The sequence below is a fragment of the Pelecanus crispus genome, chromosome 4 (assembly GCF_030463565.1).
Source record: "Pelecanus crispus isolate bPelCri1 chromosome 4, bPelCri1.pri, whole genome shotgun sequence".
Classification (NCBI taxonomy): domain Eukaryota; kingdom Metazoa; phylum Chordata; class Aves; order Pelecaniformes; family Pelecanidae; genus Pelecanus; species Pelecanus crispus.
Genome location: NC_134646.1, coordinates 43608722 through 43668136, shown reverse-complemented (window position 1 = coordinate 43668136; position 59415 = coordinate 43608722). Strand labels below are relative to the sequence as shown.

Here is a 59415-nt window from a genome sequence, read left to right as displayed (position 1 = left end):
TTGCAGTGCCCCCATTTTCTTACCATGGTTGTTCTTTCTCTAATCAAAACCTGTTTGCTTAGTATGTCCCCACATGCACATGTCTAACACCAAAACTAATTTAAATTTTTAAATTTTTTGTGCTATATATTGTGTTACATAAATTTTACAGCTGGCCTGTGCTGGCTGAGGAAAGAGGCTAGGAAGCAAAGTAAAGAAGTACAAAGGCAAATGTTTATTCATGTGCATGAGGTGTACAAACTGTGGGGCAGACTGAATGTGGTTTTATAGAGGCTTCTTACACCCTTCAAGTGTTCAGGTAGAACACAATTTGATTAATCACTAATTAACACATACACTACCTACTACTAATCATAGTAAAACTTTGCAAAGCAACTATATTTCTGCAATGTCATCATCCATCAGTGTTCTTCTTGCTTATCTATTGATGCAGGTGTTCCTGGCGTCTTGCTGTAGGACTTATCTGTCGCAAAAGACGCTGGGAGGGTTTCAAAGATATGTTGGAGGGGCCAGGATGCTAGCATTACCTCGGTTGTCCAAGGGTATCTTTTATTCTTCATGAACAGCTCTAAAAAGCAAAGTCCTTATTTCCAGGGCTGGGCTGCCCTTCTGGTGCGTGCAATAAGGTGGTGTCTTTCAGTTTGCTTTACGCGAACAATACCAAAGTCTCCAGTAAAATTCCACTACCTTATTACATTGCAGTTAGGGAAGGAAATTTTCATAACAGTTGTAGGTACCGCCTTTTAAAATAGAGGATTCTAAGGAAACAGAAAAATAATACTAGCAAAAAATGGTCCTGTTTTCCCCTAAAATTATTCTCAGTAATCGCTAAAAGGTTTGAATCTTTAAGAAACACCTGAGGCAAAGAGCATGCTTGTGAAATCTCAGATGAGCTTCATTTTAGCCAAAACTACAAGTGGGTGAGAATAGAGACTCTGTATATACAAAGTGAGGAAAGATTTACCAGGGTGTAGAAAGATCTCAATCATTAAAAAATTTGATGAAGAACATGATTGAATTTTTCTTTAATAAAAAGTAAGTCTTCAACATTTTAGATGTTCTTCTGTAACTTCAAATTTATAGAGGTAGTGCTTACATAATACTACTATGAAGAAGCTTTTTGTATGGGTTGGAGAAGAATCATGTGTGTAAATATGGCTACACTTACATTTTATGTAATTTCTGTTTAGTATTCTCAGGTAATGAATGCACTGACTCAGAACTGGCATCTTAATGGGTTGTAATAATGGAAGAAGAGCTATTTCACCTTTTGCATGCTTGTCTGGAAATGATGGTAATTGCTTATGCAGCAATTATAAGCTCATGCAGGAAGTGTCAATGCTGTAAGTATGTAATTAAAAGGCTTATAAGGACACATTTTGTACCCAGGATGGATATATCTCAGAAAATGCACATGAAATTCTATAGATTGTGTTTTACTACTGGTTTTGAGGATATTAATGTGCTTGACAGACATGTAGGGAATCTTATTTCAAAACAGCCACATGAGAAAAGCATTCTCATTTTATGAAGAACGCTCTTCTATTTAATGTAAAATTCTTTGTCTCTCCTCTTACAGCCACATGCAATTTAGTGATGATCAACAGATTTTATACCTGAAAAGGTTTGTTTCATGCCCTTAAATTTGATAGTATATTGAGATTTACTTTTCTAGGAAAATATTTGGGCTAACCGGTAGCAGGGCTGAATGTGTGTCCCCATCAGGTATACAAACAAACACTTGTATACAACCCATACACATAAACACAGTTGGCCATGCAGATCAACAGAGTTGGAGAAGCAGTCAGTGCTCACTGGCTGATCAGGAAGAAGGCCCTTTAGCGGGAAATACATACAATGCAGATCCCACTAGCAGCTGGGCCTGTGCACTTGGGTTATCCAGTGGATGGCCATGGATCCTGGCTCTCCCTAATTGCCTCCCGCACAGGCACTCATATGCACATGGGAACAGGTCTCTCAGTTGAGCCTGAGACCTTATGGTCTTGCCAGTATTTGGCCTGGACCACCTGGTAGACAGCTCTTCCAGGGGTCTCACCCTTAGAGACATGCATAGCTGGCTCCCAGGCTACTTCACCTGCTTGCTGGCAGGTCTGGTTTGATAGTCACTAGGGATTGCACACTGACTTACATACCCTCACTTACTCCTGTTTCTGGTTCCACAGACACATGGACCCCTGAGACCCACAGTCTGACACTGGTTGCTGGCACTCAGACCTCCATATATACACATGCACACAGAACAGGTAGTCCCTGACCCAGGAAGGTAGCTAGAAATGGAGTTTAATGAGCAGACAGGACAGCCTGGTGCAGGTGCACAGTTAGACAAGCATTCTGCCCAGCAACCTGTTTACGTTCAGTCAGCCTCTTGCCTCCTTATCTTTCTCTTTTCCCATGCTTGTTCACCCCCCCAAACCACCTTGATATCTCCCTCCTCCAGAGAAAAACCACTGTTGGGATCCTATTCTAGTGCCCTGCTTACCATTGTGCTAGAAAGCAGAGTAATTTGTCCATGTGGAATGTGCTGCAAACCTACTTCAGAAATCTCACATGAATGTGTAAGTCATTATGAGCAGATGCAGATCCCTAGAGTCTGGGAGAGACTTGTTCCTTATTCTTATAAACTGTATAGAAATGTATCAAAATCCAGCTGATCTTAAGAAATGGAGCTGAAATATTTGGATATTGGAGAGCCCTCTATGATGATTAGTTTCAGGAGAAACTGATAAGATGAACATGACTGGAGTTTAACCATTTATAAAGTTCAATGAGAAAATACACAGTAAAAATACTAATAAAAATGATTGGGTAACTGAATAGTTCCTCATTTAAAACTTTAGCTTGTTCATAATAACTCTATCTTAACACTAAGCAAAGAATTTTTTTCTACATAAAAGCATGTGAACATTTAATCTTTTCCTTTCATTTTCCAGTGTTTCTTTAAGTGACCTCTGAGAAAAGTGGTGAAAGTTCTACAGGTGGTGTTAGAGCAGACAAGCAGAGGGTTCCTTGTGGTATGGCCTTTACACTTACTACTGTTTGAAAAGTCATCAAAGTACTGCTAGATTTCTTATCACTACTCTCTGTACTTCGTGTTGGTACAGTAAGGTTAATGAAAGAAATTAAAATATTTATGTATTTAGTTTAATCTTTGGGTCAAAAGTTTCTCCCATTCAGACATGTCCTAGTCTTTCCACCATCTGTATTGAATTTAGGGCTAGATTCCAAAACCAGTTGAGGCACAGCTTATGCAAAATTTGAATTCATACATTTATTTTAAAGGACAGAGTTTACCTTAGCTTAAGATAGGTGGCTCCTGACAGCTTCAGGTAAGTGTTGGGGAATTTTTATTGTACACCTTGTGGTGAATTAAATACCATTTGTGCTTAAGTATAAAGTGATTTAATGGACAATGCATTGCGCAGTTCTACTGCCGTAAGTGGTTCTACAGGGAGTCTGCAAACATGGGGCATCAGCCAATTCCTTATACACGCGCCAGCACCAGTCATATTACAAGTCAATACTGTAGCATTTCTTATTTTATCAACATGGAAAGTTGTTCTCCCTTACATAAAGTCATTCCACCTCTGGCACTCCTGTTTCTCGTGTTTAACCTGGTTCTGGAGTGAGGTTTTTCCATTGCCAGGACCAGGTTATTCCTCAGTCTCCAGTTACCATTGCTGAGCAGTTACAATTTGAATTTCCCCTTTGTAAGATGTCTCAAGTTAAAATTTCTGCAGCTGTTTTTCTATACTAGATGGTTACTCTGCCAACTGCTTGATGATTTTAGGTACTCTGATTCATGCTTGAAAGAATGGCTCTCTTGGATCCTCATCTCAAGCATCTATCTCTACCCCTTCCCTCTTTACCTCATGCATTATGTAGAGAGATCTGAAAGAATGTGGTGGGTTGACCTTGGCCAGCTGCCACATGTTCATCCAGCTCTTCTCTCACTGTCCTCCCTCAATGGTGGGGGGCAGAAAATAGGATGGAAAAGCTTGTGGGTCAACACAAAGACAGGGAGACTGCTTACCAGTTACCATCACAGGCAAAACAGACTCCACTTGGGGAGAAGTTATGACCTGATTGCCATAACTGAAACTTGGTGGGACAAATCCCATGACTGGAATGTAGCTATTGATGGCTACAGGTTGTTCAGAAGGGACAGGCAAGGAAGGAGGGGTGGAGGCATTGCCCTCTGCATAAAGAAATCGATACAGTGTGAAGAGCTGTCCCTGAAGAATAGCCACGAGCAGGTTGAAAGCTTATGGTAAGAATCAGAGACAGAGGAAACAAAGGGAACTTTGTGCTTGGTGTCTACTACAGGCCACCTGATCAAGGGGAGCCTGCTGATGAAGCCTTCTTCCTCCCGCTCTAGGAGGCTTTGCGCTTGCAAACTCTTGTCCTACTGGGGGACTTCAACCACCCCGACATTTGCTGGAAAAGTAACATGGTGAGCTGTAGGCAATCCAGGAGATTCCTAGAATGCATTTAGGATAACTTCCTAAGCCAGGTAATAGACACCCTAACCTGAGGGGATGCAATACTGGACCTGATGGTCACCAATGCAAGTGAGCTCATCAATGACGTCAAGACTGGAGGCAGCCTGGGCTGCAGTGATCACACATTGGTGGAGTTCACACTCCTGAGGGATATGGGAAAAGTGAGGAGTATAGCCAGGACCCTAAATTTTAGGAGAGCAAAATTCCAGCTCTTCAAGGAGTTAGTCAGAAGGACCCTCTGGGAAATGGTCCCCAGGGACAGGAGAATGGAACAGAGCTGGCAGATCTTTAAGGACACCTTCCACAGAGTGTAAGAGCTCTCAGTCCCCAAGTGTAAGAAATCAGGCAAGGAAGGGAAGAGACCAGCATGGCTGAGTCAAAACATGCTGGTCAAACTAAAGAGCAGGAGGGAACTGCACAGGCAGTGGAAGCAGGGACAGGTATCCTGGGAAGAGTACAGGGAAGCTGTCCAGTTGTGTAGGGATGGGGTCAGGAAGGCCAACGCACGGCTGGAGCTGAATTTGGCAGGGGAAGTAAAGAATAACAAGAAGAGCTTCTACAGGTATATCAACCAGAAAAGGAAGGTTAAAGAAAGTGTATCCCCCCTGATGAACAAGAATGGTGACCTAGTATCAACAGATGAGGAGAAGGCTGAGGTACTCAACAACTTCTTTGCCTTGGTCTTCACCGGCAACTTCTCTCCTCACCCCTCCTGAGTCAAGGGACCACAAGATGGGGACCAGGGGGTTAAAGCCCCTCCCACTGTAAGGGAAGATCAGGTTCAAGACCACCTGAAGAGCATCAATGTACACAAGTCTATGGGACCTGATGAGATGCATCCCAGAGTCCTGAGGGAACTGGCTGACGTAGTTGCCAAGCCACTCTCCATAATATGTGAAAAGTCATGGCAGTCAGGTGAAGTCCCTGGAGACTGGAAAAAGGGGAATGTTGTGCCCATTTTTAAAAAGGGAAGAAAGGAGGACTCTGGGAACTATCGACCTGTCAGCCTAACCTCTGTGCCTGGGAAGATCATGGAACAGATCCTTCTAGAAGCTATGCTCAAGCACATGGAAGACAGGGAGGTGATTCGAGACAGCCAGCATGGCTTCACCAAGGGCAAGTCCTGCCTGGCCAACCTAGTGGCTTTCTGTGGAGGAGTGACTGCATCAGTGGACAAGGGAAAAGCAATGGATGTTATCTATTTGGACTTCTGTAAAGCCTTTGACACAGTACCCCACAACATCCTTCTCACTAAATTGGGGAGATATGGATTTGATGGGTGGACTGTTCGATGGATAAGGAATTGGCTGGATGGTTGCATCCAGAGGGTCGTGGTCAATGGCTCGATGTCCACATGGAGACCGGTGACAAGTGGTGTCCCTCAGGGGTCCATACTGGGACCAGTGCTGTTTAACATCTTCATCAATGACACAGACAGTGGGATGGAGTGCACCCTCAGCAAGTTTGCAGATGACACCAAGCTGAGTGGTGTGGTTGACACACCAGGAGGACGAGGTGTCATCTAAAGGCACTTGGACAAGCTGGAGAGGTGGGCCTGTGTAAACCTTATGAGGTTCAGCAAGGCCAAGTGCAAGGTCCTGCACCTGGGACAGGGCAACCCCCAGTATCAATACAGGCTGGGGGATGAAGGGATTGAGAGCAGCCCTGCGGAGGAAGGACTTGGGGGTGCTGGTGGATGGAAAGCTGGACATGAGCCAACAATGTGCGCTTGCAGCCCAGAAAAACAACCGTATCCTGGGCTGCATCACAAGAAGCGTGGCCAGCAGGTCGAGGGAGGTGATTCTGCCCTTCTACTCTGCTCTGGTGAGACCCCACCTGGAGCGCTGTGTCCAGCTCTGGAGCCCTCAGCACAAGAAGGACATGGAGCTGTTGGAGCAGGTCCAGAGGAGGGCCACAAAAATGATGTGAGGGCTGGAGCACCTCTCCTGCAAGGACAGGCTGAGGGAGTTGGGGTTGTTCAGCCTGGAGAAGAGAAGGCTCCAGGGAGACCTTATTGCAGCCTTTCAGTACTTAAAGGGGGCCTATAGGAAAGGTGGGGAGAATCTTTTTAGCAAGGCCTGTTGTGACAGGACAAGGAGTCATTACTCCTTAGTTTTAAACTAAAGGAGGGTAGATTTAGACTGGCTATAAGGAAGAAATTTTTTACAGTGAGGGTGGTGAAGCACTGGAACAGGTTGCCCAGAGAGGTAGTGGAGGCCCCATCCCTAGAAACATTCAAGGTCACGTTGGCAGGGGCTCTGAGCAACCTGATCTAGATAAAGCTGTCCCTGCTCACTGCAGGGGGGTTGGGCTAGGTGACCTCTAAAGGTCCCTTCCAACTCAAATCATTCTATGATTCTATGAAAAGTAATTTAATTTATTGTCAGTTAAAATAGATTTGGTAGTGAGAAACAAAAAATAAAATTTTTAACACCACCTTCCCCCCACTCCCACCTTTCTCAGGTCAACTTCACCCCTTCATTCTTGACTGCTCTATTGTTCCCCATCTCCTGAGCAGTACAGGGGGGATGAGGGTTTGGGGGGTTAGTCAGGACATAACAGTTTTTCTTGACACTTTACCCTTTCTCCAGTGTGAGTCCTCTCCATGGGCTGCAGTCCTTTGGATAAACCTGCTCCAACATGGGATTTCCACAGGCTGTGGTCCTTTCAGGGCATATCCACCTGCTCCAGCATCGGGTCCTCCATGGACCTTGGTTTTTGCAGTAGTGTTTCTCACTCTTATTCCTGCCCCCCTCTGCCCGAGTGGTGGGTTTGCTCTTTCTTAAATATGTTTTCATGGAGGGGGCACCAGCTTCCTCAGGAAAGTAAAGTGTCTGATCTGCCTTTTGGTCAGATGAATAGAAGACCTAGAATACACTTTTCTGAGCCAAAATGCATCACCCAGATAGATGAAAAATTGAATCTACAGGTCTGTCTTCAGGACTTAATTAAAAGTTTTATTAAAATCTGTTGAAGCAGTGGGCTAAAGATCATCTCCCATTTAATTTGAGAAAAGGAAATAGAGTTCCAATTATTTCCCAGATTGTTACCTACCAAAGAAAAAGAAAGTGTGCTGAGAACAGGGAGCGGGGGCTTATCTTGGCTAGCTAAACAAAACGATTCTGATATGCTGGAGCACTGTGGGTGTGTTACTTACACTGCAAAAGATACCGTTCTCCTGAGTTGCTGGAATCTTTGTACAGGTCTCAAAGGCAGTGCAGGATGTGGAAAAGACCTCTCGTCTGCTTACATGGCAAGCGTTATGTGTCAGCTGCCCACCGGGGGGCTGTCGAAACCCCACCTGGATCCGTGAGGGGACTACTCACCTGTGTAACCCCAGCGGTTCTCTCTGCTGTATTCTGCACAAGTGTCTGATCTAACGAGGAGCTGGGCTTTTCCCCTCTCACCGGGACAATTTGATACATAAACCCTGCTTTCCTAACTGGTGTTTCAACAGTACTTGGGTACCCAGGTTCCCTTGCGAATCGAGGCTTCGCTATTTTAAACTCAGTGACAGGGGCCCGGCACTGTTCCTGCTAAAGGATTTGCTGGAAATGCTAAAAAGTTGTGTGAGGTATATCTCTTAGTTTATTTTTATATATGCGATTTCCTACTTTAAGAAAGCAGGCTGGTAGAAGAATAGGTTGTGGTGAATAAAGGGACAGAAAGAGGAATTAGTCTTTTCTGGGCTGTATAGGCAGCCTGCACGGACAATGTCCGTAAGCAACGCGGGCTTCGTGCTTCTTGGACCATCAGCTGCAGCCGCTAGGACTGAAGAGCATCACCTCAGGGCAGCGAGGACATACCGGTGACACTTTGCCGTGCCCTGTTCGGGGACGCACTTCAACCGGCACCTCTGAAACGAAACCGGAACCCGGCGGCCGGGCCGCCCCGGGAACTGAAACCGAAAGCTGCGGGGACGGGCGGCGGAGGCGCCTTAAAGGCGGCCGCAGGCGGCGGAGCGCGGCGGAGCGGGCGGCGGCAGCGGCAGGGGCAGGGGCAGGTACTGTCCGTGCTGGGGCTTGTTGGAAGTTGTCGTTAGGGTTGCCTTTAGGGTGCGGATTGGGGTTAGGACTGCGCTGCGGTTGGGTTTAGGCATGGTGCGGGAGCTGGGGTTGGGGCTTGCGTTAGAGTTGCGGTTGGTTTAGGGCGGGACGAGGTGGCTGGACAGCACGCAGGGGAACATCTGGGACTTTGCGGGCAGCAAGGGAGCACCCTCCAGGGTGGAGGGGCAGGGAGGCCGCTGGCAGGGTGTCCAAGCCACCTGGTTGCCTCTGCCCACACCGTAGCCCCAGGTGCCTCAGATGTCAGTGTGTGGACTGCAGAAAAGCACCGATGTAGCAAACTATTTAAGCCTTTGTTTTAAAAGGAAATACAGCAATCCATACATGGGTATGTACGGGTACGGTTTTGCTTTCTTTGAGAACAGCTGTCTTTACAGTTCCAGATCTCCAGCTTGCTTAGGAGGTTGCTGAAGTTGTGATGGACGTTTTCTAGGTGAGCGGCAATTTCAGCATGCAAAAATACATGATTCATCCCAGAATGGTATTCTCAAGCCTTTGATACAGCTTTTCAATTTAGATAAGAAAATGGAGAAAAGTCTTAGGTTTATTGCTGCCTTGGCAAAAAGTACGTATGCACGTACACAAAAGGTGACTTTGTGTAGCTCTATGTATATAAATAGCTTACATTTCCTGAAAATAGGTATTAAAGTTCAACTGTAAAGTTATAATAAGCACACCACTGTAATATAGCACACTATGTGTACGGTATTTTACAAGTAGATAATAAAAATGTATTTTTATTTCTTTTTTCTGCAACTTCATTTGCTAGGGGTTTAAACTAATGCAAGGTGAAAATAAAAAATCAAATTTCAGCTTAGTTTTGAGTTGAGTTTGTGAAATCTGAAAATCAGAGGTTGCACTTTAGTTTCTTTTGTTATTTTTTTAAGAAAGGTTATAAGACTAAAAATGACATCTAAAGATGAAATAGTCCTTTTATGGTCTCAGGAAAATGAAGGATAACCATATCTAAGGCATATAAATATTGCAATGGAAGGTACTGCAATGGTAAGTACTACAGGAGGCTGTTACCTGGATAGAAATTAGGGAAAACTAAGTTCAGAAGAGCTGAGCTGATGTGGCAGGGAGCGTGCAGGGTTATCCCAAGCTGCTTATTTGTTCTGTCGCTCAAAGGAACTGAACATCGTGATCTCCTAAGGCAGGGAGTTACCCCAACCATTACAGTTGTATGCTCACTCAAGATTTGAGAATTCTACCCTTGAAAAAAAAGAAGAAAAAAGCTAAAACTGAATTAAAAGTGGGATTGATACCGAACCATGATTGCCCTCATCATGCAAGGAAGATGTTGTGGTGTGCCTACTTGTGACTGGACTAGCATGAACTGTGTGGGTACAAGTCGCTTGAACGAGGAAACATGGATCATTCCTTGGAGTGTGCCATGTAGATATAGCTAATATAGCAAATTACAACTAACCCCGCCAAGGGTCCCTTCATGTAAAGCGCAAAACAGATATATAATGCTCCTCTTTAGTTAACTTTAAGAAAGACAAAAGCTGATGTTTTCCTTATAGTTCATAAAAATATTTATTGATTTTAAAATGAAAATGTGTCTTACAGGGATGTTCACAAAATGCTTTCTGATTTTTCTTAAAGTTTTATTCCAGTGTGATTATGAAGTACATAATTTAATGGTTGAAGCCTCAGAGCATACCATATTTCCTGAAAATTATCTCTTGATTACTTAAAGTTTTCTTTTTTTGGATGCCAGAATCAAGATCTGTGATGGATTCTGCAGAAGATCGTTTCAAGAAAGTCATTCATAATGATGCAAATGAGAATGCTAGCGATGATGATATGGAAAGTCATTGTAGTGACAGTGAGAAAATAGGCTTCATTCCAACAAAGAAACATAAAGAGAGTGGGAGTGCAAATGACAGTGATGACGAGGATGAGACCAGTGACAAAGCTGAAGCAGCTGTTATGCAGATGCTTAAAAAAGAGGAAGACAGAGAAAAAGAAGCCAAAGACCCAGATTACAGTAACGCTTATAGTGTCTCAGCCATTGAAGAAGTGACACAGCAGGCATCACAAACTGAAGTCAAGGATTTCAGAGTTCTCCAGCATGAACGTGATTCCCAAAGCCCTGGTGAGGAGCTGTTCTTAGCTTATGTTTGTGTCTGTGGCTTTTATTGCAGTGTCTTACATTTTGACTCTTTTGTAATTAATTGATGAGTTATGGTTGTATGGTTCTATTGATAACCATGTATGTGGTTATTTTAGAAATAAGAAAACATCTTGAATTTCTGAAGAAGTTGAGGCTACACATTTGGGAATCCTTATCAAGAGCTCAGTAAGTACAGTGGGGTTCATGGAAAGAAATGTAATAAATGGTAATAAAAGTAGTTTCTTTGAACTGAGTAGACATCACAGTGTAGTACCCCTTAGAGAAAGAAGCTACGTGCTCATCACCTAGGTTTGTGGAAAACCAGGAGACCTAAGGCATGCTTAGGATTTCATACTTCCTCCAGACACATGAAGGAAGATTCCTAATATAATAGAAAGTCTGCCCAAAGAATAAGGATTGTCTGCACATTTTAGGAACTGATCTACAGTTTTAACTATTGCTATTTATTATTTTTCAAATTCTCTGTCATGCTTTTTTTGAGCATGTTTCCTCACATGTTTTAAGGCTACTGATTTTACAGCATTTAAAACATGCATGATCTTCTGCATCTCCAGATTCTGATTCCTCCCCCTGTTTGATATGAAAAAGCATTAGCAATAGTGCCGTTCACATTGACAGTGAAGTGTCTTCTTTGCATTCTGGAGCTGACATGCTAAAGAGATTAGTATTAATTAAAGGCAGACAATTCAAATGTGTAAGACAGAAGTTTACATAGTTTTTGTTCACGGAAGGCTACTCATTGCATCAGATAACAAACTGGGCCTGTAAACCAGAGGCTGTTGATCCCAGGCAGAAAGGAAAGCTGGGTCTTCCCAGGTGTGGATCTAAGGTGATGTGTATCAGGCATTTTTGACAGCCTTGAGGAAAGTTCTTACCATTAGCGTATGGATGTTCTCATAAAATGCGTTAGTATTGTAATATGTAATAGACAGTGTAGTATGTAATAAACAAATATGAAAGCAGAGAACTTTACTAGAAGGGCTTGCCTCTTCTTCATCTGGACCTGCAAAGGTTCTTCTGGCTCCTTGGTCTGTCCCTGGACTTTCATGGATTCTTGAAGAGCTGGAGAATGCAGTCCATTCCTAGGATGTATTAAAAACTACTGAGGTGCTGCCTGTTTATATTTGCCATCTTCAGTGAAGAGGATTTGTTTCAAGTTTGACCTAAGACTGATGGATGCAAATTTTATCAACTTTCATAGTTTTCTGAAATGGGAAGGGATGAAGTTGTCTTTTAATTCTTTGGTTTCTTGAAGGAATGGATTGTGATTGGATTCCTTTTGCTGTTAATGTATTTTTCTTGCCATAAACATTCCTTGGATGAGGGAGGTAGTTGTTATTGTCATGATAGTCATTTATTTTTAGGTGGAAACTCAGGCAGGAAGGCTCTCAAAATATGTTTTGTCGTTATCTCCTGTGGGGTATTTCTTATAGAACAGATAACACTTTCTGCATAAGCAGACATGGACAAGAGGTGTCACATAAGTCACAGAAGCCTCAGATCTGGAAGTGTAAACGACACAATTGCTAATATATTCAGTAACTGAAAGGATTGCAAGCTATTTAGGACTAACCTTAGATCCAAGAAAGATGGTTTGCTATTGATTTAATTTATATGTTTAATGTTTAGTTGATTTAATTAACAAAAACATTTATTTTAAAATCTATTAGTAGGCAAATTTCTTCTGTCCCATGTCTCCCACTTTTCTTGGAGTAATGTTATGTACATGCTATTTCTTTTTCTTTCAGGTATGTCAGTCTGCTAAAAGACTTTGTTGAGTCTGAATTCTTTGTGATAGATGGGGATTCCTTACTACTTATGTTTTTAGATGAGAAAACACAATATCTAAACTTCTTCTACCAAGTTGAATGCTTCCTACAGGATTTCACTGAAAAAGGTGCAAAATACGTCATTGTTTTTTTCAAGGTATTGAACAAGTAACATTTGTTTGCTGCACTCCTTCATAACCCACTGCTTGATTCTAATCAGGATTAGGAAACTGTTCATTGTGTCAACAAATGTAACTGAATAATTTCATTGTTTTTATTTCCCACAGGATGCAGAACAGATGTACTTTCCGTATCCTCATTTTCTTTTCTTACGTACTGCTTTAATAGAACACCTGAGGCATAACACAGGCACCACCGTTCATACAGAATTTTCCAATTGTTTATCATTCAAATGGGATATTTTCCTGAAGAAAAGCTATCCTTACTTCATCATTGTATCTGACATAGGACTGACCTCTCTCCAAACAGACTATTTATCTATTTTAATTACTCATTCACTGTCAAAGAAAATCAACGTTGTGCTTGCTTCAGGACAGGAGTATGATATTCTTAGAGTTTACGGATATCATGTTCAGAGTGTGTATAAACATAGATCATTTTTTAAAAAGGTAAGTTATACAACTTCATTGTTGGTTTGCAATAATGATGTTAGTTCTATTTAGCAGATTCAATTAAAAGATCTCAATATGAGTATTTTACATATTAAAATTATGAAGCACTGATACATGGCTCATTTTATGTATATTTAATCTACTGGTCTTGAAATCTTTAACAGGCAAACGTTGTGATTGGTGGCAAATTCCTGCCCTGTTCTCTATAGTCTCATTTCACATAGAATCACCTTGTTCACTTAAGATATGGTAGTCTCAAATACAGTCTTTCCAATAACTTCAGTATCATGTGTCTTAGTTGACTTGTAATACACCAGACAAGACTAGCATTTAGGCCAGGGATGTGATTTTTAAACGGGTTTTATTTAGCATAGATGTTTCTTGGAGGCTGAGGATTGTTATGTATCTGAATGGTTTCTGTCTGTGGCTAGTAGTCCCTGATGTATTCTATCTGTTGACTTCTGCATATAACTTTGACTGCTGCACTTTGTAGTATAAACCAGATCTGCGATATGCCTGTGAAAACCTAGCTAAGTACAAAGAACCATTCATGTGTCTATATGAACATCTCAAGCTGAGCCTGAAAAGCATACAGAAAGAGGTAATTGGACCTTTTTGATCCTTTTTTCTCCTTAGGTTGACTGTCTTCCTCCATTCCTTTACCTGAAATTTTTTCCTAGCCAGAACTGGGGGCTCTCTTCCTTACCCTGAAGTGACACCCTGAGTCTGAGAAGCTCTCCTCTGTGCCCACTCTTCTTCACAGCAGCTTAAAGCTGTTTCTTTCTTTAAAGTTCATTAAAGTAGGATGGTTCAGCTGGAAGATGATCAGTGGGATGCCACTTAAGGGATGTTTCCGTCTTGGTGACTGCCTTTATCTTGTAGAAGGTGGGAACCCGCCCATTCAGCAGAAAACACCATCTGTGGCATAAATCCACCCTTAGCCGCCTGGGGGGCTGCTGCTATCGCTCTTCGGGCGTGCTGTGCCCCTTGCCTTGACCCCATGGCAACAGCTGGCTCCTGAGGCTAGGATGTGGGAGGGCATGTTCAGCAGCGGTGGGCAGGAGTCGGGGCTGCTGCCAGCAGCAACCTCATCTGTAGAGACATCTCCTAATCTAAACCTCTCTGTTGCAGCTGCCAAGGCTTGCTCGCTCTGTTAACTACAAATGTATTCACAATCTGGGATTTTTTTTTTTTTTTAAGAGCTTGCAAGGTCTGTGCTTGCATGATTAAAGTGATGGATTCATTAATCTCATTTTACAATATATTAACCTTAAAAATGTGGTGGGTTTATGTATACATTATACCTTTAGTGCCTAATATATCCCTGCCATTTTCCTGAGTGTTAAGTTACACTGCAGGGTTGTGACTGTACTTCTGCTCCTGCAGAGAACAGCAGCAAGGCTTTCTTGGACTTCAGTGGGAAAGATACTGGTCCAGCAAGCTGATTTTTTTCAGTCCAGAAAAAAATGGTGTTACTTAGAAAGCATTTTAAAGTCAGTAGAAACACAGCTACCTGGCTACTGCTAATATTTTGTTTTATTATGATTATCTTTCCCGAGGCAAGTTCAATAATTAGATACCCCAGGAGCAGAAAAACATCAGGGTGCAGTGAGGGCAGGCGGCTGCTCCCTCGGGGCCTGGGCCATGGGAGCTCCCCTGGAGGCGGCAGGGCAGGGGGCCTGGCAGCCAGGGCCTGTCCCACTGCCCCAGCCAGGAGCAGGGCAGCTGGGGGGGCAGCTGCAACCCCGGGCATTGGGCACGTCCCTGGGGCTGGGCTGAGGCCAGAGTGGGTTGTCAGCCTGCTGGGCTGTGGGGAGCTGGAGACTGGCACTGCTGCAGCATTGCTGGGGCAGGGACTGATGGCCCCAAGGGGCTGAAATGGGGCCCTGGGCAGGTGGGGGCAAGCCCCAGGCATTGGGCAGGGACAGTCAGAGCTGTCGGTGCCCTCAGGGATGTGCCAAAAAAGAGCTCTTTTTACTAATGATAGTGCCCACGTCTGTAGTTTTCATATCCTTTTTTTCCCCTTCTCTGATGGAACTCTGTAAAGGATAAATCTTGTCCTATTTTTGTAATTTTTATTATAGTGGTCATTAGTGCTATTCAGCGTGTTATGACTACAGGTTCGCCAGACTGTCTGTCTCCTGAAACAACTGTGGCCTGAAGGATCTGACATTCGGCGTGTGGTCTGTGTTCTTGCTTGGGCCGTGGGATTAAAAATATACAGCAACCTGTTGGAAAATGCAGATACTTCCGTGAGAGCAAAGACAGCAACCGTAAGAATTGTTTGAATATCTTTTCAGCATAGTGACCATAAACGTTTTGCTAACAGGAGAGATGGCTGTTCTTCTAGATCCCAAGCTGAAGAGAGGCCCAGCTGCTTCCTTTGTGCCTGCATTTTGTAAGTGGTCTGGCTCAGATAATTATTGTGGCCACAGTTTTCCAAAGGAGCATGGTCTCTCTGTGGGTCGCACTGTGCCCCTTGCCACAGTGGCTATTCCTGGGGAAAGTTTTGCCTTAGGACCAGTTACTTCCATAGGAAGTTTTACATTAGAAGGTAGTTGCGCTCATTATTTTTCTTTTCCTAACGTTCAGTGGCATCCTAGCTTTCACAGAAGAATACACTTTTCCTTAAGTTAGCAAGACATTTCAGAAAAAAGGTTTCTTTCCAGATGTGGTCATGACATCATTTTTGTGACCATACTACAAGTCTTATATTTGCATCAAGTTAACACAGTCACAATATATCAGTAATATTTTATGAGACACATATTCAGTGGACTACAGGATAGCTACAAGTGGTTAGCACAGCTGGATTTCTGTATGGATTTTTTGCTATGCAGTTAATAAAAGAGCATAGGCCTGTATCTAGATAATAACTTTTCCTCTTAAAATAATAACATTTCTAGCCAGACACACTGGCAATAGTTTTCAGGTTTAGTTTGATTTTCATAGTAATATTCTTTTCGGAACAGATGGGGTTTTTTACATTATAACTGATCCGCATCTACCAGCACTACAAGAACGTTCATTTTGAATTGTATCCACAAGTAGTTACAATGCACAAATTGTTTAAATAGATCAAAATTATTAGCTGCTTTAACACAGTGCAAACCACTGAATTAAGTAGAGGTGAATACAATTATTTTACTGAAGGATGTGGTCAACTTTTTATCTGTCATCTCTCAACAGCAAAGAAGTAAACCCCTATCTCTGGAAGAAGCAGCTGACCTCTGTAGAATGCAATGTCTTACAGTGGCTTTCCTTCTTCATATGCCTCTTTCACAGAGAGCTCAGATTAGGATCATGAAATCCTGCTGGACTAAGCAAGTTTTACCCTTAATAAAAATGGTATGTGTTGCACTGTCTTACTTCCCCTGTCATCAGGTGCAATTATCATTTCAGTTTTCACTTTCCTTTATGTGCTACTTTAGTCATCTGATAAGATCAAAGAATGTAATGTACCTGCTGGAAACAAACCTTACCTCGTTCAGAAATCTTGTGAGCCACAAATCAGTGGAGCTAGCAGAATGTCTGGGGCAATAGCTCTATACTTGACCTCTTCTTAGACATCTCCAGTTAGCCAGCGTTAGTGTTAGGGTACTGGGCTAGATGGACCTTTTGGTCTCATACAGTATGGGAAGTTTGAGGGCAGGCCTTTTTATTGTTAAAGTTGGTTATTACAGTGAAGGAGAACAGTGAAAGCAGTTTCCTGATCACAGAGAAGTCAAGTAACAGTGTGTTGTTTTTCATGTCAATAAAATCTGTGGTAGTTAACCTCGATTTGGAGATGCTTTGATCCCTCCATATGAAAAGGTGCTCCATAAGAATTAATTGTTTGCTTTATTTTAACAGCAACAGTTGTGTACGCATTTTGCTCTGACACAGCTAAATGATACAAATGATTGGAAATTGGATTTAACTTACCTGCCTGACTTAAATGATGATTCACTGCTCAGAAATCTTGCATATTACTATGAGGCTGAGTACACTGAAGGTATTTATCTTTGTTGAACAGTTTGTTTTCTTACATTTCTAACTTTATTAAGCTGCAGAATGAGAATGAAACTGCTTGTACAAGCAGAAATGAGCACAATTTTCTAATTACCCATAAAATAATGGATACATTTTAAGGAATAATAGGGAAACCTTTTTCTATAGCCAAGTCTAGAAAATCACATGTGAAAGTGTCTTTCACCAGTACTCATTCAGAATACTTTACCATGTCATATCTTCGATGTGCCACCTGTACTGATGCAAAGGAAGAGTGATATAGCATAGGTAGTAAGAGCTCTGTGTCGCTGTTACTGGGTATTCTCAGCCGTTTGGTTTTTAGCCAGTTTTCTATCCATTTCGTTTTGTCTTAGTGCAACACAGTCAGAATGGAAACTAGATTTGATCCCTAATGTCACTGTGACATTGGGTAATATTTTTAATTTCAGATGAGATTGATTCAGACAAAATCATATGTTGTCTTATAAATACATGAATTTGGGAGCTGGAGCTTTAAGAACACCATCAGATGTGTTATGATTCACAAAAAAGTTACAAAATCTGACAGAGCAAGAAAGTATGGAAAAAGGTTTGTAGGAAATGTCCTTTCAGAGTAATTCTGTTTACCTGAAATCCTCTGTCATGAGTGTCTGTCTGATAGTAAACCAGAACACTTTCTTTATAAATCTAGTCACAAGACGTCCTGTATGTACCTCAGTAAAGCAAGTGTAGAGGAATTTTTAAAGGAAATACAAATTAGGAATATGAAAAATTTATTTTTATAATGATACCTATTTTGGGCACTAAAAAGAAAATTCTCAATTCAAGATCCTACCCTGCAGGAGGTGAAGGTGAGAGAAACTTCTTTAGCTGTGGAGCTTGCAGAATTCCACAGACAGTCTAAATCTGGTTTTCTTTCAAAAAGTACATCTTCACAGTACATTTAGTTATTTATACCCTGGGCTATTAAAAACTGTGAATGTACAACTTTCGTGGTTTAGCCCCCAGCCAGCAACTAAGCACCACGCAGCTGCTTGCTCACTCCCTCTACCCCAATGGGATAGGGGAGAGAATTGGAGGAGTAAGAGTGAGAAACACTCCTGGGTTGAGATAAGAACAGTTTAATAATTGAAATAAAGTAAAATAGTAATGCTAATAGTAACAATAGAATAATGATAATGATAATTATAATAATATACAAAGCAAGTGATGCACAATGCAATTGCTCACCACTCGCCGACTGATACCCAGACAGTTCCCGAGCAGCAATCGCTGCTCCCTGGCCAACCCCCCCCAGTTTCTATACTGAGCATGACGTCATATGGTATGGAATAGCCCTTTGGTCAGTTTGGATCAACTATCCTGGCTGTGCCCCCTCCCAGTTTCTTGTGCACCTGGCAGAGCATGGGAAGCTGAAAAGTCCTTGACTAGCATAAGCACTACTTAGTAACAACTAAAAACATCAGTGTGTTATCAACATTCTTCTCCTACTAAATCCAAACCACAGCACTATGCCAGCTACTAGGAAGAAAATTAACTCTATCCCAGCTGAAACCAGGACAACAACATTCTATCCTAATTTGTTCTAATGACCAAAGACCTTGGATATGACTGAAGTCTTCGTGCCTGATGCTGCATAGGTGAATAGGTAGGTTCTGTTTGAGGAAACTTTTGATTTTAAAGCTTTTTTTTTCCCCCCCTTCCTTTCTTCCCTCCTGCGCAGGATTAGAGTCCAAAAAGGAATTGGGAAAAGAAGTGGAGAATGAATACCAACATTTATGGGACACACTAACAAAATTGGCTGTGAAATACAGTTTTGGAGATGCTTTCCCAATACGAAAGACCTCCCAGCTCTTTCTTGAACAACAACAGACATTATTTAGAGGTACTGAGAACTCCACAAATTAGAGAGTTAGAAGCATGATCTTCATTACTATCACTAAAGTTTTAGGAGTAGTGATCTAATTTTATCCTGATCACAAATCTAATCCATGGTTTATGGATCCTCTCCTCCTTCCTTTCAACCCACTAGCAAAACTTAGACCTGTTGTTAAAATAAGTCTGACCAGGCCTTATGGGTGAAATTCTGGCGCCACTGTAGACAGCACAAGTATTGTGTATTGACTTCAGCAGGAATTGGATTTAGTTGCATGATTGCTAGCCCAAATCTATTGTATGTATTGTAAAAAACATTATGATTAGTGTAATACAAATAATAGTAAAAAGCATAATAATTACTCATAATTAAAGTAATGATTATGCTGCAGGAAGACTGTCTCTGAAGAACATCTTTGTCCATGTTGACATAGGGTTATGCAGGTATTGGGCATGGGAGCAGAAAATTAATTGAAATATAGAATTGTTGCCCTCATGGTAGAGAGTCCCTCCATCACTGTAGCTCACTGCAATCCTTGAAGGTTGTAGAAATGTGACTTGCCTGTAAGTGTCTGAAGTTACACCATCATCCTGTTTAGTAGCCCATAACTGGGGAAGTGCTTAGCTGGCTCAGAGATTGTTTTCTTCCCTCAGTTGCAAGACCTGCTCTGAATATCTGAAAAGAGTAGGTAGAGATTTTTGGCTGATATCTGACATTTCTTGAGAACCAGTTTTGTTACAACCTTCAAATGTTTGTTTTAAATCTATTAAATTGTATAAATCTTTAGAAGAGACGGTAAGAAATTCAGTGAAGGCTGGAATATAATTCTACTTAAGTTTGTGAGTGTTCTTCAGCTGGTTTCAAAGATGTCAAGTGAGCAAAGTGGGCTCTAGTGGGCAGAAAAAGACAGTTTGTTATCTGTGGGATATTAAGGCATCTTCTGGCACAGCATTTGTGTTGCCTATTTCTGTATCTCCTTTGGAGACCTTGAAGACTGAAGTTGTGGCTAGACTGCAAACATGGGAAGGAATGCACGTTACATGTCATCTTTAGTCATCTAATGTAAGTGCAGTTGAAAGTGCATATTTAGGAGACTGTGCTCTTTACGGAATCAGTGCAGGAAAGTAGATGCCTATGAGATGGGATGGGTGGTAGCATTCAAAAAGTTAGCATAGGTGTCTAAAATGGATTATGAGAATATCTACTTGAAGTCAATAATGGTGTCATAGAATCACAGAATCATAGAATACTTTGGGTTGGAAGGGACCTTTAGAGGTCATCTAGCCCAACCCCCCTGCAGTGAGCAGGGGTATCTTTATCTAGATCAGGTTGCTCAGAGCCCCTGCCAACGTGACCTTGAATGTTTCTAGGGATGGGGCCTCCACTACCTCTCTGGGCAACCTATTCCAGTGCTTCACCACCCTCACTGTAAAAAATTTCTTCCTTATAGCCAGTCTAAATCTACCTTCCTTTAGTGTAAAACTAAGGAGTAATGACTCCTTGTCCTGTCACAACAGGCCTTGCTAAAAAGATTCTCCCCACCTTTCCTATAGGCCCCCTTTAAGTACTGAAAGGCTGCAATAAGGTCTCCCTGGAGCCTTCTCTTCTCCAGGCTGAACAACCCCAACTCCCTCAGCCTGTCCTTGCAGGAGAGGTGCTCCAGCCCTCACATCATTTTTGTGGCCCTCCTCTGGACCTGCTCCAACAGCTCCATGTCCTTCTTGTGCTGAGGGCTCCAGAGCTGGATGCAGCGCTCCAGGTGGGGTCTCACCAGAGCAGAGTAGAAGGGCAGAATCACCTCCCTCGACCTGCTGGCCACGCTTCTTGTGATGCAGCCCAGGATACGGTTGGTTTTCTGGGCTGCAAGCGCACATTGTTGGCTCATGTCCAGCTTTCCATCCACCAGCACCCCCAAGTCCTTCCTCCACAGGGCTGCTCTCAATCCCTTCATCCCCCAGCCTGTATTGATACTGGGGGTTGCCCCGACCCATGTGCAGGACCTTGCACTTGATCTTGTTGAACCTTGTTGAACCTTGTTGCGTCTGCTTCATTCTTCTTCCCATGCTTGAGAAGAAACAGGAAAAGGGGAACTAGTGAACTGCTGCTTACTTTTAGCAAATTTTACTCTATAGGATTTAATTTATAATGTGACTTGACAGATTTTTCAAGTATGATATGCAATCATATATATTCTTTATTAAACAATTATTTTTTACACTGTAAAGGCTATAAAGAAGAAATTCCTAATATTGGACTTATCTCAGTGAAATCTGATCTTGTTGAAGATTATGCTGGAGATGTTTTGAAGAACCTGCCTGTTTTAGAAAGGTACATGCATGAGTTTTATTCCAATGAAATAACATTATATGGGCTTATTTTCTACTCCCCTGCACTTTACATCCATATTACGCTCAATTTGTACAAATGTAGAAGTGCTTTTGCTATGACTGGGTAAAATTTCACATTTACATGGTATCAATATTAACAGAAAGTTCAGAACAAGAGTGGATAAGAGTCAGTATATCCATATTTTCTCATACTGTTATTTGTTTGCATTATAGTCTTTGATTCTTATTCTACATTCTGGAACTGTTTTTCTAAATGTACAATTTGTATTTGAAAGGCCTTATCCTAAATTGCAAAGCTCAGGTTGATTTCAGGAGAAGAAAAACATTAAACAAAAAAAACTGAAAAAAAAAAAAAAAGAAGAGATTATCCTTTACGTTTGTCTGCTATGTGTGGAAGTGGGTTCTGTGCTCCGCAATGAGTATTTTTTAGCCAGTGTGTGAGTTATGTAGTTACATTGCATTCTGTGATTAATCTGTATGAAAATAAGTGAAAAAATGGGGTTTTACTTTGTTAGTAATTCATTCTGGAAAAATGAGGCTATCTTGACACACTATATTTTGAGTAGAATTAAACCCTATGTTGCTTTTCTGCCACAGTAAAAATGTGTTTTGATTTTTACCCAGTTTTTTGAATGTTTTGAATGTTTCATTAGAGATGCTGGTAACCGCTTTTAATTTCTACTCTGCTTGATGTTTGTGTATTTCAGCAATGATCCTGCAGTTACTTCACTTGTTAAGTACAAGGAATTTGATGAGCTTCGTCACTGGCATTCTGGCAGGCCTTTGACTGAAGAATATGAGCGAGTACGGTGCAATGCTGATGGTAAGAAGAACTAACACAAAGCCCATGTGTCTGTGTTGGTTAGAACAGTATTTTAACAGTTATCATGGTTTTGGAGAAGGACTTCTCTTTTCAGAAAGTATTTGCAGCTGTATAAATACTTGCAAAACTAGAGCTACTGCAATAGCTAACTTAGACTTAAACTGATGTGCCTGTGCATTATGTCTATGCATTGTGTATTATCTTAAGTAGGTCTAACGAGTATAACAAAATGAGCACTTGTGGTCATATGTTCATGATACGTTCCCTTTTGCTTGCGAAATGCCTCACAGATTTATGTAAGCAAACTGTATGTACATGTGCAGTTTAATGTTTAAATATATAGTTTGGATAATGCTTGGTAAGCTCATCCATACATGTGCAAAATTTGCTCAGATGTTTGCACAGTGCACACATAGCCAATCTTATCTTTTGAGAACAGAATTAAAATAAGAAGTAAAAGAAATTGTTGTGGTTTAATGCCTGCCAGCAACTAAGCACCACACAGCTGCTCGCTCACAACCCCCCACCCTGGTGGGATGGGGGAGAGAGTCAGAAGAGTAAAAGTGAGAAAACTCGTGCGTTGAGATAAAGACAGTTTAATAAGTGAAGCAAAAGCTGTATGTGCAAGCAAAGCAAAATGAGGAATTAATTCACTACTTCCCATTGGCAGGCAGGTGTTCAGCCATCTCCAGGAAAGCAGGGCTCCATCACATATAATGGTTACTTGGGAAGACAAACATCATCACTCCAAATGTCCCCCCTTTCCTTCTTCTTCCCCCAGCTTTATATGCTGAGCATGAAGTCATATCGTATGGAATATCCCTTTGGTCAGTTGGGGTCAGCTGTCCCAGCTGTGTCCCCTCCCAACTTCTTGTGCACCCCCAGCCTACTCGCTGGTGGGGTGGGGTGAGAAGCAGAAAAATGCTCTGTGTAAGCACTGCTCAGCAGTAACAAAAACATCCCTGTATTATCAACACTTTGTAGCACAATTCCAAAACATAGCCCCATGCAAGCTACTATGAAGAAATTTAACTCTATCCCACTAAAACCAGCACAGAAGTAAACAAAAGTTGTTTGTATTGTAATTCTTGATGTTATCCATTATAGTTTCCTGTAAGTTTTTTCCAGTTTGAGATATTAAGGAAAACAAACCATGGACTTAGTTTTGGTCTTAGATTTGCATATTTCCATGAAGTGAAGTATACAGTACTGTATGTACCAGCAAGTACACAACAGTTTCTCTCAAAGATGTTCCCATCATCTATTGCATCATACAGTGAATTAAACCGTGAAAAACCTACCAGGAGTTGAGAAGTCATGGATTACTGTTGGTACTCCCAGTGTTGCTTATAGTTTTCATTCAGTGACTTAGAAATGTTGTTTCCTGAGTGGGTATTTGCACCACTTGACCTATGAAACCAGGTTTCCATCTTCTCATCTTTCTGACTAGATATTTTTTTGCATTATTCTGTGCACTGTGATTTCAATAGGAAGTTTGGAGAGCATAACCTGCAGAATAGTAGCTAGAGCACCTTCCATGATGTTGGAGTTGAAGGTTTATGTCCACTCCAGCTGAAGAGAGGGCCTCCTCTCTCCCGTGCCTTGCATGAATACTGGCATGTGTCATCTCAGTCTTTCTTGTGAAAAATGGAAAGATCTTCTGAGATGGGTCTTCGGACTCAGAAACTGACTCAACATTTTGATTTTAGGGCAGAGACAAATACCTAGGCTTGAGTGTGGAAGTACCCATGTGCTCAGTTTAGTATCTTCCATTGGCTAGCATAAGTGTTCTTCCAGCAGCTTTATTTATTTATGTTCTGATGAGAGAGTCTTGTTTTCATGGGGAAGAGGTCTCTTTCTGATCATCTGAAATGCCTTTGGAAGACACCTTCCTATTTTCATAGACTATGTGAGAAGTCTAGGCATTTTGCTCAAACAGTTATAATTTCTTTCCAAGCATCCTGCTTGTTAGGTTTTCCAATATTTTTAATGTGTGCCTAGAGCAGTTTGAATTCGAGTCTATTGCCTGTCTCTCAGATAATTCAAAGTACTGTTGGATTTCAGTGAGTCTGAGTAGCCAGCCTCTTTCAAAATGTGATTTTGGCCTTTAGGTCAATGAGGAATTTTTAGGAAATGTATCCATTCCCCAGGTATCTTTTCTTGAAAACAGATTAAGCTGGAATTCTAGCAGAGTGTTTTTAATCAATTATATTTGTTTGCAGCAAAATCCAAAGATCCAGAAGAAAGAAGACAAATACAAAAGTTGCAGACTTTTCGTCATTTTTATGGAAGCACTTTGGAAGACAGCACTTCAAAACTTATTGTACAGCAAGAGGATGTGTCAAGGAATGCTAATGCTGCTGTCAAAAAGACACAAAAACCCCATGTGAGTATATTCAAGTTGGTCTTTCCAAATCTTTTTTCTATTATTTTTCTATTACCTTATTTTAAGGTTTATATTCTGAATGCACTAGTAGTTCTCAGTTGAAAACATTTAAATTGCCTTTGTACTTCAAATTTAATTAGTTAGTTGGCAAAAGTATTTTTGTTCCTAGTTAGGAATCCTGATGAGTGATTATATTTTAACAGGCACAAGTAAATAAAAAAATGAATAAATATAGACTCTCTAAAGACTGATAGGTTTTGACTCATGGACAGTATTATCATGTGGAGTGAAGAAAAGTGGAGTTCATTAATTTAATTTTACTTTAAGAAACTATTGAGAAATACTGGAAAAAACATTATTCAGTTATTTATTTCCCCATACTATTTGGAAACATTCTCTGTGAAAGATCATGTAGATATTGCAATTAATCCTAACTATGTGAACATTGTCAGACGTCACAGGCTGTGTCACATGTACTTGTATACCCATGAACAATACTGAGAGATAGTAATTTGAGTAATATATGTATAATAGACTATACTGTGGATTACAGATTATAGCCTGTTGAATAACCTGTAAAAGTCTGTATATAAAATAACTTTGTTAACTTCAAGTAAGGTTGAAGTCTTAATTTTATTTAACTTACTGAAAAGCATCTCAATATGATCAGAATTACAATTACCCATGTATAAAATAAAAGCTTGAAATTTAACTTTCAGACATCTGCTATTTTATTTTTCTGCATTTGTGCTTTCTTATACTACTTGTGAAGCTTTATACTGACTTAAAATGAAGCTTAGGGAAGCTCTTTCAAGCAACATATATTGGGATTCAGAAATTTTATCTCCTTGAGAATGAAGTACTATTTTAAACAATTCCCGAAACACAATGCGTCACACAGAATAATTGAAACCTATAATGTACATGCTGTGATTGAGTTTATGGATTAACTTATTTTATATGATGCTTGCACACAGTGATTGGTCGTTCTAAATATCTTCATTTTATTGGATAGAAAAGTAAAGCAGAAAGAATTGCAGAGGAGAACAACAGGCGGCTAAAAACTAAAGAAGAAAAGAAAGAACAAGAGCAATGGAAAGCCTTGTGTATACCAACTGAAAAGGAAATAAAAGCAAATATGACTGTTGGAATAAATAAAATGGAGAAGTTTCTCAAGACTCTTAAAAGTAAATCTGTGAAGTTCAGTGTAGAAATGACAGCACTGTCTGCCTGTTTAGCAGTGTGGAAAGAACACTGCAGAGAGCAAGGTATGATATAATGTTCAGTATTCAACTTCCACTCCCTTTCACCAAGAGAGTGAGTGACTGGACATTCTCAGCTGGAATAAAGATGTGTAAATACAACCTGTTTCAGGAGACTGAAAGGTGTGTTTAAGTATTAACAGGCTCTGGTCCTTTTTTCGCAATTTCAAGATCCTTTGAGTCAGCTGTAAAGCATCCAATGAAATTAGATTGTAGCTGTTTTCCTGTTTTGCTTTGTAAACATTGCATACATAAATATTTTATTTTATTGTATCTATCTTTAATGATTATGTATCTTGCACACTAAAATGTATCTATATTGCAGTGGATAGTTTAATTAGCTGAGGTGGTTAGCTCACAGTCTGAATGATGATGATGATTTGCACAGAAATCTGTGCTACCATGGTTAGTGGCCTCCTATTTCACCACAATTAACTTGTTCAGTCCATACCCTCAGTCAGGAGGGTCTAAACACACACTGCTCTAAACGAGCTGAGGACAGTTGTAAACACTGGAGTGAAATGTGTTGCCAATAAGATTGAGTAACAAATGTGTGGGTCAGGAAGGTGAAATGGGGGAGCTCAGTTATTATGTAGATGTCAGATATATGACTCCCTTTTATAGCTGAGCATGCCAAAGCAGAATTATTTGGGTGCTTGGTCTTCAGTGGCACTCCTTCAGAGGTTACAGGATTGTGGGTTGTCTTTGTCTAGTTGTCTTTAAATAAAATTCATTTTTAAATTGTCATAAATGTGGTTGAATGGATAAGGTCTGTTCTAAAAATATCTAGTGTCAGAAGATTCCCAATGATACAATCGGCTCTCAAATAACTGTAGGATTTTCTTTTAAAGGTGACAAACCTAAAGATTTAAGCAAAGCTGTTCAGGTCATGAGGAGAATTCATATCCTCCTTGAAAAATATCAAGACCTCTTGGAGAAACCACATCTACAAAAGCTGACCAGATATCTAAGACTTCTTGGATTTGAGAATTTGGCATGCTCTCTATCTGGCCAGGTAACTTTATAGACTGTAATGATTCTACTGTAACTGGATCTGTAGCTGAATATCAACAGTGTTTTCTTAGTCATTGAATAGTGTGTAGAAGACCTATATTGAGCTTATTTATTTTGTATTGTACCATAAGATTTGGAACTGTCTATTCTTGCTTCAGATACTAATCTTCTTTAGTTCCATGGATACATTTTTCTGCTTCATGTGAGGGCTAGCTGGCGCAATAGGCCACTTCCCCTTTAGTAAATAGAATTTATATGGCTGCAAAGATACCCTTTGAAACATGCATCAAGATTAATTTGCTCTAGTTATGTCTGCCTGAGGCTTTAGACATCTCTGAGAGGTACCTGCTGCTCAATTCATCACATAGCTGAACTCTGCATGTTAAAAATAACTGTTAAAAGCTACATTATGAGCAGCTGCTTTCTAACAGGCCCAAATGTGCTACTTCAGAAACGGAAATCTTTCAGACTGCAGAAGTGGATGAAAACTATTCTGTTTGTTGTTATGGCATTACTGATCACCTCTGAAGGAAACAGTTTCAGATACTGAATTGTTTGTCCTTGCTAGCACAGCTGAGACCACCAGTAGCTACACTGAATTTGGCTCTGAAGTAATTTCTCTAAGGATTGACCTTATGCTTTTCTGCATGTTAGCAACCTGCCCACTGGCTGATTTAATGTTAAGAGCAGTTTGATACCTTTGTGTGTAGATGGGATGTTATTAGGGAGAGGGGATGCTAAAGTGGATCTCAGGCAGAAGAGGGAGGATATAACTCACAGCTTGCAGAATATGGATTCAATAGCAAAAGGAAGGAAGATTACAGTGAACTGTAAAACCAGTATCAATCACTTCAGTGTCTCATTTTTTAGGCACAGTAGAGTTAGGAATTTTGGGAAGCTTATTTCTGGAAACTGTTTATCACCCTTCCTTGAGGATCAGGACTAAGAGGTGAGGGAGTAAGTGATTGTTTTGTTAAAAATTTTCATCCCTTGAAGAGCGGCAATTATTTGTCTCTTTTTCTATGTGAATTCAACTGGTGTATGATCATTGTTTGCTCTTGGCTACATAGTTATTATAAGGGTGTTTGGTGCCCCAAATAAAGTATATTACATTTCAGGAAGTAGAACTGTAAGATCTGAGGATCTCAAAAAGGTCAGTTGTAAAGGTTTGTGGTGATAGAAGGGATATGTTGGCAAGTTTAATGTCTTGCTCAGAAGGGCTGTAGATCAGTCAGTGCATTTTGGACCTATTTTTGCTTTTGCAGCTGCTTGTTTCTGATTATTACTTTTGCAAAGTTAGGGGAATTTTGGGAATAACTGAAATTTTCAGGAATAACTGAAAATATTTCTTTCAAGAAATTGAAGAAGTTGTGACATCTCCATCCTTGGAGACAGTAGAAACTTGGCTAAACACAGCCCTGAGTGACCTGATCTAATTGCACCTGCTTCTAGCAGTGAGCTGGATTAATTGACATCCAGCCATCCCTGACAACCTAAATTATTATGTGATTTTATAATCTTCTGGTGTATGTTGTAACATGTAATACTTTTCTGTACAGCTTTCAGGATCAGATGTAGTAACCAGACATGTCCATGAACATTAAATTTGGTATGTCTTAAGGTATAAAGGCATTGTTTAAAAATACAATGCTTTACAAAATTTGGGATCACACTTAGTCTTTATGTTGAATTTCCTTTTGCAGCTGTGATTTGTTGTACAAGGGGTCAGGGCAGGCTGAAGAAGAGAGACATAAATATAGGATGAGAAGGCTCTGGCAGGCAATAGCTTGAAGAGTCTGAGCTTTGCCTGCAAGCCAGTTTTCTTAGCTCTTCTGACAGCAAAACCAACACCACCACTAGCTATGGAAGACATATTATTTTTGGAACATAGTCTACTTTGAAGAGATACAAGCATAACCCAGACATAGGGCTATATGGTGTAGATTTCTGCAAGAAATTATTTAAAAATCACCTGCACTTTCATATGTTTTTCAAAGCTTGCAGAGTTCCACAGAGCAAAAGATGTGCCATTGTCTTAATCCCTTGCTAGCTTTCAAACCAACTTGAATTTTCATTTGACCTTATAGACAGGAGAAAGTAATGATCAGAATGTAAGCAAGTATGCTATCGAAGAGGGTCCAGCTCGCTTTCAACTACAATACATGGATTATTACTTGCTCAGAGAAGAGAGAAATGATCCAGATCCCCGCGTGCAACATTTCATACCAGACACATGGCAGGTAATGAGACACAAACTTTTTGCATAAAGTTAATGGAAATGATCTTTGATTTTTTTCCCCCTATTTAAAAATAAATGTTCTTATACTAATTGTAAAAAATAGTGTTAACAAATTTAATTTTTTAACAAGTTTAACAAATTCAGTAGGTCATTTTGGACTGTATTGCATGTTCTTTCTACACTGAGAGCTTTTCTACAGAGAGCTTGGCCCAAGAAGTTCAACATAAGAACTGCTGAATCCATAGGATTTCCCTGTTTATTATCATATTTGATGGTGGTAGCACCCCATTTGGATAATCTTTGAATGTTCATCCTCTGCTCATTTGTCCCTAAAGAATTACCCATAGTATGAATTGAGAAATAACTTTTCTGTCTAAAGCAAAGTAAGTCTAACTCGGATTTTTCTTTTTATTATTATTGAACTGGGGAGGCCAGCTGAATTTGCTGCTTTACATGTCCGTATCTGCAAAACAGTCACTTGCTTGAACACCAGCTTGGAACTTGGCATATGTGCTGATAGAGAAAGATAGTGTTAGTACTATTTCTGTTTCCTCTTCTGTACCCCTTCTGCCATCCTTTCATAGACATATGTAAGGTGAGAGAGCATGGAGGAAGGTGATAATAGGGAAGAAAACAGATTAATAAACATTGTATGCTATGAACAGAAGAGAAAATTGGACAGTATTGATGTAACTATTATAATGCAAGAAAAAAATACTGCCTTGTATAAAACAATGAAGTTTGTTGAACTAAATCATACACTGCTGGGTTAACTGGTTTTGTTTTTTTAATTTGAAAATGTCCAGGTATGGACTCAGAATTTTCTGGTATCAGTATCTCAGACCAAATAATGGAAATAGACAAGTTATAATTTGTAGTTCCATTTTTTCCACTAACAATTTAAGAGAAAAGAATACAGTCATAAAATGACTAGGTTAACTCTAACTTTCTGTTGTCTAAAATCTGTATATAAAGTCTACATGCAAAACTAAGAGAGGTTTTCACAGAAAGAGCTGGTTCACTCAATAAGAACTTCATAACAAGACATTTTGACATAAGTAACTGTTTTTCTCTTAGCGAGAACTTCTTGATGCTGTAGATAATAATGAGTCTGCGGTGATTGTTGCTCCCACTTCATCAGGAAAAACGTATGCATCATACTATTGCATGGAAAAAGTTCTGAAAACGAGCAATGATGGAGTAGTTGTGTATGTTGCTCCTACAAAGGTAAGGCTGCATCCTACTACAAGTTCTGTATGTATGACTACAGTGTGATTCTGAAACCGTTTGGGGTAACTTGTTACACAAATTTAGTTGATACTTTTTTTTATTAGAAATGGAATCTTAAATTCTGTTTTATGTTTACATTTATTCGAACAGCCTGTTTACAAAAAAATCTTCAGAATATTTAAGCTCATGTAGAGTTGTTGTCTATTAATATCTGTATAGCTAATTTAAGGTCAGAAACACTAATATGTACAAAAGTGCTGTAAGTAGCTTGTTAAATAAATGGTGAGAGTACCAAAAGCCTACCAACATGGTGAAAGTAATATCAGAACAGAACAGTGACCGAGCAAGTCAAGTTGTCTTTTTCTAATTGAGTTCACCATTAGATGCTTCAAGAGAAAATTTATGAAACTCTAGGCAGTGGGATATTTTTTAATGAGAGTTCTATCCTAATAGTTAAAAATTGACTTAAGTGCTGAGGCACAATGTTTTGATTTCTTCCAAAATTTACTTTAATGTTCAGTAATATAATTTTTGGATATTGAATCCATGTGCTGTTATTTAATAACAATCTCTATAAGTTTTCTATAAGTAAAATAATTTTTGTTGTGGTTGGACGTCAAAATAATCTTTTCATTTTAATATCAGTCTGAGTGCAGAAATGCATGTTACACCTGCAGTCCCAGGATTTTGAGATGACTAAAGTGCTTGTAGATGCAGTAGAATGTGATCTATTTTTAACTGCTTTGAAAATAATTAAAATACAGAAATAATAATGTCTAACTCTCCTTACACAATACTAAATTTATTTGAAAGCATTTGAGTATAATTGAAAATCAGGTACCATATCTTTTTAAAGATAACATTGTTGACAGTCTAGACTTAATAGTACATTACATAGTACATTATAGTCTAATACATTAATATCGGTGCCAAAATTGAATGCTTTTATATGTCTCAGAATATCATATGCCTTTAGACATACACTTTCTAGTTTTGTTAATGATCTGCTTTATTTGAGGCCCTTGTAAACCAAGTGGTGGGAACTATATACAGTCGATTCACCAAGAAACTTCCGGATGGATTGGTAGTGTGTGGAGTCTTCACGCGAGATTATCGCAATGATGTCATGAATTGTCAGGTATATTTTTATGGGTGTTTTAACACATAATATTAATGACTTCTGTAGTCCATCTGGCTTCTGAAAGTGTTAATTCTAATTATAACAATTGTGCCATTACTGAATACAAAGTTCGGGAAAAATCTAAGCATACCTGTACTGCTTACCAGAAACTTTCAGTCTATGGCATACAACCTTACCTATTCATCCTTAGGGGACATGCAGTTGATTACTTGCTCTGGTTAAAAGAACAAACATTAAAATCCTTTGGTTGCCAGCATACAGTAGATGCATCACAGAAGTTCAGACAGAATACATCAGTAGCTCTTCCCTTGTCTACTGATGTAGTCACTCCATCATAGAAGGCCACGAGGATGGTCTTTGTTGTAGTGAGGAGCCCAGAACTGGACACAGGACTCCAGGTGTGGCCTCATCAGTGCTGAGTAGAGGGGAAGGACCCCCTGCCTTGATTTGTTGGCAACACTCCTCCTAATGCAGGCCAGGATACCATTAGCCTTCTTTGCCACAAGGGCACATTGTTGCCTCCTGTTCAACTTGGTGTGCACCAGGACCTTCAGGTCCTTTTCTGCAGAGCTGCTTCCCAGCTGGATGGCCCCCAGCATACACTGGTGCATGGGGTTGTTCCTCCCCAGGTGCAGGGCTTTGCACATCTCCCTGTTGAACTTCATGGGGTTCCTGTCAGCCCATTTCTCCAGTCTGTCTAGGTCCTTCTGGATGGGAACATGACCCTCTGGCATATCAGCCACTCCTCCCAGTTTGGTGTCATCAGCAAACCTCCTGAGGGTACACTTTTCCCCATTATCCAGATCATTAATGAAGATATTAAACAGGATCAGACCCACTATTGACCCCTGGGGTACACTGCTAGTTACTGCCCTCCAGCTAGACTTTGTACCACTAATCACCAACCTCTGGGCCCAACCTTCCAACCAGTTTTCAGTCCACCTCACTACCTGCTCATCTGGCCCATACTTCAGCAGCTTGTCTGTGAGGATCTTATGGGAGGCGTTGTTGAAAACCTTACTGAAGGCAATATCCACTGCTCTCCCCTCATCCACCAAGACAGTCATTTCGTCATAGAAGTTGGTCAAGGTTGGTCAAGCATGACTTCCCCTCATGTGAATTCATGCTGAATACTCCTGATGATTTTCTTGTTCTCCATGTGCTTGGAAATGATTTCCAGGATTAATTACTCCATCACCTTCCCAGGGATCAAGGTGAGGCTGACCAGCCTGTAGTTTCCTGGGTCCTCTTTCTTGCCCTTCTTGAAGACAGCAGTGACAAATCATTCATTCATTCTTTCTTACCTTGAAATCAAATACATATATATTTTTAAGTGCTTTTTAAGTGTAGAATTTACTTGTAGTTGATTAGTTGGTTTACTTGAAAGTAATGCTTTACAAACCTTTCTTCTTAGATACTAGTGACAGTGCCACAATGTTTAGAAATCTTGATGCTGTCTCCTCGTTGCCAGAAATGGACCAAACAGATACAATATGTTATATTTGATGAGGTAGGCATCTTTTAATAGTAACCAATCTAACAAATACACAAAAAATCTTGAGGAAAAATGTTGGTGACTCAATTTTTCGTTACAAACATTATTGCTGGTAAAAAAACAACTTTCAGAGTTATTGTTTCAGACTTGCTTTTTTCTGTCCACTGATAGTGTTTATGTACTCCAATGAAAGAACTTAAAACTCTGTTACTCCTCAAGAGGACATACAGTTCAGTCAAAGCTACCAGGAACTTTCTTTATTTCTCTCAAGCCAGTCAGCTGAAAAAATAAAAGCCACCACTGTAGTCTCAGTGGCACAAATAGAGCGTTCCAGACTGGGATCATACAGATTTCACATCATATGGTATTTGTCAGTCCTTCCAGGGAAAAAGTCAATGATTAATCTTGCTAAATTTAAAATTCCTACTGTATTCTTTCTTTTATGCAGAATTAATTGCTAATGATGCCAGTGAGTATCTAGGGTACAAGCAGCGAATGCAGTATTGAAATTTAGACTAATTTGCTCTCCAGTGAAGTCTGGAGAGGGATTTACTAGACATTTGATTTGGATCTCATGGTCATTTGCCATAACATAAGAGTTATTCGGTACTGATCTTGCCAAACTTTTGATTTCTGCAAAACGCAAACCAACTCCTGTTATGGCTGCACTTTGATAAGGAACACTTCTGCTTTTCTTTTAATCCTTTTCCCCAAAAATATAGGTCCATTGTCTTGGTGGTGAAATTGGAGCAGAGGTTTGGGAGCATCTTCTGGTAACAATTCGGTGTCCATTTTTGGCACTCTCTGCTACTGTCAGTAACCCGGAGCACCTAACTGAGTATGTGTGGAATTTTCTTGCTCACAAGAGCATATTTAAATTGGATATAAGCTATTTTAGATAGAGAGGTAAATCACTATTGGGAGGCAACTGATTTGGAGTTGTATTGTTATATGTGTTGTGCTACCCTTACTCCCCCAACTGACACAAAACAATACTGTAACTCTTAACTCTGTAATGAGAACAGGCACTACTATTTCTTCAGACCCTATAATTGATCTGCACAGAGGAATGTAGGAGGCTTTTACATCTATTTGAATTGCCAAAGCCTGATAAGCACACTTGTCCATCAGAAGACAGTCAGTCTTATTTAGATATATATAATGGTGCTATTTCACCTTTTTTATTTGCACCCCGGGATAAGCTGGAGAAAATTGCACTGAAGACGGTGAGAGAGGGAGTGGAAATTCTATAGGAGAAACTGAGCAGATTGTAGTAATTCATCTATTATAGCTGTAGCAATTTTCTTAAAATATTTTTTATAACTCTTATTTTTATTTTATTCTTGCACTGTAGGTGGTTACAATCTGTGAAAAGGTATTGGCAACATGCTGAGAAGACAATAGAAGGAAGCTCTGCAAACTCTGAAAAGAACTTTACAAGAAAATGTAAAGTGAAATCTAAAGTACAAGAACAAAAGAAATCATATCGTGTTAGACTAGGTGTGTATCAGAATATTTTGTAACTAAGAAATAAATTTTAGTGTTATTTATGCAAAAAGTTTAATCATGGTGTGTGAACTTAAATGTATTTTGTTTTGGTTTTTATTTTAAATAAAAACAAATCTTGCAGGATTAAGTACTTGCTTTTTAAAACAACCAAGTGCATCATGACATCATTTTTGTCTCTTCACAGTCTTGTATGAAGAAAGATACAATGATTTGGAAAAGTATGTGTGTTCTTTAAAGGGCAGTGATTTTATCATTGAACATTTTCATCCGTGTGCTGCATTAACAGTCAATCATGTAAGCATAATACTGGTGTGAACATTGTTTAGTAACTGTTACATTTAGGCAACATGGATTCTACCAAAATGATTCCTTTATTTTTCTTTTGCTTAAACTCCTTGCAGATTGAGACCTATGGTATTCCTTCAGATCTTTCTCTGTCTCCACGAGAGAGCATCCAGCTTTATGACACAATGGTAAAAGTCTGGCAAAAGTGGCAAAGGGCACAGGTGTGTATACACAGCTGCGGGCAGAATATATCAAAATAAATAGATAAAAAAGTACTGCAATGTTTTATATTAATGTTGTTTTCCAGGAGCTAGATCCTGAGGAGTTTGTCTCTTTCAAGAATAAAGTAGTAATAAAAAAGGCAGATGTGAGGAAATATGAACAGGAACTGAAGAAAGAACTAAGCAAATGGATTGAGCTTGGCCAAAGACAGAAGGTAACAGTTGTTACAGGGTGCTTTCTTAAGATTGTGTACAGCTTTAAAATAATGATAATTATATGTAATAATATAATTATGGGAGTTTATCTTCCTGTAATTATTATTTATTAGGTTTAACTGCTGCTGTGCTTGGAAGATAAGCACTAATATGTGTGGCATTTCCATAAGCATTTTCAAGGTGATACTTTCACAAGCTTCTCTGGGAATCAGACTTCTGATACTGCTGTGAGATTTCAATTCCTTATTCCTTTAGATACCTCCTACAGTTAGTGGGAATATTGTACCACTGCTCTGCTTTTTTAGTCTACCTCTTTTTGCTGCTCATTTGAAACCTTCTGTGTAACTACAGACAGTATGTATATTTCCATGTAAAAGGTAGAAATTAAAGCAATGAGCAGAAAAGCAAGTCCTTGATTGGAGGCTGTCTATTCCTATATCATAAAAAGGAATATGAGGAGGTGGTGAATCAGCAACAAGGAAAAATAAAGAATATCTGGGGAAAAAAATGAATTACTTGAAATATGACACTTACATGCAAAAATATATCATAATCAGTATGTTAGTGATACTTACTTATTTGCATGGTGATGGTAGCCATGAATGCTACAACAATTTGCATTCTGAGCTCTTACCAAAGTCGGTTGATAATTTGCAGACCTTTTAGTCTGTAAACTATATGTGGCTATTGCAGTTCTGAATGATTTAAAAAAATTGAGCTGATAGAAGTTGACACAGGAAAATGGAGTCTTCATATTTGTTAGCCTCTAGCCAGAAGTTTCTGCCATTAAAATCTCCACAATAATACTACTTTGGTCAGGTGAATGAGCTACTGGAGCACCTTAAGCCAAAACCTGTGGATTGCTCAGAACAGGAAAAGTGGAAGCATTTTGCAAACTTTGTTGATAAATTACATGAGATGGATAAGTTGCCTGCCATATTTTTTATGTAAGTATTTACATTCTATGTGTTATATGTGTATTGCCTATATTCAGAAAAAATGGGGTTTAGAGATAAGCATTGATATGGCTTGGCAAATGCCATTTATATGGTATTTGTTACCTTTGCTTTAAAACATACAAAGCAAAAGCCTACAAGCTCTATCAACCCATGTATCTTTATGACACTAAAGGTTTAGCTGAAATAAAACTGGGAGCATTTAATTACTATGTGGAAAGGGTAGAATCCATGTGTGATGTCTGAGAAAATTACAAGAAGCTGAATCACATTAAAATGAGAGTCAGATTCTCAGTTGCTTTGCCCCAGTGTAGTCAGTAAAACTTGTGGAAAGTGCATGCTGTTTATTTAGAGGTGTGAATGGTGTATGTAGGGGCAGATTTGCTAGGGAAAAGGATGGAATGAGGTTCTATTAATGTGTGCATTTGTCACGTGGTGATGGTTCCACTGCATAACTGTAACAATCTCATCTTACATCCAGTGACATGCATCAACGAACCTGGTTTGCATATATGTAAGATGTAATTACATAACATCAAACATTCACAACCTTGAGCCTACTGACAATACCGTTATTGTCAGTGATATTGCTCATGTTAGTAAAGTAAGCATGTACCTCAATGCTGGACTTAATAATAAAAAGAACTTGCTTATCAGTAAACAGTTGTCTAGCACATATTCTCACTGTAGTAGTGCATAGGAACAATCATGTAAAAATGGAAAGTTTTCTCATCTCAGTATGTGGCCTCGCCCTTCCTTACACTGGACACTTTGACAGTTAGGGGTAGAACGCTCACTGCCATTTTGGTTCTCGCATGCTTGATGCTGATAAAAAGGTATTTCTGAAAGAACTCTTAGAAAGAAAGAAGCAAACAGTGAATATACATACTGATGGCACATCTCAAATTACTCTAGTTGCTGGTAAATTATTTCTTTTTCTATTTCTCAGTGATGGTGTAGTTGTAAATTAATGTTATGGCAGATTTCACGCTGAAACTGACAGTTTTAAAAAGGACTCTTAGATATTTGTAATTCCTTCAAATAAGGAATAATTTCAGGGCTGCTGTGTGAACTGCAGCATCATTTGGGGGCACTCAGTAGGAAGTTCCAAGGTTCTTCTCCTTAGGGCAGATGGATAAATGCATTCCTCTTACCTACCCTGCAATGATGGGTCCTTAGAAATGCTTCGTGACATATTGCTCTGACAAGAGACTGCGAGTAGAATATGAATATCTAGACAATTGATAAATGATCATGGTGAGACAAGAACACATCCCCAACCAGTGAACAAGGAGGCAGAACCTAGTGGTATCAAGTTGGGGGATGAGGTACAGAAATCTGTTATTTAAGGGTCTTTTAAGGCACAGGTGTATTGTAACAGCACTTGGTAAACCTCCACAGTGTCTTTGTAGTCAGACAAGGGACAAGAGTTAGAAGTTAAAAAACCCCAACCAACCAAACAAAAATACCTCTCTCATTAAATGTCCCAATCCTGAGAAATTGTGATCGAGATGAAGGGAATGAGTAGCCCTCACAAGTAGTAGACAGTGACTTGGAGTAATAGATTGATATTTATGCTTCATTGATGCTGGCAAGCTTTTTCTCTCTAAGCCATTACTGATGAATGAGGTTGCAAAGCAGTCATCCTGTATGGTGTTATGTTGGCATGGAATTAATGGAGACTCCTGAGAGAGCAGGTATCAGAGCTGTAGAAGCCAAATTGCTATTGCAGCCATTGGTGGTAGGGAAAAAACAGGATTTAGCGTTTGCTTTTTTTTATTTACAGCCACCAAGGAAAAGAACAGGCTGGCACCACTTTAGTACTCCTTATGGCTGAATAAACTCAACGATAGAGAGAAATTAGATCATTCAGTCTGAGCTTCAAAGGGGAAAAAAAAAAAAAAGGCAAATGACTGTTATTGAGCTCTGTCATCTGTGAAGACGTGAGAAGCTTAAGTTAAGGAGAGGTTACCTCCTAGACTTAAGATCTGTATTTGGTCCTTCTGGATAAAAGGATAAAGTCCTTCAATTTTCGCTCCTGTTCTTGGTGACAGCCAGATTTGAATAACTTGTGAATATTCTAATGGACTAGGATGCAACCTCACCCCATGTGTTGCCAACACCTTGTATGGTGTTAGTTAATAGGATGCCTGCTGCAACAAGAATAAAAAGAATACTTTTTGAGAGTGAAGCTGGAGAAGTCTTCATCCCAGTTAAACTCCAAACAGTCCAATACTGAAAAAGCTATGAGGAAGAACAGCTGTGTAGAAGACCAAGAAAGGCAGGCACTGATTCTCAACTGGGTAGTTGAGAATTAAAATGACTTAAGCTACAATTTGCTTTACCTGTGTGTCCAAGTGTCCAGCTTAGGGAAAGGTAGAGTTGAGCATACTTTCTATAGATAATTTTTTGGCAGAACCATTTTACATTTTACCACTCAGTTTTGGAATAATAGCAGTTTGAAAGTGAATGTGGACTGTGATTTGGAGATGGAATAGGGATATGCTTGTAATGATTAGATTCTAACTATTATCAGATAATAAGGCTCACTGAACACTTGTAACAGCATTGCATAAAAATAAAAACCCTATTAGGGTTCACCTAACTGATGTGTATTATATATTATTTACTTTAAGATTTAATGTGGATTCAGTGGAATGTGCAGCCAAGAATGTATTCCTCAATTTGCTGAGAAAACAAAGAAGTGAACAAGACCCTAACACCGAGAGGGAAAAAGAACGTTTAAGGGACGAACTAAGAAAGGTGACAAAAACGCTAATAAAACTCAACTCTCGGTAAGTATTATAACTATGTATTATTAAAAAGCTTACATATTATGACAGAGCGTAATTTTGTGATAACTTATTTCTGGGGAATGTGCCTTACAGCAGCACATTTGTCCAGCTTGCAGTATAGCAATCCCTGCTTCTCTTTGTGCTCTGGCAACCCACACGGTATGGCAGGCATCAATCAGCAGTGCCTAGTGCATAGTCAGGAAGCAGGAAGATACCAGTGTCGCAGACATTGTCTAAGGTGCTGGCGCTACAACATAAGAATCAAAGAGAGAAACCTGAGTATATGAGATTGGTCAGTTTGGAATAATTCACTACTGAGATATCAAGATATTGGAATGACTCTTTCTCCAGACAGTAACTTTTGTCATGCATCTCTTAAAAACAGTGTAGCATCTGACCCTGGTGCTGGGTCAGCCACTGTGGGAGGAGAGTGTTTTCCTAGTTTAGCTTCACCATGGCTGGTTACAGTGGTGGATCTCTGAAATACAGATTCACCTGACTGGTGAGATGTTCTCTGAATATTTGTCAGCCTTTTGCTTGGATTGTACTGTGTTTGTTTCCCCTTAACCCTGAATTTTCTTGATTTTGTGATCATAGAGTACAGATTTTTATAAGGCATTTGGCAATGAAATATGGCTGTAGGTACCAGGATGTTCAGGAACATAAAGCATCATGGTTTTGCCCTCCTAATCGTGACAATTTACAGTGCATTCTTTGGACATAATATCATGAAAGAATGAACTTAGCTGACTTTAGTAGTAGTAAGAAATTGAAAATCCAGTAGGAATTTAGACACGTATTTAGACATTGAAGTACCTTGAAAATCTGTCTCTAAACAGTTTTCCCTCTCTTCTCTTCTTCAAATCTTGGTCTGAACTCCTACAGTCCATGTCATTATTGGCAGTAAATCCATCACATTTCTCTTTCATGTTTAATTCTTCTACTGTGCAAACTTGTTAGCTTACTAATTTGCTAAATGAGGCACTTACAGTTGCTGTCTTCATCTTCCTTCATTTTTGTTTATCACCATAATTCCTCCTCTCTACTTCACCCAGAATTACTTGCTGTTTTGCATACAAGCCATGATAAAAGGAAGCTGCTAGCATTACCAGTAAATTTACATTAACAGATCTACCTATATGTTTGAGTCTACAGTTTAAAAGGGAATGAGTCTGCATCTTTCAGTACCCAAAGAATATTTGAAAATTGAGAAATGTATGTTGATTACAGAAATAATATTTTTAATCATGTATTGTATACAGGGATACCAAAAAGTTGAGCTCCAGTAAAATGGAAAGCATGGTATGTCTTTCGACTACAAAACAACAGTTAGAAAAAAGACTTAAAAAGCTAACTGCTATCCCTTCTATGTATACTTACACTGATCCTAAAGCAGTGGATGAAGATGTAAGTAATTCACTGATAATTATAACATGGTTTTGGTTTTGTATGTCTAAAAAGTATGAATTTGTGCATAAATACATAAAATGCATATGTGTTTTGCAGTTGTACTTCATAACAGTGTGCATGGACTTCACAAAACATTCTGAATATTCCCAATTAAATTTTATTCCAGGTATCAATCTGAGATAACTTTATTTTTAAGATGTATGGACAACTTTCATTCTGCCAAATAAAAAGATATTAACTTGTCCTTGTGGTAGGAGTCCTGGGATCCATACTACAATGAATTCTTTTCCATGAACTATCAGCAATGCAATTCTGTTACATGTTGATTCAGATCTCAGACTTCTATTTTTCTGACTGGGTCATCAGCATAGGCTATATGGCACATTTGTGTGCTTATCAAAACATTTTTAAGCCCTTCATATCTTGTAAAAATACTAAATAATAAATGATTTTAGACTCTAAAAGTTTTAGTCCCCACAAAGCAAAATTTTCCATGCTCTTCAATGTGTTTATGCCCCCTGAGGAAAGAAAAGGTGAGAAGAGCACTGAAAATCTGCAGAAGTCCATCAGAAATATTAATGTATATATTTGTATACAAATAATTAAGGGATAATTTATGAAAGAGATTTATATGATGTGGTTTCCATCAGTAGTGGGTGACTGGCCCTTGATCCAGGAGATCTGCTCTGGTCTAAACTTCCTGAAACATGACTGTGGTTTGTGTAGCTGTCTATTCATGGCTGTGTTTTTTTAATTAAAAAAAGTAATTGTGATATATAGCTCTTAATTCAGAGAAAAGGTGCTCAAAATTTTGATGAAGTGTCTTGATAATGCTTTCTGCTTATTGTGATATGTCTTGAAAGAGAGGAAAATTCTGTGTATTGGGACCAAACTTGAAAATTCTCATGATTCCTTATCCTGGGAATGTGGGATCCCAATGGCATTTTTGGACTGCTGTCAGCCATCATGGAAGGAACATTGCTTCCCACAGTTGCACATGGGTAAAGGTAGTGAAGAAGTAGCTTGGACTTTGGAACAGATGCACTTGGCTGTAGCGTGAAGTTCAGAAAATACGGAAAAAGCTTTATTCAGTGCTATTTCTGAGTTTGGGAAAGGGAAGCTTCTAACTGTGTAGTGAGATGAGAAGGTGGTACTGATCAGGGATGACAAACAAGAACAAAACAGTATCAGCTTCATGTAACTACTTAGGAATTTGTTCTGATAGTGGGACACAATACATGGTCATGAGGCCATGCTTCAAGTAGGAAAGTCATGAACATGCAAGTTTGCCATGTCTGGTTGCATCTAGCTGCATGGTGTGAAAATTGGGACTGTTGTAATGGCATTTGTTGCAGAGGCAAAAAAACCTGATAGTGTATAGAAGAGCCTGGATTTGTTGTCATATTAAAGCTACCGATGGTACACATCCAATTATATACTTTGGGCTTCAGGTTCACTGAAGATCATAAACACCTATATTTCTCTGTAGTGCTTGGAACTTTATCGGATAAGACTTCTTTTTTCATTAACAACACCTGGTTGTGGTTAATACTTAACATTTCTTTTTATTTGTAGACTTTGAGGAAGATTTTTCATCGACTTAGGTTTGAGAGAAGAGGTTATCTGCAGCAAATGATGGCACTGAGGGGTATTGGGTATCATCATGCATCTATGGCTGCCAAGGAAAGACAAGTAGTGGAGATGCTTTTCAGGCTGGGATATATCAAGGTTGGTAAACTGGGATCAGTTCTTCTTTTTAAATTTTAGTTTCTCCATAGGTATAATTCAAAAATATAGTGTACCTTTCACCAGGGGTAAAATATATTGCATTGACTTTGTCATGCTCATTTAAAAAATGTTGACGTGAAGATTTCCAAACAAAATAAGTGAACTGGTAGCTGTAGAACTTTATTTCTAACTGAGTTTCTATCCTTCAGATTAGCATCTCATAGAATCATAGAATCATTTAGTTTGGAGAAGACCCTTAAGATCATAGAGTCCAACCGTTAACCTAACACTACCAAGTCCATCACCAAACCATGTCCCTAAGTGCCATGTCTACACACCTTTTAAATACCTCCAGGGATGGTGACCCAACCACTTCCCTGGGCAGCCTGTTCCAATTCTTGACAACCCTTTCCGTGAAGAAATTTTTCCTAGTATCCAGTCTAAACCTCCCCTGGTGCAACTTGAGGCCATGTCCTCTTGTCCTATCACTTGTTACTTGGGAGAAGAGACCAACACCCACCTCACTACAACCTCCTTTCAGGTAGTTGTAGAGAGCAATAAGGTCTCCCCCGAGCCTCCTTTCCTCCAGGCTAAACAACCCCTGTTCCCTCAGCCACTCCTCATAAGACTTGTGCTCCAGACCCTTCACCAGCTTCCTTGCCCTTCCTTGGACATGCTCCAGCACCTCAATGTCTTTCTTGTACTGAGGGGCCCAGAACTGGACACAGTATTCCAGGTGTGGCCTTACCAGTGCCAAGTACAGGGGAACAATCACCTCCCTGCTCCTGCTGGCCACACCATTCCAGATACAAGCCAGGATGCTGTTGGCCTTCTTGGCCACCTGGGCACACTGCTGGCTCATATTCAGCTGGCTGTCTACCAACACCCCCATGTCCTTTTTGGCCAGGCAGCTTTCCAGCCACTCTTCCCCAAGCCTGTAGCGTTGCATGGGGTGGTTGTGACCCAAGTGCCGGACCTGGCACTTGGCCTTGTTGAACCTCCTACAGCTGGCCTTGGCCCATTGATCCAGCATGTCCAGATCCCTCTGCAGGGCCATCCTACCCTGCAGCAGATCGACACTCCCGCCCAACTTGGTGTCATCTGCAAACTTACTGAGGGTGCACTCAATCCCCTCATCCAGATCATTTATAAAGATATTAAACAGAACTGCCCCCAATACTGAGCCCTGGGGAGCACCACTTGTGACCACCGCCAACTGGACTTAACTCCATTCACCACAACTCTTTGGGCCTGGCCATCCAGACAGTTTTTTACCCAGTGAAGAGTATGCCCATGAGCAGCCAGTTTTCTCCAGGAGAATGCTGTGGGAAACAGTGTCAAAGGCTTTACTAAAGTCCAGGTAGACAACATCCACGGCCTTTCCTTCGTCCACTAAGCCGGTCACCTTGTCATAGAAGGAGATCAGGTTAGTCAAGCAGGACCTGTCTTTCATAAACCCATGCTGGCTGGGCCTGATCACCTGCTTGTCCTGTACATGCTGTAACCTTCCCCGGTGCTGAGGTCAGACTGACAGGCCTGTAGTTCCCCAGATCCTCCTTCCCACCCTTCTTGTAGATGGGCATCACATTTGCTAACCTTCAGTCAACTGGGACCTGCCCGGTTATCTAGGACTGCTGACAAATGACAAGTGGCTTGGTGAGCACTTCCCGCCAGCTCCCTCAGTGCCCTTGGGTGGATCCCATCTGGCCCCATAGACTTGAGTGTGTCTAAGTGGTGTAGCAGGTTGCTAACCATTTCCCCTTGCATTATGGGGGATTCATTCTGCTCCCCATCCCTGTCTTCCAGCTGAGGGGGCTGGGTACCTGGAGAACAACTGGTCTTACTATTAACGAATGAGGCAAAGAAGGCATTAAGTACCTCAGCCTTTTCCTCAGCCTTTGTCACTATGTTTCCCTCCACATCCAATAAAGGATGGAGATTCTCCTTAGCCCTCCTTTTGTTGCTAATGTATTTATAGAAACGTTTTTTAATTGTCCTTTACTGCAGCAGCCAAATAAATGTGTTTTAGTTAAATGAACTCTGTAGGATTATGATGTTTTGTACTGTCTTCACAGAATATTTTAATTTGTGTTCTATTTCAATATTATTTCAATTTGTGTTTCATAAAAGATATGGTATAAACTTTCAGGATACAAAAATTTAATATGCATATGTAATAGTTATATTAACTACACTAAAGAGTGAAATTCATGTATGTTCATAGCTCTGTTAAATTAATCAGATTAAAGTTTAGCTATATGAAAAATGATAGTAAAATTCCTGTTGATTTAAGTTGGCTATTAATTACAGTTTTGGGGTTTTTTTAATTGGATATTGCCATTTCTAATAGATATACTTATGTTTGATATTTTATAGGTAGTCACAGCTACTTCAACACTTGCTCTAGGAATCAACATGCCATGTAAATCTGTTGTCTTTGCTGAAGATTCTGTCTTCTTAGATGCCCTAAATTACAGGCAGGTATGAAAATAGAACACCTAGGTTTTATTACAAGAACAGTACACATGTAGTTGTCATCACACACAAATTCAGAAAAATGTCTTTTCTTTTACATATACTTCTGGGACTCTTCTGAGTTTTAGCTGTTCATTTTGGTGACAATAGTAGTTTTAGCTAAGGTGATTTTACTAATGTTTCAGAACTGCTAGCCCACAAATAATGTATGTAGTCAAAAGGTCTATTTCAGCAATGAAAGTATTACAATTGCTCAGTGAATTAAAGGCATAGATTTGGCTTTCAGTTATGGGAACCAGAAAGACAAAAGCTGCTTTATTTTAGCCAGGGTTTTACAAATGTGTGGAAAATACTCTATAAGAACATACAGTGGGGATATAATGAGGGAAAGAGAGATTGCAGACTGGATTAATAGGGACATTTGAGTTCCTTCCATCTTGGAAGTGGTACTCCACACAATGCAACGCAGCCATGTGTAGATGAGGTTGCAAATGCAATAAAACAGAATGTCTCCAGTCATGGCACAACTTACTGGGTGGTCTGAGAGACTCTAACCTCTTCATTAGCCCCTGTTTCCTGCTCTTGTCCTACTTTTCAAACCTGTATTTTCATGAAGTACTGCCAGTTTGCCTCTGGTTCAGGAGGCCTTGTAGGCCAGATACAGCTGATGGCATCACCTGGGCGGTAGCTCTCAGAGTCAGAGTGGATCTGTGCAGTAGCTGGACCTACGTGCATCTCCCTTCTGCTGCACATAAATGACGATTCCAGCTTTGTCACATCATCTGGTACAAGGGACAAGTCCCCACAATGGACCTGACCAAGAGCAGGTGACCCAAGCAAGGGAACACACCCTTAGGCAGCTTCTCTGTACTCCTTATTCGTGTTCTCTGCTCTTTATTCATACTGAGACTACCTCTGCCCCAAATCTATCTAGAAATGATCTAGAGCTAAATGTAACTTGAAAAAAAACCTGATGTATAGGTATAAATTAAGTTAGAGCTTACCTTGAAGAAATATAAACATTAAAAAGACGTGAGAGAACATAAGTATCCTGGCCAATGTTTAGGTCTTCTATCAAATTTGGAAGTTCGTATTTTAAAAAAGTAAATAAACCCCACATTTATAAACCAGCTGTATTTGAGCTACAACATATTTTGCACACATGATTTTAATAAATCTGCATAATGCTTTATTAAGACTGTATAGATGGTACTAGTATATACAACTTAGGTATATTTTATTTAAAAATTAATAATTTTATTATTTTATTCTTAGATGTCAGGACGAGCTGGAAGACGGGGACAAGATATGATTGGAAATGTGTTCTTCTACGATATCCCATTGCCCAAAGTGGAAAGACTTATCAAATCCAATGTACCTCAGTTGAAAGGCCAGTTTCCTCTGACTGTTTCCTTAATATTGAGACTCATGCTGTTGGCTGCGAAGGCTGATGACAAAGCAGATGCCAAAGCAAAGGTTTAATATTTTTTTCTTAATAGCAATTTAATTAAATTATGTCTCCTTAATGTGAGCAGAAAATTATGCACTTGAAAAATAAGCAATCTGCCTCCAAATGAAATTGCAGACACACATCTGACAGACAGAGGATGGGCTTCTTCACAAGCATTTCCAGGAGTTAGGCATTAAATTTAAATAAAAAGTTGACATAACCCCCACCCAGCATTTTTACTCTGAAAACCAATTGAAGAAACAAAGCATAAAAGCTGGATATTGAATTTCTTTGCTTGTTACAATATCAACATTCCCTTGAATTTCTAATGTCTTTTTTTCTTTTCTTTCCTGTTTGTTTGATCAGGCATTGTCAGTGTTGAAACACTCACTGATGGCATTCAGAAAAGAAAGATATGCTGAAATATTAAAAATTTATTTTATGTTTTCCTTGCAATTTCTTATCAAAGAGGTAGGTTTTAACTCGTTCTCATAAAAGGTAGTTCTTAAATCTACAGATTCTCATTTGTGTTAGTATGCATTCATTTAAATATCCATATATTTTATATTCCATAGCAACAGGCTATTTCTTTCTATTAGAAAGAAATTTAAGGAAACAGATAAAATTAGAGTGCTTTAAGTTTGAGGTTAATTCTGAGCTACTTATGTTATGGAATAAATTCAATAGGAAAACCTTATGGTATGGTCTATATGATTACAAATTGATTAGGAAAGTAACAGTTGTGCATTTATATTGTATATGAAGATGCATGCATGTGCAATGATAGGGGTTTAAAACATACTAAGGATGACATTATTTCCAAAATGCTGGGAGGAATTATCTCTCTAACAAAAATGTTGGAAGTAGGTCTTAGAGAATACTGAAAATTAGTGGTGTCTCTCTCCATAGTAATAGTTTCAATTTGATGGATTCCATTTTTGAAAATTTTTATGCATTACTCCATTTTGGCTTACAGCCCAGGACTACAGGCAGTAAGAGGCACCAATAATGTAATTACATTAACAAATCATTTGTGCCCAGGTTTCCCCGGTCCTGCTCCCAGTAGGAGCCCTAACCACCATTTCTGCCTCCTTTGCTGGGTGTCCCTTGTACGTGAGACCAGGAGCCTGATACCCCCATTAAAGAGAAGAACCTAGTCAGTGTACAAGAGAGATTAGTAACATTTCTGAAAAGTTACAGTTAGCATAAGAACTGGACAAAACCTGGCCCACACACCTAGTATTCTGTTTCCAATACTTTTCCCAGGGAAGTGTATTAAAAAAAAAAAAAAAGGGCAACGATATAATGATGATTCTCTGGATACTCCCTACTTTCTTACAGGGCATGATGCAGAATGATCTCTGACCGGAGAGGTGTGCTGGAATTTATAGCCTTTGATGGAATTTTATTCCATGAGCTTGCCCTGTTGTTTTTTGAAACTATATAAGCCTCTAGCACCCAAACATCTTGTAGCAACGTATTTGACAGATCACTGTTTGCTGTGCTTTTACCCCATCAAACATTCGGGTTAATAGGGTTTTTTTTAGTGGAAGTTGCATCAAATCTAACTTTGATGACTGTATGCACTTTTCATTTGCAACATGATCTAAACTGGTGCTAAAAATATGAAGTCAAGATCTATGCTTTGCACAGGGAGATGAAAATCTCCCATGGAAATACTCAAATAGTTGGTTACTTGTTTTTCAGCAAGGACAAATTTTTGCCTTTCAGTGGAAATTGAATGGTCTCAATAGGTATATATGCATTAGGTTGAAGGGCTATTCTTCTGAATGCCACTGTTTTATATTTTTGTCATATCCAAGTTCATCTTTCACAACTAAGTTTTTTTGCCTTTAAATTAAACAGGGCTACTTGGATCAAGAAGGTAACCCCATAGGATTTGCTGGACTTGTGACACACTTGTACTATCATGAACCTTCAAATTTTGTTTTAGTGAGCTTTCTTGTGAAAGGTTTATTCCACAAATTGTGCCAGCCAATTAAAGGTAAATAAATACTCCATACATCTTAATTGCAGTCTATGGCAGCCGTTGTAACCCCAATGGTTCTGAAATTTTCTGGGTGCCTTCTTGCTGCTGCCACCTTTTTCTTGGCTAGCCTTCATCCTTATATCCTTGGCCTCTGCCTCTACACACTCTGCATGTGCTTATATTTCTGTTTGAGAAAGCCAGGGCACACATATGGCAATGTTAGTATCATGAACCTAAGTTTACTGTTTGTGAAACATTCTGATGAGGTAGAAAAGAATGCTATACATAGAAAAATTAATAATTCTGACTCCAGAGCAAGATTTGAATGTCATGTACAAATAAGATGGATGACCACTCTGAATATCAACAAATTAAAAAGATTAAGTACTACTCATGTCTCATTACATGAGTAAAATCCATTTTGTGCACTGAGATATGCTGCAGGATGTGAACATATAAGAATATAGTACTAATTTGTATATTATTGCTTAATTATCTACCAGAGTTTGTTGTGTGTAATGAGTTGATCTTTATCCAACATAGTTTTGCATAACCTCTGTCATGAAAATGACAGCTGGGAGGGAAACTCTTGAATAGGAGTTGTTTATTTTAAGAAAAAAAAAAATTTTTTTTACACTTTCATATTTAACCCAAGTACTTTCTGTTTTGACATAGGCTCAACTGTTTTTTCAGAAGATGTCCTGGAAAAGCTAGTGCTCATTCTAGCAAACCTGTTTGGGAGAAAATATCTTCCAGCCTGCTCAATGAAATATAAACGGTCATTTTGCCAGTCAAAGGTAGAGAAAGCACCGGTCTTTACTGTAACCTATGTTATGTAGCACTTCAATGAACTTGTTTCCTTCTGTCAGTTAGACTAGTGACATTGATGTACAGCAGTCTGGTGGGCTAGCAGGTAGCTGCCCACCCAGCCGCTCTCTTACTCCTCCTTCTCAATAGGATGGGGGAAAAAATAGGATGGAAAAGCTTGTGGGTTGAGACAAAACCAGGGAGATTGCTTACCAGTTATGATCATGGGCAAAACAGCCTCAACTTGTGGAAAATTAAATTGATTTGTTGTCAATTAAAATAGATTTTGGTAGTAAGAAACAAAAAATAAAAATTTCAACACCACCTTCCCCTCCGCCGCCTTCTCCAGGCTCAACTCTACTCCTTCATTCCCGACTCCTTTACCTGCCCCCCACCCCAAGCGGTGCAGGGCTGATGAGAAATGAGTTGTGGCTGATTTTTAACAGCTCGCTCTGCCGCTCCTTCCTCCTCACACGTCACCCCTGCACCAGCATGAGTCCTCTTTGTGGGCTGCAGTCATTCAGGATAAACCCGCTCCAGTGTGGGCTCCCCATGGGCTGTAGTTCTTTCAGGAAATATCCAGCTGCTCAGGTGCGGGGTCCTTCACAGGCTGCAGTGTGGCTGTCTGCTCGGGCATGGCCGTCTCCACTGAGAGGGCTACAGGGAAATCTCTGCTCCACTGTGGTCTCTTCTACAGGCTGCAGGGGAATCTCTGCTTCATCACCCGGAGCACCTCCTCCCCCTCCCTTCTCTGATCTTGGTGTTCACACTACTGCTTCTCACTCTGCCCGTGGGACATTTTTGCCCTTTCTTAAGTAAGTTTTCACAGAGGTGCTGCACCCGTGCCTGATGGGCTCACCTCTGTCCTGTGGTGGGGCCATTGGAGCTGGCTGTGTCTGTCACGGGGCAGCCCTTGGCCCCTTCTCAAAGCAGCCAGCCCTGAACCATGCACCCTCCCTGCTCCCCCAACACCTTGCCACCTACACGCAATACAAGTGGCTAAAATAATGAAGAAAATACTTACTGGATTAAAATAAAGAAGCCTTGCTTTAACCACAGAAGCAGCAGTTGACTGTTAGGTTAAATGAAAAGTACCAGGCTATTCAAGTGTATTTTAGTGGTGACAGATGCTGATACAGTTACTGTCATGATATTGCAAAATGTAGAAGTAGAAATGACGCAGCATTTCTTTATACAATATGACTCAAGTGTCTCTTCCCCAAATGGCAATTTACTTTCTTCTCCTCACTCCTAGAATTTTGTCTCCGTCTAAGGAGCTGTAGCTTTTTGTGACACATACCAGTGACCCAGAAGGACACCAGCATGCTCTGTGGTACATGACACTGTAGGCTTAGGGCATTTTCCAAAAATGGGACAATATTAGTAGGATGAGCATGAACATTAGTTATGCACAAAGTTAACCCACCATGGGTACATGCAGAAAGTGAAACATTTGTAATGTGCTCCTGTTGGCTTTTCTATGCAAAGCCTTAAAATTTTGGAGGACACAGCTATGGCTGAAACAACAAAGGAAACTTCTTCCAGATGAAGATGCTTATGTGGCTAGTTTCCAGCAAGCATTCCAGGATGAAAAATGTTTATTTCTGAAAAGTGGCTAGTCAAGTAGGAGGGATTACAGGACTGCTGCAGCTAATGGCAGCAAAGCCTGTCTGTTGTTGGTGGGGAGCCTGTTGAACACCAAGATACACAAAACAAGATCTGGGAAAGGCAGCCCTTCAGAAAGTCCCTTTTTAGCTAGCTGAAACATCTTTAATAGAGCTGTTTGCCAAGTACTCTGTAAAAATCTAGGAATTTTATACTTACTGTTTATCTTCCATGCCTTTTTCTGCATGAAATTCATGTTCATCTTTAAGATCTATTAATTCTACATGGTCAGGCAGTCTGACAAGTTGGGTGAAGTTTGGAGCTGTATTCTTTCCTTCTTTCTGCTAATATGCTACGTGTGTACTAATACGCTATGTGTGTACTAATACCTTATGTACGCACTGATGTAGAACTGACACTTTTGGAGAAATTACCTGAATTAAGCAATAAACTGTGTGTTATTTCAGGTCTTTCTAGAAGATCTGCCAGAAGACTTTGCAGATGCTGTAAATGAGTACAACGCCAAAGTAGAGGAAAATTTTGCTCACTTTCTTCTGACAACTGCCAAGCTGGCAGATATTGAACAAGAGTACAGGCTTCCACTGTCAAAGACAGGTAGGAAGTGAAATATTAATGCATATTCATAATTTGTGAAATTGATTTTGTTAGGCAAGTTAGGTTAATTCTTATTTTGTGAAGAAAAAAATGGTGACCAGATATGCTAATAAAGAGATACAATTTCTATTTCACTTCTTTTTTTTTTACAAGCATTATAGATTATATGGTATATGGTAGAAGATTTGTACAAGAAAAAGGATCGTTTTAGTTGCTATTCTTTTCTTATTTTTTAGAGGAACTAAAAATCAAAGGGACTTTTTTATAAAAGGAAAAATATATTAAGTGTAATTATTGAATAAAAGCCTTTTTATCTAATCATCAATGCATTTGCAGATCCTCAAATGCCTGTGATACTTGAATTGCTGTCAGAGTCTTACAAAGGTTAGATTTTCAACATGTGAACAGCCTTAAGACTGAAGTAACAGTTAAAGAAGAACATTGCACCATTTGTTAAATCAACTAAAGTTACTTATGCCAACAAATGATGTCCAATAACCAAAGCAATACAAAAAGGCATGACTATAAAATTACCAAGCAATATGGATTTCCACTGGGTGAAAAATATTTGACTACTACATAGTCGCATGTTACATTGCTTTTATATCTCTCTTCCAGGAAGTAATATACCACTATCCCATTGCCTAGCTCCTCTAAAAATAACATGCCTTCAGAAGTACTATTTTGCAGTAAGGAAGCACTTTAATTATAGCAGATAACTGTATTTATTCATCCTTTTTTCCTACACTGTTACAGTGATTTTTTTTTAGTCTCTACTAAACAAAAAAAAAAAAAAAAAAAAAAAAAAAAGGCCAAATCACCTTACAAGCTACCATATGTTATCATCTATATCATCTAAATGAGTTTCAAGTATGGGGATACCTGGATCATAGAAAGTTTTGTATAAAGTGGATGTCAACTTAATACAAAGGTGAGGCACTGGGGGAGATGAAAAGATAAGGTGAATGCAAAACAAGATTGAATACTACATATGGCTTGAGATGGTAAATAGCAGTTTTCCATTTCCAGTACAGAGCACTGGGAAGTGCTGCATAATGGTATAACATTAACAACACTACAGTGAAATCCTATTTTTTCAAATTCAATTTAAGATTGCTTATTTTAACAATGGAGGGACCCCACACCTTGATATGTTATCTGAAAAATGTAGGAAATGAAGAGCTGCAAATCACAGAATGATGGAATTCCTGATTAGAAGAGCAAGGCATGGGCTGTCTTGCATTTTCAGGATATATATTCCTTTACCTATATTAGAGTTACTAATGCTACTTTTACCCAGGAGGTGAGCTGTGGAAATTGAATTTCCTATTCTACTTGAATGGTAAAGTTTCTTGTTTAAATGGAAGGTGTAATATGGTTGCATTCTCCCCATTTTGCTGAAGCTGTTTCACTTTGAAACACTTTCCATTAGTTTTACAGAAAAAAGAAATGCAAGATAAACCATGTCCTGTAGTTCAACAGGTGGTAGAAACTATTGTACTGACTTATAACTTGGGTCAAGGCTGCAGAAAAAATACTAAGACAAACTGCTGAGATGTTTTTGTGAATGCCATAAACAGTGTAACTGCAGCATACTTGCCATAACAAAGCAGAAAAGGTTGCAGCGTAAGGACTGAAGGTATCTTTGATAATTTGGAAAGAAAGAGTAAGTTTCTATTTAGCAAAGGAAAATCAAAAGTACAAATATACTTAGAAATAACTAGACAGGTCTTCTACAGACAGTGACTGAAGTTACAGGCAGACCATAATCCACCTGAAATGCTGTTCTGTTGTAAAACCAGAAATTCATACTGGGTTGCAAAAAGCAGAGCGCTTGTATGTGACAACCTTCACATACTTAAGCCCTAACAGGGCCTCAGTTAGAATATTCATTCTTTAGAGCTCCACACGTCAAGACAAATGTTGGCTGGGAGTCCAGAGGATAGCAATAAAAATTATTAGATGTCTAGCCAGTAAGACCTGTGAATACAGGTTGAAAAAACCCCTGTTTTTCTTCAACATAGGACAGAATAAAAGATGGAGGTAAAATAAGTCTTCTAATAGTAACATTCCCTTTCTTTTTGGCACAGCTTCATGCTGTTAGCAATTTTGGCTACAGATGAGTCGAAGAGAAAGAATTAAGTTGCAAGGGGAGGATTTAGGCGTAATTATTCTCACCACTAGAAGGCTCTTTCTTATAATCAGTTGTGTAGAGGTTCTTATGAGCAAAAGAAACAAACATCTATCAAGATGGATTTAAGTTTAGATGATTAACTCTATTTCCTATCATTATCTACTGAACTGAAAATTTCTTGCTTTTAAAACAGATTGCTGAAAGGGAGCCTGTGTCTTCATAGCTTATGCTGTATTTTAAACTTCTTGTCTAGATTTTACATCTAAGAATTGGCATGGCTCTGAACTAGCATCTTATTTGATGGACAACACCAAAAGCGTATCTGCCATCTCACCTTTTGCATGTTTATCTGGAGTGGTTGATAATGATCTATTTCATGGGGAGATCATTAATAAAGTAAGTTATTTTTTCATGGGGGGCAGAATTTTATTACAGTTCAATAAAAACAATTTTTTATTACCGCCTTCTTGCCTCTGTGTAATACGATAGCAGTATGCGCAAGTATCATTCTTTAGGAGAAACAATTTGAAGGTCTCAAAAAAATAAAATCGGCACTGAGTAGCACCGCATTATCACAGTACAAGAAACACAAAAAAAGATAGGTGTAGGAAAAGAAAAATCTCTAAATAATTTGCTTTCTTGCAAGGCTTCTGTTCCTTTTGACTCTGAGACAAGTAAATTACTATAAAATTTCAGATTCAAGCCATATCCCCAGTTTGTTTTCTCCATGCCAGTTTATTTTTCTTTTTTAATCAATCACACAGCAGTCTCAAGGATCCTAGCAAAAGGATGCATTATTGCATTGATAATTTGCTTCTCAACTAGGATTTCAGTGATTATGCTAGATAGCATATGAATTAGCTTAATTGTAATATACATCAACATGTTTACTGTCAGGTTGTGTTTTCCTGCAGTCTTCTACATGGGCTTTGTAGCATTAGGGAATTATCACAACTTAGAATTCTGTAATAGAAAAAATTAAATTCCTAAACTGGGGATTTGAAATTCACCTTCATCCTTAAAATGCTCCATGCTTAAGGTTGATTAATACATTCAAAGCATCAGTGAGAGAGTCTGAATACATGATCTATGCATATGGACAAATCCTCATCTAAAACTCAAGAGAAATCCAGTGACCTAGTCAAACTTCAAATTACTCAGAACATCCTGGAGCTGCAGTGTAAGTCACTTTACTAACAAACTCTCTCCTGTGTCTACAGCCTACATGTACTTGTGCAGATTTTTGGAGTGGTCCAGGATTAGAAGTATGGAACTTTCCAGCTGTGGGTCTAAAGGTGTAGGTTTGACAAAACAGACATATAAACAAAACCACAGCAGCTATTCAACAGATACTACTTTTTTTTTAGGCTGTCTTACGTTCTCTTGGAATTAATGTCACAAACTGCCCCCTGCTTTATTTGAACAAGTATGATAATCAAGGAAGGAAGAGGCCACTCAATGCATATGCACTGGACTTCTATAAGCATGGTTGCTTGATTGCATTGACAACTGATAACTGGTATGTACCACCATTTTTAATACAGTTGAACAGCAGCATTGTTTACAATATGGTACATAAGTACATTTTTTTGTTTTTAATGCCTTCTCCCTCCAGAACTTAGGGATGGAATAGCTGTTAAATACAACTAAATTAGTTGTATGTTTTGATGAGGATAAAACATGTAATACGTTAAAGTCTAATGGCAAGGGCTGTAAAATATTAGCCAGGCATTCAAAACAGTACCGTAAATGGGAAGTCTTGAATTCAGTGACAAAGGTTATTTGACAGGCTCTCCAGAAGTTGTGGGGTTGGGGTTTTTTTTTTATTTAATCAAGTTTTTTTTCACAATGAAAAAGATCAGGAAAGTCCCTGAAATGAGGAAGCCCAATGCAGTAGTCTAGAAGATGGTAACAGTGGCAGAGAGATGTCAAAAGCTTGGTCAAACACTTAAGACAGAAACAGATTAAAGGAGGAATTCATGATCAGTGTTAAGATACAGGCATCCAAAACACAAACTCTTCTGGTACAGGAAGACTGTCATCATAGAAACCTGACTTTCACAGTAGCAAAGCAAAATTTGCCAGTAATTCAGTATTTGTATCAGTATTGCTGCAATACTTGCGCTTTTCCTAATATTTTCTAAGCATTTAGCAACTTGTCCCGATAATTCAATCATAGTATCATCTCTCTTTAAAAGGAAAAAAAACCCCAACCACCCACCAAAAGCTCTATGCCCAAGCTGGTCAACCAGTGCCATATCTCATCATATTTTCACGTTTAAGCCTGTGGTACATGCAGTCTTATTCTCTTCTTTCCTCCTGGATCACTTATGCTCTAGATTTTCCAAAACTGGAGTTTTGATCTTTTCTTTTACACTCCCTTGCCACATTATCAAAAGATGAGGAAATATATATTCTTTGATTCTATCAAGCTGATCTAGTGAAAGATGTCCCTGCCCATGGCAGGGGGGTTGGACTAGCTCACCTTTACACATCCCTTCTAGCCCAAACCATTCTATAATTCTATTATTTCCAACACAATACCGATTTAAAAAAAATTACAATGTGGTATTCTTAATTACTAGGAACTGTGTTTATTAAGTTGCTTTTCAGTAATCAGTGGCCCTTTTTGCAAAATATAGGGTCCTCTTCATCTGTAGGAAGCTTGCACTATCTCCTGCTCAATTTAGCCAGCAGATTCATCTGAAGTATAGCATTCCAGTTTAGCTTGTGGCAGGTTAGTTACTCAGTTAAAACCATGTTCCCAAGATTAATATTAATATATTACCTTATCTGTCCAAATATTACTCGAGTCTTTTATATGTTTAGTATAATTAGAGACATGTGTCTCTACAGCATTATTATTTTAAGCTTATAGTTATTCTACAGTAATCCTAATGAACTAGTATGTCAGTGTTTGAGGCCATGGCATATGCTCTCTGCATCCTTACCCAACCTACATGGCAGGGTTTATTAAAGGTGAAACAGTATGTTATAAAGCACATCCATTTGATTTTTTTTTTCTTTAGGTTAACTGAAGGAGATGCTTACTACGCACTCAAGGATTTTTCACTCCTCATTAAATCTATTGGGTATGACAAACTTGTGCTTTTTAATATATTATATATTTCATCTTTAAAGCAACTTAAAATGAAACAATGCTTTGGTGTGTTGTTTTTGTTTTGTTTTGTTTTGTTTTTTTTTTTTTTAAAACCCCAGAACATCACTGAGTGAACTGTGTGACGATCCAAATGATAATGTTCTACTGGCATTTCAACAACTGGGCGAAATCTATGAAGAGAAACTGAAGTGTGTTACCTGAAGAAAAAAAGAATACTCTTACCACACAGATCAGCTGCCTTTTAAATTACCAACTGACTAGGTCTGAGTTATCAAATATGTTTCATAATAAAGTTTTAGTAATATCCACTATTAGTAATACAAAGTTTACTTTAGAAAATCAACCTTTACACATTGAAATTTTAGCAGCTCCAATGTCAACTAAGCATTTGTTTCTAATAGATTACAAAACTAGGTAATTGCACATATCTTTCCATTGCACTTTTTTTTTTTTTTAAAGGTAGTGATATATATGTTAAGACAGCTCTCTGAAATATAATGAAAATGTCACAGTTTTGACAGCTGGTGAGATTAGCCTGTCAGTAGGACAGCACTGGAAACCTGCAGCTCATTTGTGAAGGATATTCAGCAATTACAATCAAATAAAATGTTTTAATTATTTTCCAAGGTTTCTATTAAGTTATGAAATAGTGCCTTCATGAACCATTATAAAATCTTTTAAACTGGTCTGCAGTTTTAGTCTACAAAATTTTAAATATAAAGAGGGTTTTATATTAGTACAATGAAGTTTGATTAATAAAGTGTTCCAACCAAATGTAGAATTGCTTCATTTTTCACCTCTTGTATCCTTTTCACCTCTTGTATCCTTAAGATTCAGAAAGATTCAGGACACCTCTAGCATACTTGTCAAAAAGTCCCTTGCAATACAAATTATTGAGTTTAGTTAAATACATTTCCTAACTATTTTCTTGTTTTTTGCTGGGAAGAGCAAAGTTTTCAGCAGTATTTTCATACTATTCCTGAAAATTCTTCTGTTTACCACTACATTTTAGTCTACTTGTAGGCTGAAAAAATATATACACACATACTAATGTTTAGATAACCTAGGAAAAAAAATTAGTCTTTGACAACAGTCCTCATTGCCACACGCAATTTTATGACAATGACCAAGATAGTGATGTAAGTTATTCTCTATTGATAATAAGCAAAATGTGCATTAAGGACAATTCAGAATCCCAGTTCTTTGAATTAGCTCTGATGTTCACTAAACTATCACTGATGAAGTCTTTGACTTGAAATCTCTTTAGGCAGCATTAAACTACATGCAACTTGTTGCTATGAGATATTGGGGGAAAAAACAGTACATAGTTGAGTAGTGCTGCTGAGTTACCATCAACTGACTTAAACTCTTTTTTCCTTACAGTTTTTTAATGTGTGAAACAAAATTATGACTGAAATGGAACAGAGTGGTAGAAAAGACTGCTTTAACTCTGCTTGGAAATAAAATTTACTCAAATTACTCCTTACTGTCTGGCAAGTCATGCCATATGTAGATAAATCTTGCACAACTGTTCCTCAACTAGGGTAGAAGTGACCTTATTTCATGTTTCCCAATATAAATGGAGTGATCTTTTTAGCTAACAAACAATTAATTGACCAAGGAATAAAGTCAGAAATTGGTCCTATTGTGTTCTCAGTTATTTGACCAGTAAGCATTAAATCCTGGGTGAAAAACAAATTTATTAGGTCTATCACAGGGTGCTAATTTTATATGCTGAAGACTGTAATGTCTCTTAAAGCATTAGTAACAGCAGTCAACATTTCGCTTTTAATAATGTACATAAAAAGCACCTCACTCCTGTCGTGCTTTCAGTAAGGAGTCAACAGTGAAAGAAGACAAAGTGATTAAGTCAAAATGACCAAGGAATCAACTTGTGAAAGTATCAGAAAATCGGTAATTCTACTGATTTACTATCTGGGTGGACTGTAATTTTACTGTGACCTATTGTAAATAAAACAACCTGCTTACCATTTATCTCCCCTGTAAAACCTTACTGCTGAGCTATAATGCACTTAGACAACAACTTGCCGTGCTTGAAAGGCAGTCCTAGGACTGTATTGAACCCACACCAACAATTTCTGCTTTCAAAAAACCAGTGTATCCTAGTCTTGTTTATTTGCTTTATGATTCTATAATGGTGTCTTTTCCCTAAAAGACAAAGTATCTGCTTTAAAGTTTATCAAACTCTCATGAAACACTGTAATAGAAGTGAACAGAAGAGACACTGGTAATAAGCAATTTTAAGAAACTCAATGGGGCTTCTGAATAACCCTAACTCATTAGGGATTTTTGTCACTGTAGCAGAAAAACATTTTCTACAACCTTCTGACAAGTTTTATAGACGCCTTATCTGTCTCTCTAAAATTGTTCCATTTCTCTCACTTTCATTATAGTGAGATCAACCTCCATCCAAAACACGCACTGCCGTTATCATCATGCTCAGCCTTTGTCTTCCAGAAATTTAACTTAATACCTTTTTAACACTTCTCTCCTACACATGCAGAACAACATGACAAGAATTGCTAGAGATAAAACCAGAACAATTCTAACTTAGGAGAACACTGAAATACAGTTAAGACTTAACAGATGAACATGAAGAACTACAAAACTAACAATAAAGAGAATTTTTACCACCTTCCTTACTATAATGCAGACGCAAAGGGAAGATTTATGATTTTTATGAATTCTAGAAACTATTTGGCAGCGCATTTAATAGAGGAATGCATTGCCACAGAAAAGCTGAGGCCAAGAACTTAATGCAAATCAAATTAAAATTAGGTCAACGTTTCCTACACCAAGAATAGTATTGCTCAAGTATTCTGTCATAGTAAGTATATTGGTAAGCCTTGCAGAAATTTAAAGTTAAGTAATATTTCTCTGATGAAGTTACAAAGATCATTTGGAATATTTTTTTTTTTTTTAAGAAAACGACTATTAGTTGCCAGTGAAAAATTTTGAAGGGATATTAAACATTCTATATTCTGATCTAATACTTGCCAGTTGACATATCTACCTAATGCAGGCTTAATTTATTTAAAACCTGGCACCAGCTCTTGCTGGAGAGTGAACACTAAATGAAATAGAGCTTTAACCTGTAATAGTACTACTGTCTGCATGTTCTACTAGCTAAAGCAAAATTATCTCT

At 39.0% G+C, this 59415-nt stretch overlaps 1 protein-coding gene across 7 annotated transcripts; it reads left to right on the top strand.

Annotated features, from left to right (window-relative positions):
* The first annotated feature begins 8881 nt into the window (after nucleotides 1-8881).
* On the top strand, nucleotides 8882-56869 carry LOC104033166 (DExD/H-box helicase 60). Of its 7 annotated transcripts, none has more exons than XM_075709697.1 (38): nucleotides 8882-8912; nucleotides 10311-10688; nucleotides 10823-10892; nucleotides 12476-12653; nucleotides 12784-13125; nucleotides 13622-13729; nucleotides 15249-15401; nucleotides 16318-16476; nucleotides 16981-17122; nucleotides 18842-19003; nucleotides 21220-21322; nucleotides 22050-22165; nucleotides 24388-24551; nucleotides 25567-25819; nucleotides 26665-26828; nucleotides 28915-29067; nucleotides 30144-30293; nucleotides 31315-31434; nucleotides 32852-32947; nucleotides 33655-33770; nucleotides 34287-34432; nucleotides 34626-34735; nucleotides 34843-34947; nucleotides 35034-35162; nucleotides 35983-36110; nucleotides 38756-38914; nucleotides 40177-40321; nucleotides 41900-42052; nucleotides 44429-44533; nucleotides 45803-46003; nucleotides 46344-46448; nucleotides 47844-47982; nucleotides 48643-48764; nucleotides 50847-50994; nucleotides 53382-53524; nucleotides 54496-54647; nucleotides 56158-56220; nucleotides 56348-56869. In XM_075709697.1, exons 1-38 carry the CDS (start codon nucleotides 8909-8911, stop codon nucleotides 56448-56450), a joined length of 5487 nt encoding a protein of 1828 aa, XP_075565812.1. In that variant the 5' UTR covers nucleotides 8882-8908; the 3' UTR covers nucleotides 56451-56869. The 7 variants fall into 7 exon arrangements, with proteins under 7 accessions (XP_075565812.1, XP_075565813.1, XP_075565816.1 ...); XM_075709698.1 differs by lacking the exon at nucleotides 8882-8912 and adding an exon at nucleotides 8960-9017; XM_075709701.1 differs by lacking the exon at nucleotides 8882-8912 and adding an exon at nucleotides 9024-9149 and having other exon boundaries at nucleotides 40177-40216.
* The last annotated feature ends 2546 nt before the right edge of the window (nucleotides 56870-59415 follow it).

What these genes read in the sequence shown, in the direction of transcription:
- LOC104033166 (XM_075709696.1), top strand. Translation starts at nt 9,110, where the DNA reads ATGGAGAAAAGTCTTAGGTTTATTGCTGCCTTGGCAAAAA. An exon ending in ATTGTGCCAGCCAATTAAAG is followed by an intron (nt 47,983 to 48,642) that starts GTAAATAAATAC and finishes GTTTTGACATAG; the next exon opens with GCTCAACTGTTTTTTCAGAA. An exon ending in GCTTCCACTGTCAAAGACAG is followed by an intron (nt 50,995 to 53,381) that starts GTAGGAAGTGAA and finishes CTTCTTGTCTAG; the next exon opens with ATTTTACATCTAAGAATTGG.